The sequence below is a fragment of the Choloepus didactylus genome, chromosome 20 (assembly GCF_015220235.1).
Source record: "Choloepus didactylus isolate mChoDid1 chromosome 20, mChoDid1.pri, whole genome shotgun sequence".
Taxonomy (NCBI): domain Eukaryota; kingdom Metazoa; phylum Chordata; class Mammalia; order Pilosa; family Megalonychidae; genus Choloepus; species Choloepus didactylus.
Genome location: NC_051326.1, coordinates 24,791,196 through 24,863,284, shown reverse-complemented (window position 1 = coordinate 24,863,284; position 72,089 = coordinate 24,791,196). Strand labels below are relative to the sequence as shown.

At 39.0% G+C, this 72,089-nt stretch overlaps 1 protein-coding gene and 1 pseudogene across 3 annotated transcripts; both read right to left on the bottom strand.

The window, feature by feature from the left end:
• Positions 1-14,022: 14,022 nt before the first annotated feature.
• LOC119516434 lies at positions 14,023-18,218 on the bottom strand (annotated as a pseudogene).
• Positions 18,219-32,132: 13,914 nt separating this feature from the next.
• Positions 32,133-57,206, bottom strand: LPL (lipoprotein lipase). 3 transcript variants are annotated; one of them, XM_037812943.1, is made up of 10 exons: positions 56,915-57,206; positions 48,931-49,100; positions 44,802-44,981; positions 43,552-43,663; positions 42,558-42,791; positions 41,136-41,378; positions 39,116-39,236; positions 37,664-37,846; positions 36,547-36,651; positions 32,133-34,420 (listed from the first exon to the last, which is right to left on the bottom strand). In XM_037812943.1, coding segments are annotated over exons 1-10 (1,437 nt in total). In that variant the 5' UTR covers positions 57,003-57,206; the 3' UTR covers positions 32,133-34,419. The 3 variants fall into 3 exon arrangements, with proteins under 3 accessions (XP_037668871.1, XP_037668872.1, XP_037668873.1); XM_037812944.1 differs by lacking the exon at positions 56,915-57,206 and adding an exon at positions 54,880-55,058; XM_037812945.1 differs by lacking the exon at positions 48,931-49,100 and having other exon boundaries at positions 56,915-57,205.
• Positions 57,207-72,089: the final 14,883 nt, after the last annotated feature.

Sequence of the window (72,089 nt, the reverse complement as noted above, 5' to 3'; positions counted from 1 at the left end):
ATTGCCTTAGAACTGTAACTTTGTAACCTAATAAATCCCCTTTATAAAAGCCAATCCATTTCTGGTATTTTGCATAGTAGCAGCATTAGCAAACCGGAACACTAGCTAAGGAGATACACATTTTAAAAAAGCTATAACTTAAGGCTGAATTAAAATTTTAATAGAGGAATAGGCAAAATAAACAGTACTTCTCAAAATGGGCTAGCGGAGTGGGCAGATTAACATCTCTTGAGAGTCCCTTTCAAGTTGCCAGTGCTTGTCTTTTACCTCAATCCCTACCAAGAACATAAAATGTCCTTCTAGGCATGCATGGTTCCCTCTGGTAAGGATGGAGACGAGGCATACCCTAGAGGGGTGGGTGAAGGTAATTTGGAGCAGCTTCAATGGTGCAGAGCTGTGACTGGGGAGGGGAATAGTTGATAACTACCTTGGGGAGGAGAGCAGAGGAAGATGAAGGAAGGGTTTTTCAGAATCTGTAGAGCTAAATCATATAGGACACATGGGATTTCCTTTGCAGAAATACCCTAGATAGATTGCTTAATTCTCACTTTGTTCAGTTGGTTGCCACTTGTAGATCAGAAAGAGGGAGGCACCAAAGAGATGTCAACCTACTTCAATACAGGTGTCGGGATCTCCAACAGAAGCCCAATTCATACAGCACTGAATAGACCATTTTACTCACATAGAGAAGAGACAGAGCAAGGCCAGCTTTCCTAGTGGTTGTTGGCTCTCCATAGCCAGTGAGCTGCAATCTTTGGGCTGAGGCAGGGAAATGTTCTACACACAGCATCCCTCTGTTGTGCATGTGCCATAGTGGGGGAACCCTGCTCCATCCCCTCCAGGAACAGATACACCACCAGAGTATGAGCCAGATGCCATAAAAATATGTTCACTAAAGTGAATATTTATGTATGCTCATGACAATAGGGGAAGGAATATATGGGCAGTCCCCTTATCTACATTTTTTTTTCCTTTTAAAATAAATTGATTAAGCAAACAGTGAGCCAATTTCAAGAAAAATAAATAGTAGCACATGTAAACTGATAGAGCAAAAAGCCTTTTTTTTTGGTTTCAGGAATGGGTATTACAAGGTCTCAGTGGAACGTGGAAGCATGGCAGACCACCACTAGGTTTGCTTTAAAAGCTCATCAGGGGCCAATGCCAATACTAGGAGATTGTATTTTACTTTCTCAGGACCACACATCCAGTCCTGAGGATAGGATGTACTTGTGGGACCCAGGGAAAGGCAGCAAGCCACACTAAGACTGCCCCCTACCACACCACTTCCCTATTTATTAAGCCCAGAGTGCTATAATTCAAAAAGAATAGTCCTGGCTATATTATGATTCAAATTGTTTTCTAGCATTCTATTATTATCCCAGGTGGCTTATTACTATTAACCTATTAATAATAGTGACAATAACATGAACCTGGCCATTTCTTAGATGCTTTATCTTCATTATTTCAAATCCTTGTAACACTCATATGAGCAATTATTATTATATCCCTTTAACTGTTTGTAATGGGCCAAATGGTGGCCCCTGAAAGATAGGTCCATATCCTAATTCCTGCTAGTTGTGAATATTACCCTGTACAGCAAGAGATGTGATTTTTAGGGATCTTGAGAGGAGAAGTTTATTCTGGATTATTGGGGTGGGCCCTAAATGAAATCACATGTATCCTTATAAGAAACAGGCAAAGGGATTTTGAAATGGAAACAGAAAAGGAAAGTGATGTGAAGACCGAGGCAAGGATTGAAGTGATGTAGCCACAAGCTCGGGAAGGCCAGGAGCCATCAGAACCTGCCTGACACAGGGAAGCCTTCTTTCTTAGAGCCCCAGGAGACAGTGTAACCCTTCTGATGTCTTGATTTTTGATTTCTGGTCTCCTGAACTATGAGAAAATGTCTATTGTTTTAAGCTGCCATGTTTGTGGCAATTTGTTGCAGCAGCCACAGGAAACTAATGCGCTGCCTTAGTGTTTCCAGATAGCTGGCAGCCACGCAATGCTGTTCTCTCTCTATTTTTGGACTTCGCCTGATGACACTCTACCCAGTGTCCACATTCACTATAGCCTTAAACATCGTCAAAGCTGGGTTGATGTCGGCCATCCTCAGCGTACATCCCATCTACAGAAGCCAGACTGAAACAAACAACACAGAGCATTGTCCGTGTTGTCAGGCACCAAATCAGTTTAATTCAACAAGCATTTATGAGCATCTGGTAAATGTCTAGATTTGAGCTAGGTTAGGTGCTAAAGGGAATGCAGAAATGAATAAGGCATGGTGCTTGTCCTTTAGGAGCTCACAAACTAGCAGAGTTGAAATATACATACAACTTAGTACAAGATAAGTCAGATATTCATAAATGCTAATAGAGATATAATTGAGTGCTCTGTAAGATGTGTCTTAAAAACCTTCAAAATTATCATCCTTTGAGCCCATTAGAGATACATTTATAAAGAATTTGATTGCTGTTTGTTTTATGTCTGAAAATATATATACACGTTTTGAAAATAAGGTTGATTCATAATTACCTCTCAAGATCTACAAAAGCATAACTTACTATTTCTTTTTAATGTTGTTTAACAGGCAAATAAATTTTAGCAGAATATTTCTTAAAACAGAAACCAAAGGCAGATTCAAATTGTGTTTTCTGGAGGACGCTAATAGCATACTCGACAAGGGATACACAATGTAGACCCAGAAAGTCAGTGTTCCTTATAGAAGATTTAGAAGGAGAAGATGGAATCAAAGCATCACCTGACACCAACCCAAGTAAAAGGTTAGCATGCTGCATTTTGTCTACCTCACCTTTGACTATTGCCATCCCAACTGTCTTAGTTTCTAAATTGCTAAAGTAAATACTATGCAATAGATTGGCTTAAATAATGGGAATAATGGGAATTTATTGGCTCATTTTTTAAAATGTAATTTTATTGAGATATATTCACATACCATACAATCCATACGTAGTATGCTATTTGTGGTTCACAGCCTCATCATACACTTGTGCATTTATCACCATGATCAATTTTAGAACATTTGCATTACCCCAGAAAAAGACATAAAAAGGAAAAAGAAAACCCCAATCATCCTAAACCCCTTACTCTCCCCTTTATTGACCCCTAGTACTGCACTCTACCCAGACTTGTAATAAAGATAGGTTAACTAAGATTGTGTAGTATTGTCAGAGATAGATTTATAGATCAGTGGCTCATGATTTTGAGGCTAGGAACAGTCCAACTCAAAGTGTCATCAAGGCACCATCAAGGCAATGCTTTCTTCTCAAACCCTGGTGTTCTGGGGCTGGCTGCTAGTGATCCTTGTCCTGAGCTCCTCTGTCACATAGCAATGCATATGGCGGCCTTGCCTGGCCTCTCCCTTCTCTTCCTGGTTCTGTTGACTGTCAGCTTCTGACTGCTCCCTCTGTAGCTTTTTTCTTTCCCTGTGACCTTCCCTATAAGAACTTCAATAATAGGATAAAGACCTATTCTGGACAACACTTTATCTGAAGTAACCACTTCAGATAAAGACCTTCAAAAGGTCCTATTTACAAGGGTTCACACACACAGTAATGGATTAAGCTTAAGAAGATGTTTTTCTGGGATACATAGCTGTGAACTACCACACTAACTGTGTGTATTGAACTCCTAGTCAGGCCCCCCACCCACCCACCCGTCCTTCCGTCTTTCACCACTGAGGAAACTCAACTACACTGGCTCTGCTTACTGAAGAAGTTTCAGTAATAGTTTTCTATTGACCTATGTCCACAGGCAAAATATCCTAGAAGGCAAGATCTCCTAGTGTTTTGGCCTCACTATCTGGCCCATGTGAGGCCAACCAGCCTCTGCATCCTCCTTTAGCTGAGTTTCTTTGGGATGAGTGTAACTCTTCCAAGAAGTCTGTAGACCAGGCAGCCAACAGAAGAACCCTCACTTGCTGGTGCCCTGAAGTTTTTTTCTAAGGCTATATCCCTCATCTTGTTTTAAACTAGAATTCCCATGAGGCAAGGGCCACATTTGACATTAATCTGATCACTGACAAAATTTCTGAAGCCCTCTACCATCAGAAAGGACCCTGTGATTATGGGCACATACCAGGAACTCCTGGTGGGTTCTGTCCACACACCAGGACTCTTGTCTATTGTGGGTTGCTGTCCTGCTCAGTGTCGTTCAGTCCATTCCTGTGCTTAGTGTACCATCTGGCTAGTATCACCTAGTGTATCCTAACCTGTTCCTAGGAGCCAACAGTACCCTTGGTGTTAAAACAGTCTTGTCACCATCAAGTAGATAGTAAGCTTCTTTAGGAAAGATACCATGGCTTAATTTCTGTTTCCCCCAGGATTTAGCCTATGGCTGAAGACACCCGGTAGATCTCTAGAAAGTACCAAGGAGACACTTTGTTTCACTACAGAGGTCTTCTCAACCATATGCTGTAAAAGGAGCTTAACAGTAGAGAGGCTCCTTTGGCTCTGCCTTCCCAGCAGCCCTGTTCGGTGCAGCCACTGTGGCCTGTCACCTGGGTTCAGCCAAGGGAAGAAAGAATATTAATGGCCCATCCCACCAGCCTTTGACTTACAATTAGAATTAGTGGTGCAGCCATGGAGACCTTGCCTAGTGACACCCGACCCACCAAGTCACTGCCTTCCCCTTTGCCCTTTCATCTTGGCCCAGCCCCTACGGCAGGCCATCTGCCTCACTGTCCCCACCGAGCTCATTTATCTAGCTCCCTGACACTCTGGCTAACTTTTGTTGGTCCCTGCCTGATACAAACCCTTGCTGAGATCCCTCTATGTAAAGAAGAATCCCCCAAATCCCCACCCCAGTGCCCACCTGAAGTACAGGTCTACATGCCTGTCTCAGCCACATTGGCCTTTGATTGATTCTAATACCTTCCAGAACCTAGCTTGACCTTGATGTTGTCCTTGGAACACTGCAAGGGTCAACCCTCCAAAGCAGGACTTGAGTCCAAGCTGTCTAGGTCAGGGCACTATCACCACTATTCACTCTCATAATCACTAGAACTGCCAGGACAAAGAATCACTATCCCTGATACCACAGTCCGTAAGCCACTCATTTCAAAATAAAATGCCCTTAGTTGTTGGATGGTTAGGGAGGGTGTGTGTGTGTGTGTGTGTGTGTGTGTGTGTGTGTGTGTGTGTGACCTGGAGATAATTCCTGGAAGACATTTATTTCTCCCTCTCTCAATCTACTCCTCGGGTAATACATGCATTTGACCTAATTTCTGAGCACTTCCATAGTTTGGAACTAATTTCAGAGTAATTGTTAGGGGAATATATCCTTTGTCAAAGGAGCACCTGACCTGAAATAGCTGGAAATTGCTCTGTACTCTTGGCAACAGCAATAGCATATCTGTTATAATCCTCTTTCAAGACAAGAAAGGAGACGGTAGATTCTAATTAGGGTAACTGGACAGGCCGACTGCCCAGGGCTGAGGAGCTCCCCAGGTTATGGGACCTAAAACTAGGGAAAACTGGGACAGTTGGTCAGCAGAGAGTGCGAGTGGCAGAGGTGTGGAGCTGTGGAGCTGTTTGGGAAACACTTTTAACCATATGGTGAAGGAGCAGGTACCTTAAACAGCAAATAACTCAGGTCTGCCCTGAAAGGTTTGGCTGAACAGTCAGAGGCTTCGTGGGGCATCAGGGGGTGAGACGTTCCAGACTCTGCTGAGGATCAGTTTACTATGTGTTTTGCCCCTTTTGCTGGTTACCATTCTTATGGAATGCAGAGGTCTGGAAATTACTTCCTCTTTCTCTTTTCCTCCTTCCCCTCTTCCTCCTCCTCCTCCTCCTTTAACCCCTCTTAGTTGAGATACAACTTACATAGGGTAAAGTGCACACATCTTAAGTGTACAGCTGCACAAATTTTAACAGCCATATACACCCATGTAATCACCACACAGATCAGGATGTGGAACATTCCCACCATCTCAGAAGTTGCTATTGTGCCCTTACCAGTCAATAATTCCCAGGGCAACTACTATTTTGACTTCCAGCATTTAGATTCATTTGGCCTGTTTTTGAAATTTATATAAATATATATATATATAAATTTATATAAATGAAAACATGTACTCTTATGCTTTGACTCCTTTCAACATTATGTTTTAGAGATTTATCCATGCTGTTGCATGGCTCAGTAGTTCTTTTTTATTGCTGTGCAATATTTCATTGTATGAATGAATCACACTTTGGTACCCAGTATACGATAAATGAAAATGTGGTTGTTTTCAGCTTGGGGCCATTAAGAAGCCTGCCACTGTCATTCTTGTCCATATCTTTGGTTGGCATAAGCACATTTCTTTAGGCATGTACCAGGAGTAGCATAGTTGGGTCATAAATGTGCTTTGTAAATACTGACAAATATTTTTTTCCAAAGTAGTTGTCCCTGGTTCTGATGAGTATCAAGTATCATTTTGCTCTTTTTGCTGGATCCTGGACTTACTGAATGCAAGGGCTGGAGAATAAGATTTTCAGGAAATTCTAAATCTTATCGATAGAATATAGGAGTTCTGATGGCCTAAAATTTAATACATTTTAAATGTAGGATTTTTTCTTAACCCACATCTTTTTCAGAAGCAAATATGTAGTGTAGCCCTCACTGCATCATAAGGATAAATCCCAGGATGTACAGAGCTCAGTGAGAAGCCTGCTGCCCTCCCGCTTCTCAAATTTAAGCTGAGAAGACTTGTGCAGTCAATTCCCCAAAGTGTGTTCCGAGGATCTGATGAAAACTAGGGTTTTGTGAACCATCGAAGGGTGTTTCCTGTAAAAAAGGATTTGAGTCAAATAAATTTGCGTGTTAGCTTGAGAAACCCGAACACAAAAACTCTCTAACTTTCGGTAAGTAAGCATTTTATTGATGGAGCTGGGCCTCTAGTGTGAAAACAAGCCCTTGTCTCCCTTGGTATTGGGGCCCAGTGACGTCAGTAGGCTTTTGCTTTGTATCTGGATGGGAGGGAAGGGTCTGATTGCCAGCCGAGGCCAACGAGAGAGAGAAGGGCCGAGAGTAATGAAGGACGGCAGGCATCGGCTATCTGCCCCCTTCCTGAAGGGCCAGAATAAGGACTTATTTTCATTTGTCTATGTGTGTTTCTAAAACAAAAACACAATTCTTCATGGCCCTGGCAACATCTGATGAGACAGAATCTAAGAGAGGATCTTTCATTTCTCCTTCTCTCAGAACCCAACACTGGCCCAGGGCCTCTGGAATCGGGTTTTAAGGAGCTTTGGTTTTCCTGATTCTTGTCATGAATTCCACCAGCAGCTGCCGCAGTGCTGTCTTCCAAGCATCGCCCAGGCCCCGGGCACAGACACCTGTGAGCTGGGGCAAGAGGAACAACTTGGTGACTGCCTCATGAATATGGTGGGCTAGCATTGTTTTAATCCAGACTTTCCAAAATTAAGTTGAAAAGGGAAAATTTTTAAACAAAATCCATATTAGAACCACAGAGCACAGTATGAAAAAAGCTGGGGTTGCACCTTCTCCAGTAATTATCTGCCTGAGTCAAAACAGGAGAGCCTGAGTCTCCAGGCCCATAAGGAGACAGGTGAATCCATGGAGGTCTTTGACTCCAGGTGTCTGCCTTGCAATCAGTTGGCCACAGGCCTTTTGTGAGCCCCGGGCCTCCTCTTCTGCTCTGTGCAGGAATTTTGAAGGCTTTGGGAAGAAATTTCCAGTTTTGAAATCACAGTTGCTTCATAATCCCACCTCTGGGGGTAGGCCCGGCTTCAGGCCTCAGGCCCATAGAAGGGCTGCTGCTTTAGGGAGCTGAGTTATTTCATGGCACATTTCCTTCTTAGAAAAACTTTTCAGTTGTTCCCTCTTAAGGAGGGGCAGAGAGTATTGCCAGTGACCTATGGCGTGACTTATTTATGTCAGAACCTGATCTGGAAGTCAAGTCTTAGGCCACTGTCAAAAATGCATGATACATTCTCTAAGTGATTAGAAAAAAAGCATCACACACAGAATTATAAACACTCATTTGGCCTGCCATTTTGTGTTCCTCATAGGTTATTTTTCTCATAAGTTCTTTTTTGAGTATATAAGTACGCCAAGCCTTAAAGACAAATAGTCCCAAATATTCTCCTGTGTATCACACTCTCTGAGGAATGCCTCCCCCTAATCCTTACTTTTAAAAAACATTACAAAGCCATCCAATTTCCACAGCTGGGGGCTTCTCTAGTCCTATTGCTGATCCTCAGACATACCACCCTTCTTGGCTTTTTCTTCCCTTCCCAGTTAGGCCTAATGTGAGCCAAATCCCTGCGAGCCACACCTTTCTGTCTACATTAATGTGACATAACTTCCCTCTGCCTTCATTGGCATGACTTTTTTCCCCCAGGAATCTCCTGCCGATACATATCAATTGCTGGTTAAAAGAACTTCCCAAAAGACTCACCAACATTCAAGAGAAAAAACAACCAACAGTTTATACCTCAAAATCCCTCCCCTCAAAATCTTTGCCTTGCTGTTTCTGCCAATTCTAGATGTTGAATTGTGATCCTTACCTAATACTAATCAAGCCTCTGTTTTGAAAGACCCAATTCTCAATAAATTCTGATTATAGCAACCCCTTCACCCCACCCTGAGATACGGCCAAGGCTTTGCCATGTGGTGCTTTTCCTTACTGAAGACAGCAATCAACTCAGTTTTATCTTAGCAACAGATTATGTTGATGGTATCTGGGGAGTCAGCTTCTGACATTCCAAAGAGGTTTTCTTAAATCCAGACTGATTTTACTGTACCCACTCCTGAGATTACTCTGATTCTCCTTTGTTTTTTTTTTTAAATTTTACTGCTGGTCTACTAGACATCCTGTTATAAATGGGAGAAAGGAACACATTTTGTTACTGTTGTATCACAGGAGAGAGTAACTACCTAAAGTATTGGTTTATCAGATCAGTTTATCAGATCAGTTCAAGAAACATTCATCCAGCAGGTACTAAGTGCTGAAGACAATGTGCTTGGCTATAAAAATATGCTAAGAAAGGAGAAGATTACAGTTTTTCTCTTCCATCCTTACCACAGTGTAAATTTTCCAAGCCTCTGTGCCTTAGTGTTACAGGTCAGGGACATATTCTATGTCACATACTATATTAAATGACAAGGAGAATTATGGTTGCAGGTGAAATTGTGGCTGCTAATCAGCTGACTTTAAAATGAGATTATCTTGGATAATCTGAGTGGGTCCATTGTAATCACAAGGGTTCTTAAATGGGGAAGAGGTAGTTAGAAGGGTCAGAAGCAGAGTGATGGCACTATGAGAGAGATTTGACCGACCACGGCTGGCTCTGAAGATGGAAGGAGGCTACAAGCCAAGGAACACAGGTGACCTATTAAGAAGCCAGGAAGGGCAAGACATTGGATTTTTCCCCTAGAGCCTCCAGAAGGAACTCAGCCCTGCCAACACTGTGATTTTAGCCCAGTGAGACCCATTTTGGATTTCTGACCCCCAGAACTGTAAGATAATAAATTTGTATTGTTTTAAGCCACTAAATTTGTGGTAATTTGTTCAAGCACCAACAGGAAATGAATACACTAGCCATCATAATTGATGGATATTTATTATTACTTATCTGCTTTCCAGCAACATCTCCTGGTTTTTATCGGGCAAACTATTCCTTCTCTACTCTGAGGACATGTGTTTTTATATTAATTTATTTTTTCCCCATTACAGGGGGATGTCCTTGCCAGGGGAAGGCAACATTCTGATGGTAACCCCATGAATGTGTGTTCTCTCTCCCCCACTAGACTTCTTTCTCTAACTCCAAAGCTTTTTCATTTTCCTGCTGTCTTTGATAATGTTAAATAAAGGTTTCATAAATTTTCCAACATTACCCTTATTGGCTGCTATTTCTCACCCCAAGACTAGATCTTAATCTTCTCCAGTGTTCCCTAATGTTCCTTCAGTTGCTGTCATATTTTCCAGCCTGCCTTTCCTTTCCATATCATAATCCCACCCTCATCAGCGACATCCTTGGCTTTGTACTGGCTACATCTCCGTGGGAGGACAAAGAGGCTGGAAACCTCGCATCACCTCGGACTGGTTACATAATTTCTCAGTGCCTGGATTTCCTCATTGGTCAAATAAGGATAAAAAAATTATCTAATTCCTGTGCATAGAGGACTTAGCACAGTACCTGGCAGATGGTAAAGCGTGGACATGAAATGACAATGGCAAGGAGGAGGAGGGGGAGGAGGAGGAGAGGGTGAGGAACAGGGGAAGGAGGAGGGTGAGGAGGAGGAACAGGGGGAGGAGGAGGGTGAGGAGGAGGGGGGGAGGAGGAAATGGGTTTGTGCAACTCCCAAAGGCAGGGTTTGCAGGCAATGCAAGCACTACTATCCCAGCTGTACAGCTGGCAAAACAATTTTTTGATAAACCAATTATTTTGCATTGTGTAAATCTCCACTCCTATCTATTTCCTTCAAAATTGAGAATTGGTTGGTTTTATATATTTCTATAGCACTTTATAATTGATCTCATTCACAGTTATCATTAAATTTTTAATGCACCATATCCTAACTGAGGAAAATGAGAATGGAATTGATTTATTCTGGAGACTCTACCCTCTTGACTTCATGGGACAGACCAGTTTATTTTGAAATGAAGAATTCAAGCAACAAATGGTTTTCTAAAATAGTCAGCAGAAGTCAGTTGAATTAAGTCAAACAAACCTCTGTTTAGGAAAACAATTATTTTTTTAAAAACTAAGCATCCTTTGGGCTGCTTTAGAACATTAACAAATGGCTCATGTGCCTTTCTACAAATTGTCTGTTTTTCAGAAAAGAGGACGTTGCAGGGCCTCCATGGGTCTGTTAGTTCCACCCTTTCATTTTCAATAAAGACCTATGAGGAGTTGAGGGAGATGGAGGGATGGGGCAGTGAGGGAAAGGGAGGCTGGGGGAGAGGATAAATGGGAACTCCATATACTTTCTGCTCAATTTTTCTGTAAACCTAAAACTGTTCTAAAAAATAAAGCCTATTAATCAAAAAGAAAAAGCTATTACTTCTTTGTTCCCCACCCCACCCCCCAACACCCAAGCCCTAGGCAACCACTAATGTACTTTGTTTCTCTCGATTTCCCTATTCTGTACTTTTATATGAATGGAATTGTATAATATGTGATCTTTTGTGACTGGCTTCTTTCACTTAGCGTAATGTTTTCAAGGTTCATCGATGTTGTAGCATGTATCAGTGCTTTGTTCCTTTTTATGACCAAAGAATATTCTATTCTATGGATATACCACATTTTATTTATCCATTGTCAGTTGATGGACATTTGCTTTTTTTCCCTTTTGGCTATTAGGAATAGTACTACTATAAACTCTGTGTACAGGTTTTTGTGTGGACCTACGTTTTCATTTCTTTTGGGTATATATACCCAGGAGAATTTCTTGGTCATATGATAATTGTAGGTTTAATCATTTGAGGATCTACCATAATACTTTTAAAAGTGGCCGCACCATTTAAAATTCCCACTAACAGTTTATGAGTGCCCTGACTTCCCAACATCTTCACCAATACTTGTTACAGTACCATTAAAAAAAAAAATTTCTAGCCATCCTAGTGGGTGTGAAGTGGTATCTCATTGTGTTTTGAGCTGCATTTCCCTGATGATTAATGTTGTTGAGCATTTTTTCATGTGTTTATTGGCCATTTGCATATATTCAAATCCTTTGCCCATTTTTAAAATGGGTTGTCTTTTTATTACTGAGGTGTAGTAGTTATTTTTTTATATTCTGGATATTAAACCCTTGTCAGTTATGTGATTTGCAAATATTTTTTCCCATTCTGTGAGTTGTCCTTTAACCTTCTTGATGGTGTCCTTTGAAGCACGAGTTTTAAATTGTTAAGAAGTTCAATTTATCTATTTTTCTTTTGTTGCTCAGCTTTTGGTTTCAGATCTAAGCATCCATTGTCAAATCCAAGGTGATGAAGATTTACTCCTATGTTTTCTTCTTTGAGTTTTATAGTTTAAATTCTTATGTTAGGTCTCTGGTCTGTTTCAAGTTAATTTTTGCATAGGGTGTGAGGTAGGGATCCAAGTTCATTCTTTTACACATGGATATCCACTTGTCCCAGCACCATTTGTGGGGAAAATTATTCTTTCCCCATTGAGTAGTCTTGGTACCCTTGTTGGAAATTAATTGGCCATAGATGAATAAGTTTCTTTCTGGACTCTTAGTACTATTCTACTGATGCATATTTCTATTCTTTTGCCAGTTCCACACTGTCTTAAACACTGTTGCTTAGTAGTAAGCTTTGAAATTGGAAAGTTTGAGTCCTCCTCCTATTTCCACCTCTTTTCAAGGTTGTTTTGGGTACTCTAGGTTTCTTACAATTCCATATGAACTTGAGAATCATCCTACCAACTTCTACAAAGAAGACAGATGGGATTCTGATAGAGATTGTGTTGAATCTGTAGATCAGTTTGGGGAGTATTGCCATTTTAACACTGTTAAGTCTTCTCATCCATGAGCATGGGATGCTTTTTCATTTATTTAGATCTTTTAAAATTTATTTCAAAAATATTTTGTAATTTTCAATATATAAGATTTGTACTTCTTTTGTTAAATTTATTTCTAAGTATTTTATTCTTTTTGATGTTATTGTAAAGGAATTGTTTTCTTAGTTTCATTTTTGGATTGTTCATTACAAGTGTGTAGAAATACAATTAATTTTTGTATATTGATCTTGTACCTTACAACCTTGTGGAAGTTGTTTATTAGTTCTTATAGTACTGTGTGTGCTTTCTGTAGGATTTTCTATGCACAAGATCATGTTATCTGCAAATGGAGATAGTTTTACTTCTTCCTTTCCAATCTGGATGTCTTTTATTTCTTTTTCTTGCCTAATTGCCTTGGCTAGAAACATCCATTATAATGTTGAATAGAAATGGCAAGAGCAGATATCCTTGTCTTATTTCCATCTTAGGGAGAAAGCATCTAGTCTTTCACCATTGAGAATGATGTTAACTGTAGACTTTCCATAAATGCCCTTTAGCAGGTTGAGGTAGTTCCCTTCTATTTCTAGTTTGTTGAATTTTTGTTTTGTTTTGTTTTGTTTTGTTTTTGTTTTTGTTTTTTTCATGAAATGGTGTTGGATTTTGTCAGATTCTTTTTCTTCATATACTGAGATGGTCATGTGGTATTTGTTTTCTATTCTATTGATATGGTGTACTTCATTAATGATTTCCAGATGTTTAGCCAACCTTGCATTTCCAGATAAATCCCATTTGGTCATGGTGTATCATTCTTTTGCTATTTTGCTGTTTTGGTTTGCTTGTGTTTGATGAGTTTTGCATCTGTATTCATAAAAAACATTGGTTTGTAGGTTTTTTTTTTTTTTCTTGTGATGTCTTCACCTGGTTTTTGGTATCAGGGTAATACTGGCTATAGATAATGAGTTTAAAAGCATTCCTTCCCCTTCTATTCCTGAAAGAGTCTGGGAAGAATTCATATTAGTTCTAAAATGTTTGGTAGAATACAGTGGTGAAGCCATCTGAGCCTGGGATTTTCTTTGTGAGAAGCTTTTTGATTACTAATCCAATTTCTTTACTTGTTATATGTCTATTCAGATTGGCCATTTCTTCTCAAGTCAATTTTGGTAGCTTGTGTCTTTCTAGGAATTTGTCCATATCATCTAATATATCTAATTTGTTGTCATACAGTTGTTCATAGCATTCCTTTATAATTTTAATTTCTATTAGGTTAGTAGTAAAGTCTCTATTTCCATTTCTGATTCCAGTAATCTGTGTCTTCTCTCTTTTTTCTTGGTCAATCTTGCTAAAGATTTGTCAACTTTGTTGATCTTTTCCAAGAATCAGTTTTTGGTTTCATTGATTTTCTCTATGGTTTATCTAGGTTGTATTTCACTAATTTCTGTGCTAATCTTTATTATTTCCTTCCTTCTGTTTGTTTTTGATTTTCTTCCCTCCCTCCCTCCCTTCCTTCTTTCCTTCCTTTCTTCCTTCCTTTTTCTCAGCATCCAAAATCTTTTTAATAATGGCAGAACTTGTGGCTAGTTTTTGCAGCCGTGGCTTGCACATCAGTCTCTTGCATGTTGGAGTGGACATAGGGTTCTACATGGCTGTGCTGGGTTGCCCCGGCTTGCCAAAAGGGCTGTACACCTCCAGGCCCTTATAGGGGCTGGAGAACAGGCTGGTGCTGCGGCCCCTGGGGAGGTTCCAAGGTGAGGATCTGGCCTCCGGCCTTGAGGAGTGGTTCCCAGCGCAGCTGTTCCCACTTGGCACACACACCTTCAGTTTGGGCAGCCCTTGAGCCCGCATATCCTCTGTTATGTCCCCACAACCACAGCTGCTTTGTTTTCAAGGCCAGGAGCTTCATCTTCTGGAATATCCAGGAAAGAGACAGGGGTGGTCAAGTGGTATTACTCGTCAACAACCACTTCAGCATGACTTGGTTGAAGGTAGAGTTGGTTGGTCTGGCCAGAAACCTGCAAGCTTGACCAGCAGCCTCAGGTAGATATCCTGGCTTTTGGGTTCATTGTACCAAAACTTTTGGTCCTTGTTGTGGCAAATGTCAACTTCCACTTACTAAGTGGTCTTTAGGCAAGATCCCATGATACGTTTCCTAAGAATTCCTTCTTCCCAAACTCACAAACTCATGAGATGGAATTACTGTGTCCCCAGTGAAAAGATGAAAAAGCTGAGGCCCAGGCCCAGGAAGCAGGGCCTTACCCAAGATCACAAGTTGGGCAGGGAACTGAGACTCGAGGAGTCCTGGGCTGGCCCCAAATCCCAGGTGCTTGGCCCTCAACTCCCAACCCAACACCGAGGTTGGGGAGAGACAGATCCTGGCAGAGGCAGCAACGGTGAGTCATTACAGGGCCAGCAACATGGGTCAGAACCCTGGTTCCACCACACTGGCCTTGGGACCTGGTCGAGTTACTTAAGCCTTCCCACACCCGTCTATTCAATGGGAGCGATAATAAAGGAGTGTCCACGGCCTGGGGACTGGCAGAACCCTAACTTATTCGTACCTCGGAGGCCCTCAGAGCAGCCCCCATCTCACCTGGACAACCCTGAGATCCCTGCCTACCTCCGGCAAGTCCCCTGCCTGAGAGACTTGGATGGCAGAGGATGGGTGAGTCCCCTGTTTACTCTTAGTTTTTTCTTCTTTTCCCAGTGTCTTAAGGTGGAAGTGTAGGTTATTGATTCAAAATCTTTCTTCTTAATATGGGCTTTTTTTTTTTTGCATGAAATTCCTGGTAAAAGCTGCTTGGTGGCGTTCCATTAGTTTTGTCTGTTGGGTCTTAATTTTTATTCATCTCAAAGTATTTTCTGATTTCCCTTTTGATTTCTTCATTGGTCTATTGCTTATTTAGGAGTGTGTTGTTTAATATCCACATCTTTGTGAGTGTCCAAATTTTTTTGGCTATTAATTTCTAATTTCATTCCATCGTGGTTGGAGAACATACTTTGTATGTTCTCTTAGATGCACTGAAGTTTGTTTTATTGTCTAGCATGTGGTCTGTCCTGGAGAATGTTTCATGTACATTTGAGAAGAATATATTCTGTTGTTGGAGGCCTCTATAGTAGTGTATTATATCTAGCTGGTTTATAGTGTAGTTCAAGTTTTCTATGTCCTTGTTGATCTTATGTCTAGTTGTTCTATTCATTATTGAAATCTGAGTGTTTTGGTCTCTAAGTGTTTACAGTTGAGTAGTTCATTGCTCCTTTCATGCCTGTCAGTTTTTGCTTCATGTATTTTGGTACTCTGATATTAGTTGCATATATGTTTATAATTGGTTTACCTTCCTTATGGATTGACTTTTTTATCATAATAAAATATTTCCCTCACTATCTCTAATAACATTTTTTGTTTAAAAGTCTATTTTGTGTCATATTATTACAGCCACTCCAGCCTTTTTACAGTTGCTGTTTGCATGATATCTCCGTTTCCATCCTTTTACTTTCAATTTATTTGAATCTTAAATTGCTCTTTTTAAAATTAAAATTATATAGAATTTCTAATCTCTATTTTATTGGGTTTGTTTTCTCAATATTGAGTTGTTACAGTTCTTTATACATTTTGAATACAAATCTTCAAGCATATTTGTTTTGCAAATATTTTCTCCCAATCTGTGGATTAGCTTTTGTTTTATTAATAGTGTCTTTGGAACAAGGAAGTTTTAAATTTTGATAAAGTCTCATTTATCAATATTTCCTTTTATGGTTTGTGTGTCTTATCTAAGGAAGCTTTGCCTAACCCAAGGTCACATTAGGTCCACTTTGGGTAAATTTTTTGTATATGGTGCAAGCCATGGATGCAGGTGTTTTGTTGATGTTGTTTGTTTGTTTTCTTACATTTGGATGTTCAATTATTTCAGCACCATTTGTTGAAAACATTCTTTCTCCATTGAATCACATTGGCAACTTTGTCCATCTATTTTGTGAGTTCTGTGGGAATATCTACATGGATGATCATGTTATTTTCAAAAAAGACAGTTTCACCTCTTCCTTTCCAATTGTATATCTTTTATTTCTTTTTCTTGCCTTATTACACTGACTTAAGTCTCTGGTTTAATTTTGAATGGAATGTTGAGGCAACTATCTCAGGGGGATAAAATTCAATATAATTTGATATTTCACCATTAAATATATTAAGTATATGCCTTTCTGTAGATGCCCATCATCAGGTAGACAATCTACCCTTCTGTTTCTAATTTGCTAAGTTTTTTTTTTTTTTTTATCATGGAATGAATACTAAATTTTGCAAATGCGTTCCATGTTCAACATTTTAGAGTTGCAAAATAATCCTAATTAATGGACATATTTGTTGTTCACAGTCTTTTGCTATTACAAACAACATTGTAATGCATGTTGCTGTATAAATATTTTTTTTGCAAATTTGTATCTTCAGATTAAATTTTCAGGAGCAGAAATATTGGGAAAAGATATGAATTAGTAATTTTGCTGGTATTTCCAATTGCTATCCATATGGTTTGCACCAATGTGAATTCTCACTAGCAATGTGAAAGAGCTCTTGTCTCCCCTTGTGTTAGCCAACAAAACAAGTTTTTAAACTTTGGAATTTTTCCCAATTTAAATTAGTAAAAAGTGGCATTTCAGTGTATTTTAAAATTTTATCTTTTATTACAAGTTAGAATGATTATCTTTTCATATGTTTAAGGGCCATTTGTATTTCCTTTTCTTGTCGTATCTTTTGCCCTTTTATCCTGTGTGTGTATATGAATTTTTTACTGATGTTTAGAAACTTGTTTTCTATATGTCATGGAAATTAGTCCATTATGATATGATGATGTTTTGCTTTTGGTCAATTGTGAGTGAAAGCCATGTTGTAGCCTATCTTAAACGAGTCACATTTCTTTCTATTAGTTTTTTTGATGAGCTTTTAGGAATGTGACTTTTGAGGAAATGGGGGAAACACTCTAGTTTTATTAGTTCCTTTGTGAAATCACCTTTTGAGGTGGGACTTTACTTGGAAAGATACCCACAGATGGTGAAACTTGTAAAAGTTAGTGGGCTGATTCCTGCTAAATTCTTTCACAGAAAGTGTGCAATATGTCTTGAGTTTATTTAGATGAAAGATATCATCCTCACTCCCTCACATCCAACCCTTTAGGATTAGGACAGTAGTAGGGGTCAAGGAATAGAGTGATGCTATTTGATGCATATAGAGTTAAAATGTGCCCTCACACTCATGGTCAGCTTCTTACATTTAGTGGCCTGGTCTCAAATAGAATGTTCCACACTCATCATTGGCATCTTGGCCAGAATCATATGTGGGAGCAGAAGAGCCCTAGGGCCTCATCTTACAACTCAGACTCACCTCCAAGTTGGCAGCTTCTGAGAGCCTGATTTTCAAGCCCTTACTTGGGTATCAAACTGCTGAGGTCACAGTGATGTCATTCAAGCATGTCAACCACCTCTTTATTTAGCTAGGACTGTCATTATCCTCAGTGTATGACACTATCTCACATGATACTGGCACATAGAGTGGAAAAGGGAAGATGTTTTTCTTTTAAAATCAGTATCAAGCTTTAAAAAGAAACAGCATCATGACACATATTTCTTCCTTCCTTCTTTTTAACTTCTGTTTTCTTTTACTTTTGTTTTTTTATTTTAACACTAACTCCACTTACCTACTCCTTCCTCAGTTTTCTTTGGTCAGTATCTCAGTTCCTTTTTATTTCCTTCATCTTACGGCATATAGGAAAATCTCTTCCTAGAGCTAATTATGTTCTTCTTTGTTTCTTTCTTGAGCAATTCATTTTAATGAATCAAATAATATATTTTTAGAACATCCTACATGTTCTGTTCTCAGGAAGAATGAGTACACTGGTCAAGGTCACATACCCACAGCCTGTATAAACCTACAGAAGTAGGGACGTGGAGAGTGAAACGAAGTTTCATTCATTTATGCTACTGGTCAGAGTTTAAAAGGTACTTATTCACAATAGTCACCATTCATTTGTTTATGTATTTATTTAATAAATAGTTGTTAAAATAAGTCTAAGTACACTTATTTTTATACGTTTATACTGTTTGAATTGTTTAAAGAAGTAGATGAGTAATATAATCATCATCATCAAAGGAACTTGGAATCCATTTGAGAAGCAAGACATGCATGGTGATATAAGTCATATTTCTGGAAAAACAGAATTGTGGAGTCCAAACAGAGCCAAAATAATAGTACAGCAGTAATATCTGGCCCCCCTAGTTGTCTTCTTCATATCTAGGTACCTCCAACGTCTGTTAATCCTTCCTGATCAACTTTGGTAAATGGGAGGGCAGTACAAAGGAAAGTCAATGTTAGCATATACAGAGCCTTTGTGTGAATTACCAAAAAAATGCCCATTCTGGGCAGAAGAATTTTTAAAAAGGCTTCCTCTCCTGTGCACATGAAGTATATGCAGACCCATGCCATGCTTAGCTTTCCTATCTGCTCCTATGTCCCTATTCAAATTTGCCATAGGGACCATGACCTTAGCACTTTCTAAAATGCCTGCACCTAGTAGGTGCCTAATAAACATCTGCTGAGTTGAATTGACCTAATAGCCCTCTTGACTTGCAACTTTGACCATTTGAGGGGCTTAAAGAACCCCTAATTTTGACTCAGCTTGGCCTGACTCAGCAGATGGTCTTGGGATTGCATCCCCAAGCTGCTACATTTTGGTGTTGTGAGCCTGGCCTTAGCATGTAACCCTTCTAAGCCTTGTTTTCCTCATGTATAACGGGGCAAGGATGCCAATTTGATGGGATTATTATAGAGATCAGAAAAGAAGATGTAGGAGAGTGCCTGGATCCATAGGCCTCTGGCTCTCAGGGGCAGCCCTTGTGCCAACACCCAGTGTCTCTCCCATGACTTGATTTCTGCCACCACACTGGCCCCACCTGGGAACACAAGGACTGTAAGGCAAATTTCGCCACTCTTTGATTTTTTTGCAGCCACATTTTGCATATCTTATAATTGATCTTAATCCCTTTATAAATTTCTCCTGCTGTATCATAAGAATGAGTGTCATTCAGATTTTTCAATCTCTGTGTTTCACCTTTGGCTAGAGAGGAATTGCCTAACTTTGGCGATCAAGAGATTTCTAAGCCTGAAAAAGACTCTCGAGATGTTGGGGCATCTTCCCTTAAATGTCACCCTTTAGGTAGATTTCCATTCTGGGTTGAGAAGTTGAGATGAAGGATCTGTCAAGATAAAGCAAGGGATTCCCCATACTGGCATTTTAGTGCAGGCTTTCTGAGTTTCTGTTCAGAGCCCAAATTACCTGAAAAATCAGTGATTGCATTATACATAACGGATCCGTGATGACCAGAGACCAGCTGTGAACAAGAGCACACTCGCATACTTATGCACATGTTTACATATGGAAAAAGTTATTTACAGCATTTTGTTGTTAATCAGAATGGCAGATACAGAGAAATTAAGTTTTGTGTAGAGGAGTAGGATGTTATGATGTATTCTAGAAGGTTCACCTGACTGTTATGTTATTAATAGTCTTACAGGTAGCAAGGGCAGTAGCAGGGAAACCAGTAGAGACTATTGCAGTAATCCAGGTACAACCCGATGGTGGTAGCATTGCAAAGAGTAGAAAAGGTGGGATTATGGATATATTTTGAAGCAGAGCTGATAGGATTTCTTGATAAATTGAACATGTATTGTGGAGAAAAGGAAAAGATTCAAGGATGGATCCTAAGGTTTCCTTTCTGAGCAACAGGAAGAATGAAATTGCCCTTAACTAGAAGGAGAAAACTGGAGGAGGAGCAGGTTTTGGGACTGATAGTTATGTTTTGGTCTAAATACCTATTTGAAAGCCAAGTGGAGAGATATAATGGGCAATTGGATGTATACAAGCCTGTGTTTGTGTATGCATGCTTGTGTGTGTGTGTGTGTGTGTGTGTGTGTGTGTATTTCATGTGCCACCATGGAGAAAGCGGTGATTTAGATTTATACAGGGTTTCTGATTTTCCCTGGAAAGTTCAGTTTAGTAAGAGAGGGGCAAGTCCCTTGAGAGTTTTGGCAATGGAGTAGTACTGACCTTGGGCCTTAAAATCTAAGTTAAGTGACAATTAAAATGAGGATATGAAAGGAAGTGAGGGACAGATACATCAATGAATTGTAGATTCCAGGACAGTTAAAAAAATTTTGGTATGATAATAGTAGACTGAAGTAGAAAGATGGGAAGTGGTGATTAAGGAGAGGAGACCTCAAACTTGAGTTTATGAGTTATTAGTAATGACATGGTTTAGGTCATGACTTGAGTAAGTCAATATAAAGGTAGATTAGAAGACAAGATCATGGGAGGAGAGGAAGTAAAGAGATTGTGAGCCAGAACAGTGGATGTATCATCTGTATATTTTCTAGCTACCTATTGTTGCATAACAAATCTCCCCAAATGTTCAGTAAAACAGATTTATTATCTCTCATGGGTTGACTAGGCTTAGCTGGGCTGTTCTCCTTTGTAGTTTCTGATGTGATTGCATCCAGAGGCCAGCTGGACTTTCAGTCTTCTAAACACTCAACTGGCTGTTGTCCAAGGTGGCTCCCTCACAGGGCTGACAGTTGATACTGGCTGTTGGCTCTGGCTGGAGCTCAGCTGGGGCTTTGCTGGCCAGAGTGCCAACATATAGTCTTTTCATGTAGCTTGGACTTCTCACACCACGGCTGCTGGGTTCCAAAGGGAAGTGTCGCAATAGAGAGTGTTCCAAGGGACAGAAAGTAGAAGCTGCACTCACAATTGGCACAGTGTCATTTCTGCCATGTGCTATTAGTCGAAGCAGTCACAGCACCCACACAGATGCAAAAGGGTGGGATAGCTGGGGGTGGTGGACAAACTCCAACTCTTCATGGGGGTTGGCAAGGGACCATTTCAGAAGAGCATGTGGGATGGAAGGTATTGCTGTGGCCATTTTTGAAAAATAAAATCTGCCGCAACATGGATGTTGAAATCAGCAAAAATGACTGATAGGACTAGTGTTAGAAGGAGAGAGGGATACCCAGGTGCTGAAAATAATGACAGAATTGGGAAAGCAATTTGAAAGTGTGTAGGTATTTGCAACAAGGAGAGGTAGAAAGGAATGAGAGTTTGTTGACCTTAGCTTCAGCAAGCTAGGGGTTTGAGGGAAGAGGTGGGGACAATGGTCTAAAAGTGACAGGAAGGAACAAGGAGGACACCAACTCCACCTTCAGGCCACGTGATACCAGAGGAAAGAAAAGGCCTATTATTTGAGAGGGCCGCAGGAAAGCAGTGTTCTCAGGGCAAAGCCAAGACTCAGAGCAAGGGGGTGAAGATTACATTCAGACGAGAGTCTGAGTATACAATGCATTTTGCTGACGACAATTTACAGAGGGCACTGTGGAAGGGTCTATGGGGTTGGAGAAGGTTGGGAGATGGAATCAGATTAGGGAATATATAGATTATAAGGGGATAAGCATAGGGAGATGAATAACCTGGGTCTTGAACTTCTAGAGCTTCTTTGGTGGACAATGAAAACAATATGAGACAGATTGTTACTGTAAAGCAGCGAATATTGGGGAAGAACAGGGTGTTCTTGCTGAGGCAAATGGAGTATTGTGAAACCCCACTTCAGTTATGACTCCTAGGAATATGGTGCTCTCTGCAGAAAATGAATTGATCTGTAATATAGCTGCAGCTAAACATTATATAGCTTATTTTTCCCTTTTATTTTGTTTTGTTTTTAATAGCTTGTTGAGGTAAACTGTATCTATTTTAAAAATTTATCTCTTTTATTGTGGTAACATAGATATGCCATAAATTTTATTTTAACTATTTTTAAATGTAGAATTCAGTGGCATTAATTTTCTTTATAATGCTGTGCTATTATCACCACCATCCATTACCAAACATTTTTATCACCTAAAACAGAAACTCTGTTCTCATTAGGAATAACTTCCCATTCTTCTCCCCCTACCTGATAACCTCAAATCTACTTTATGTCTCCATGAATTTGATTATTTCACATATTTCACTTATGCGGAATCTTGTAATATTCATCCTTTTGTGTCTGGCTTATTTCACTCAGCATGATGTCTTCAAGGTTAATCCAGGTTGTAGCATGTACCAGCACTTCATTCCTTTTTGTGGCTGAGTAATATTCCATTGTAGGTACATACCACATTTTGTTTATCCATTTCTTGATGGATACTTGGGTTGCTTGCACCATTTGGCTACTATGGAAAATGCTTCTACGAACATTGATGTATAAGAATTTGCTCATGTCCCTGCTTTCAATTATTTTGGGTATATACCCAGAAGTAGAGCTGTTGGGTCATATGATAATTCTGTTTAACTTTTTGAGGAATGACCAAACTCTTTTCCATAGCAGCAGCAGAAGCAGCACTATTTTACATTCCTAGCAGCCTTGCTTCAAATTTCCAATTTCTCCACATTCTGGCCAGCAATGTTTTTCTCTCTTTCTCTCTCTTTCTCTTTCTCTTTCTCTTTCTCCTCCCTCCCTCCCTTCCTTGCTTCCTTCCTTTTTTTTCTTTCTCCTTCCTTTCTTCTCTCTCTCTCATTCCTGTGGGTATAGACCTAATGTGGGTGGGACCTTTTGATTAAGTTGTTTTAATTGAGAAGTGACCTACCCAATTCAAGGTAGGTCTTAATCCTTTACTGGAGCCCTTTATGAAAGGATAAAGGACAGAAAAAGCAGAGAGAGCTTAGACAGAGAGAAAGGCCCCAGCAGTGCTAAGAGAAGACCCACAGAAGCTCAGAGAGGAGGCCAATGGAACCAGAAGCTGAAAGCAACAAGAGCTGGGAGTGAAGGACAAGCAGATGCTGGCCATGTGCCTCGCTATCTGACAGGGGAACCCCAGATGCCAGCAGCCTTTCTTCACGGAAGGTATTGGTCTTCTTGATGTCTTAATTTGGATGTTTTCACAGCCTTAAAACTGTAAATTTATAAGCTAATAAATTCCCATTGTAAAAGCCAACCTATTTCTGGTATATTGCAATCCAGCAGCTTTAGCAAACTGAAACAACTTGGTATGGTCAGTTTTTAAAATTTTAGATATTCTAATAGGTATCTCATTGTGGTTTAAATCTGTGATTACCTAATGATTTTAAGCATCTTTTCTTGTGTTTATTTGCCATCTGTGTGCATTTTTTGGATTGCATCTATTCAAATATTGATTTATTTTAATTATTGAATTATGAGTTTTTTATATATTCTGAATATGTCTCTCAACCGATATATTTCTGATACATTTTCTCCCATGTTATGGCTAGCCTTCTCATTGTTTTTATCTGTGTCTATGAAGAGCAGAAGTTTTTAATTTTGATGAAGTCAATTTTGTCAATTTTTTTATGGATGATATTTTTGGTGTCATATCTATGAAATTTTGCCTAACTCAAGGTAACAAAGATTTTTTTCCTATGATTATAGTCATAGTTCTTACATTTAGGTCTATGATCCATATTGAGTTAATTTTTGTATATTGTATAAGATCTGAATAAAAATTCTTTGTTCCGGTTATTGATAGTTAACTCTTCCAGCACCATTAAAGACTATCATTTCTCCACTGAATTGTGTTTGTAACTTTGTTGGATATCAGTTTTGAATATACGTGTGGGTTTATTTCTCATCTCTCTATTCTGCTCCATTGATCTATTTGTCTATGATTACACTGTCTTGATTACTATTCTTTAATGATAATTCTTGAAGTAAAGTAGTTTTCATCCTTCAACTTTGTTCTTTTTTTTTTTCAAAGTTGTTTCAGGTACTTGAGATCCTCCATATTTCCATATAAATTTTCAAATCAACTCTTCATATTCTACAAAACAACTGCTGAGATTTTATTTGGAGTTGTGTTAAATCAACAGATGATTTGAGAAGTGACACCTAACAATATTAAGTCTTCCAACAGATGAACATAGTATATCTCCCCTTTTAGTTTGAACTTCTTCAACATTTTGTAGTTTTCAGTGTACAGGTCTTGGAACACTTTTTGTCATATTAATCCCTAAGTATTTCATTTGATTAAAAAATCTTATTTTGGTAAAATATACATTACACAAAATTCATCATTTTAACCATTTTTAGATTTAAAATTCAGTGGCATTCATTACATTTACAATATTGTGCTACCATCACCACCTTCATTACCAAAACTTTTACATCACCCCAAACAGAAACTGTGTACCCTTTCATATTTTTGATGATTTAAAATGATATTATTGTTCTTGGAAATTCAATTTCTGATTGCTCATTGCTAGTATATAGGAAAAAATTGATTTTTGTATGTTGCTGTTTATCCTGAAATCTTGCCAAACTCACTTATTATTTCTAGTAGTTTTTCTCTTGGTGCTATCAGATTTTCTACATAGAAATGTAGAAATACTCATAAATAAAACCTTTTTCACTTCTTCCTTTTGAATCTGCAAGGCTTTTCTTTCTTTTTCTTGCCTCATTGCACTGGTAGAAACCTCAGTAAAATGTCAAGTAGAAGTGGTGAGAGGAGACCTTCTTGTCTGATTTCTGATCTTAGGGGTAAAGCATTTAGTCTTTCACCATTAGTATTATGTTAGCTGTAAGTTTATTGTAGATAACATTTATCAGATTGAGAATGTTTCCTTCTGTTCTTAGATTGCTGAGAGTTTTATCAGGAATGAGTGTCGGATTATATCAAGTAATTTTTCTACATCTAGTAAACTGGTCATATGTGTTTTTTCTTTTTTGGTCTGTTAATATAGTGAATTATACTGACTGATTTGGGGATGTTAAATTGGCCTTCTGTTCTCTTGATTTTCTGGAAAGGTTTGTGTAGAATTTGTATTATTACTTCCATCAATGTTAGGTGCAATCCATTAGTGAAGTCACCTGGCCCTGGAGGTTTTTGTTGTTATTTATTTATTTATTTATTTATTTATTTATTTTTGGTGAAAAGGATTTTAATTACAAAACCAATTTATTTAATGGATCAATATTAAATCAGGGCTATTCTGATTATCCATTTTTTCCTTAGGTGAGTTTGGTAGTTTTTATCATTAATGGAATCAGCCCATTCATCTATGTTGTCAGATTTATTACCATCAAGTTGTTCATAATGGTCCCTAAGTATCATTTTAATATCTGTATAATCTTAGTGATGTCTTTCTCTCATTCCTATTTTGGTAATTTATATCTTTCCTTGAGGTATTCATTTTAGCGCTAATTTTGCTTCACTACTGAGGCAAAACCTTTCTGTGTGTTCTAATGGATGCCCATTAATTATGAGGCTTTCTGGTCTGTAAGCTGAGGACAGACACTATTTCAGGTCTGTGTGAGCTACAGATTTTGTTCCCCTCGATTCCTTTTTTGTGGTTCTTTCCCCAACCTTGGGTAGTTTTCGAACACACGCACATGCACACAACATGCTGGTCAGTACTTAGCTGGAGACTTGAGGAGGATGCCTTGCAAAACTACACAGTTCTCTTTCTGTGTATCTCTCTCCTCCCTGGCACGCTGCCCTGGCCTCCTCTTGATCCTTGGCTCTGTCTCCTCAATTTAGGGAGACTGAGGGGCTCTGCCTAGTCCCTCTTACTGCACAGAAGCCTTGAAACTGTCCAGACAGCTGGAGATAATTTTAGGGATTGCATCATGTGTTTTTCCTCTCTCAGGAACCACTGCCATTTGTTGCCTAATGTCCATTGTATTGAAAACTATGTTTTCACATATTTTATCTGGTTTTTCAGTTTTTTTTCTTTTCCAGTTGTGAAGTGTTTTAGTTTGGTAAAGCTGATGAAATACAATATACTGGAAGTGGCTTTTCCAATGGGGATTTATTAACCTACATTTTACAGCTTTTAGGCCATGAAAATGTCCAAATCAAGTCAGCATCAGGATGATACCTTTTTCCTGATGAAAAGATGCTGTTGATCCAAGACTCCTCTTTCCCATGGGAAGGCACATGGTGGCATCTGTTGGTCCTTCTCAGCTTCTCTATGTGTTTCTTTCTTAGCTTCTGTCTCTCTTTGCTTCTCTGGGCTTTTTTGGTCTTTTATCCTCTTAACAAGGACTCCAGTAAGAAGATTAAGATCCACCTTGAATGAGGTGGGTCACATCTCAATTGAAATAACATAATCAAAAAGTCCCACCCATAATAGGTCTATACCCACAAAAATGAGTTAAAAGAACATGATCTTTTCTGGAGTACATAACAGCTTCAAACCATCATAGGAGGGTAAATTGTGTCCCTGTAACAGAGCTTCTTTTTATGGGAAAGTCCATGCTTTGAAATTTGTTAATGGCTCTCAGAAAATCAAATTTCAGACTCCTTGAATAAAATGTTCTGTACTTCTCAGAATGATCTTTCAGGATCACCTTCCCTGAATCCTGATTATATCGAGAAGAAATGGGAACAGAGGGATTGCCTAAGATTATACAAATAGTAAGTAGAAAGGACTTAATTCATATCTGATGTGTCTTTTGTCAAAGCTTACATTCTTTTCATCACTCCATAATTATTTTATATAAAAGTGAATTATTCAGGCCAAAGTTGGCATCAAAAAAAAGGTGAATTATTCAGGCCAAAGTTGGCACAGAAATTTCAGCATTATGAATTGCAAAGACCTAAGGGCAAGGAGGTTCTCTCAACTGGGAGTAGAACTCTGCAACTTTCCTTACTTTTTCCCTTCCACCCTCTGATTCTTTCTTTGTTTTTTTCCTCTCAATTGCTTTCACTGGATTCACCAGATTCATCATCTGACAGTTTGTTGAGATCAAAACTCCCTTTTCAGTAAGAAAAGTGGCAAAATGGTATTGCCAGCCAAGGCCAGGTAAAAAAGAAATGGAACTGAGCTTTGACACACCTGTAGCTTGGTAGCTCAAAAATCACTCTTGGTAAACAACCTCAGAATATCTTATTTATAAATTAGGTTTGCCTATTATATAGCATTTTTGAGCAACTTTATTTTCTCAATGAATGAGACTTTATCTGTCACCTTCAGTCACTAGAGTTTCTGGAGTTAGATCTCACTCAACTTGAAAAAAGTCCCAAAGAATGCTAGAAGGTATAAACAAACCTCCTGTTATTAAGTGTTTGGGCATGTGGCTAATCAGATATTTGGAATTCCAAATGATTGTCTCTAACTGACATGGAAATGGAGAAAGAAAGAGAAATAAAATTTCATCTATTTTGTTTCTTCAGTACACATTCATGAAGGAGAGGCACTATGGTGTAAGAAAAAGCATACGGAATATATTTGACTTGCTTTGGTCTTTTTATTCTATTTTATCTTCAAACCTTAACTTCTGCTTTTTCTTAACCCCTTGTATTTTCTTCACTTTTGGAAAGGTGACTTTGATGCATTTGGTGTGCCACTTCTAGCTGGCTCCACACACAGCAAGCCAATGCCTAGAATCTCCACACTCTACATGTGTGCACACACACACACATCACCTGAAGCTACCACCAGCTTTTATACTTCTCCAAATGCAATGAGGAAGATCAGATAGAATTTGGAATCTGAAGACCTAGATTTGAGATACAGCATTGGTCCCTATTGAGATGCAGTGAAACTCATTTACTTGCCTCAGGAAACATAGGTGAGAGTAGTTGAATTATGTTTCAAGCCCTAGTCTTCTTGTGTCCAAAGTCCTTCCAAAGATGGCTTTTATCCCTAAGAATATCTGTGGAGAGTGGCTTTCTATTCAAAGGACCAAATAAGTTGGAAGACAATTTTTCTATTTAAAACCTGGCTTTGGCATGTATTATAAGATGTGACCAAATTCCTGTATCCTAGACTAGAATGTATTAAGGTTCCAAAGTAGCCATAGTATAATCATTCTGTTTTCCAAAAGTCTTTCCTTAATGAACAAAAGGGAGGCTGTATCTATAATGTTAGTAATTAGCTGTCTCGAAATATTATGAGAACTCATTACAGATTTTATAAAACTGTATTTATTTTAGTTTAAAGCAACTAGAAGAACAAAATATATGATCCATTCCACTTAAAGGAAAAAACACGGGCTGGAAAATCAAGCTAAGAATAAGTTATTCTGATTCCAAGAGGGGAAATCACTGGTGTAGAAGTCGGTGGCATTACTACCGTCTCTCCTCCTTGGCCAGGGGGTGCAAGGTACAATTTGACTGGTGGCACAGAGACCAGATCCGTGGATAGATCCATGTTCATGGACGTGGGGAGAGCCCACCCTGCCTGTGCACTGATTTTTAAGTTAATTTCTTCTCATTCCTTCTCTTCACATCCCTCATCTTTCAGATTTCTGGACAGCTGAGAGCCTAAGGGCCAGCTCAGCATTTTTTTAGATTGTCCTTTATCTTGGGGACAAACGGGTTCTAAATGAGACAGAAGGTCTACCAATTGAGCACCATGCCTGCAACACATTAAGATATTCAATAAGCATGGCCGGCACTTATGAGGAAAATGCGAGTTTCTGTTCTGTCCCTTCACCTTGGCCTGCTGTAAGGAACCCAGCACATGCCCCTTCAGAAAGCTTCAACTCCTGAATTGAGGAGTGTAACAACACAATTGACTCCAGGCCTGGAATAAAAGAAAAGGGAACATCTAGCGACTTGTAATCATTCTACTGGCTAACGGCTGGCACAGCCAAGGGAAGAAAACCAATTCAACCATAAAGACTTTCTAAACCACAGGAATCTCATGTGATTTTTGTGTGCAAAATGAGTTTTCTGGGATGGCAATACTGTGAGAAGGAAAGAAGGAATTTAGTTTGTCAGCTGGTTGTTTATTCTTAGCCCCAAATCTCATTGACTGTAAGTATGACTCTATAAATCTTATTCTTTCAGGAAAAAATGCATTATATATAAAAATAAAAACAAACAACAGCAAAAACAAAAGCCTAGGAGCTGATTATCTATTCTCTTTCACCTTACCAAAGGCAGAATGGGGAAACGAGGGGATTCTTTCAAAATATAGCCTTTCCTGATTCTTTTAAAATATGATTTTCTAAATGTTTGTTTTAAAAGAAACTATTGAAGATCCATTTAACAGGTGAAGTAAACGACGTGTATTAGTTATCTATGCTATTGCATAACAAATCACCTCAACATTTAGCCACTTAAAACAACAAACATTTATCCTCTTAGTTTCTGTTGATCAAGCATCTGGAAGCAGTTTGGCTGGCTCAGGGTCTCACAGATTGAGGAAGAGATTGCGTGCCAGGGCTGCTGTCTCGGAAGCTTGACTGGGTCTGGAGAAGCCACTTCCAAGCTCACTCATGTGCCATTGACAGGAGGTCTCAGTTCCTTACCACCTGGGTGTCTCCATAGAGCAAGTGACCCAAGAAAGAGAGAGAGAGAGAGAGACAGCAGGAGAGCGCAACCAAATGGAAGCTGCAATCCTTTACCACCTAACTTGGGAAGTGCCATAACATCCCCTTGGCCATGTCCTAATGGCCCCACAGGTCAGTGCGTGAGGGGATTACATACAGATGTGTATACTAGAAGGCAGGGATCTGGGAGATCCACTAGAGGTTGGTCACTCTACTCTCCCAACTGTTCTGTGTATGGTGTGGTCTGCAGACTGGAAGCTCATTAGCCTAGAACGCTGTGATGGTAAAATAACGACTTGAGGTGAGGTCAACTACTTGGTATCCACGGTACAGGGTGTTCTGACTGGGAAACCTCACCACCACACACACTTTCAGTGTCATTTGTCACAGAGGCTGTATGGGATTCACGCAAATCCATTTCATCCTAGTGGAAGACAGAGGCACATCCCTTCCATTGGTAAATTTATTGTGCTATGTTTGTATATGTAGCAAATCCATAATCTCGTGTGTAGATTATCTCGTGTTTGGGAGGCAGAATGATGTAGAGGAGTATACACTGAGTTATAAATCTGTAGGAGCCAGTTCTATTTTCACATCTGTTACTAACTAGTTGTGCAGCGTCAAGAAAGTCATTTAACCTGAGTTTACTATCTTGACTAAAAAGTGAAGGGGTTGTATTAGGTGACCTCTAGAAACACTGCTACTTCTAAAAATGGTTATTTGATGATATGATATTCTAACTATGATAGAAGATTCCCAATAGGATTCATTTCAGAGCACAGTCTGATCTTTTCTAATGTCCCTAGATATAGCATATCCTTCTATTTTATCTTCAAACCTTGGCTTCTGCTTTTCACTTAGGCCCTTGGATTTGCCCTCATTTCTGGAAAGTTGGCTTTGATGCACTTGGTTTGTCACGTCTAGTAACTGTAGGTGGCTCAACCTAGCAAACCAATATCTAGAATTCCACCCTTTCCACAGTAAGGGAAATGCACCACAAATAGGCCTGCAGTCTAACTGAATCAAGGCTAGGATAAGATATTTTAAATAGAACAAGGTTATGGCAATGTTCACTTAGAACAAACTGCCTTACGCTGGGCCCCTAGGATTGACAAGTCTTCTGTTAAAGGATGGTGGATAAACACTGCAGAGATTCCTTCTTTGGGTATGAGGGGTTTGCCATCCAAATATAATTTTTACAGATCATGAAAAATTCTCTGCATAGATCTTAAAGCATAATTTTCATACATGCCTGAAGCTTATAGTCTCTCCCCACAGGCCCATGTGTGTACATTTTAAAGAGCTTTATTGAGGTACAGCTCACAAACCATGAAATTCACCTATTTTAATGGTACAATTCAATGATTTTAGTAAATTTATAGAACTGAGCAGTCATCACCACAATCCAATTTCCATCACCTTTCCAGATCCCTTATGTTCATTTATAATCGATGCCCATTCCAACTCCCAGCCTCAGGCAACCACTAGTCTGCTTTCTGTAAAAAATTTTGTAAAATTTTTTTGTAAAAAATTTCATATAAATGGAATCATAAAATATGTGGTCTTTTGCATCTGGATTCTTTCATGTAGCTTAAGGTTTCTGAGGTTCATCCATGTTGTAGCATGCATGGATTCTATTTTTATTCCCACTCTATGAATATTCCACATTTTATTTACTGATTCATCAGTTGATGGACATTTGAGTTGTTTACATTTTGGGGCTATTATAAATAATGCTGCTATGAATATTTACACGCAAGTCTTTGCGGGCATATGTTTTCATTTCTTTTGGGTATACACTTAGTTGTGGAATGCTGGGTCATATGGTAATTCTGTCTCACTTTTCAAGAAACTGCCAACCTGTTTTCCAGAGTGGTTGCAGCATTTCACAAATTCCCATTAGCAATGTATGTGTGTTTATGTTTCTCCACTCCTTGCCAACACTTGTGATTGTCTCTCTTTTTGGTTATAAAACTGGCATTGATGGGCAGTGGGCAAAGTTCCCTCCTGTCAAGTGGGATCCCAGCTCCAGAAAGCCCTATGCCTATCTGACAAGGAAGGTTTGGGACCCTGAATATTGAAACAATTGTTTTCTAGACTCAATTTTCCTGGGGGTACTAAGAAGCAATTCCTACTTAATTGCATGGATGGGCTGTACACTCTTCTTTTTAACCAGCCAGGCAACTCAAAGCAAAGTTCTAAAAAATGCCTCTCCCCCTAATTCATTTTATCACCCAGATGCCACTCACTCTATAGCTGACTATTACACCTCAAAGTAGAGACAATATACTCCAGAAAATGATCAAAATATTTTTATACTAATTTAATATTTTAGTTGTGAAAAAGCATACTGTAGGCAAGGAAAGTCCTGTGTATTTTATTCAGGTAAAATTCTGTATCATTCTCCTCTACAGTTAGTTTAAAGAATCCAAGATGATCCTATGCTGTACATAAACATTAAACTTCATCTAAAGCTGTGTAATATAATGGACACTGTAATTTTTAGAAGCAATATTATTTACTGAGTAGGGTGGTTACTCAGTAAATATTTGCTGATTGAATCTTCCCTAAGAATAAGTTCACTTTTTTTAGTGGACTATAATGATACAAAATAATGACTTAGTGTTATAATAAAATTCTGTCAATTTTATTAAAAGCAGATTTCATTTCTTCACATAGTTAAGAAAGTTTCTTTTCCTTTTTTTTAAAAAAAAGCCCATTTCATTGTATTATTTCATAAGAGTAAGTTGGCTCAGTGAGTTGTCACTGATAAAGACATGTACAAAGTTAGCACCATACTTCTATTAATGCAGACAGCTACAATGACCTTTTCAACATGTACAAACTCCCTTTACACATAAACACATATATTTACAGCTAATAAATAACACTTAAAGCCAAAGCATCTTTTATATATATATAGCGAAGTCTTTAGAAGCCAGAGTTCCCAGGGCCATATGCTGATTTGATGAAGCTTGTCTTAAGTTTTGCAACCTTGGTCAAAACCCAAATCCAAAATACTAATAAATCAGCAATGAAGGGGGATGCCAACAACAAATCGCACATCATTTTATTTTTAGAGAGAATTCACTCCAAGCCTGCTGGTGTCAATCACAATACTAGTCCTACATTATTTAGGCACAACCACATTTTTCAGATAAACAGCTGAACTTCTGGCACCTCTGGAACTATTTCTACTCCATATGCTACAATACATGCTTTGATTGTTTACCTTCCAAACAATGCGGAGTAATAAGCATATATGCAGGGCTTTAGAGGTGAGTATGTGTTCAGATACTCACACACTTTCACAGTTTGGGTTCCCAGCAATAGCCTCTGAGACATTCGACTTCTTTATCACTTTATATTAATATGTAGAAAAGCATTCTGTGAAAATGAGATCTAGTTTATAAATAATTGTTCACTCACTCTTGATTAATTGTTAAAAACAGTAATAACAATCCTCATGGCACTTTTACGTGGCTATGGCTATCAAAGATTCTTTTAATTGCACACAGTGGTTTCTAATCACTGCTCATGAATATAGCCAGTTACTTTTCCACCTCTACATGTAGTAAATACAGTCCTTGTCTGTAATTTGCAGGAGTTCAAATGATGCAAAATTTGAACTTGAACACAAATTTTCTTGTTAAAACCAGAAAAGAAAGAAACACACTCAAAGTATGGTTGAACCCTGACTACAGTAAGCCTACAATTGAAGAGTAACTACTGGATAGTAAATGACTACAAAATTGATGAATATAATTTTAAACATCTGACAATAAAATTATGGTAGCATTTTCTTTTTCCACAGTTCAAATTATGTGTCAGCTAAGGATTACAGGCTCATTTTAAATACCTATCCAGGGAACACTGTTAAAATATTATCGTTTGAGACAAAAAGAAAAACGTAATTGGTGGTGGGGGGGCAGTTTGGGCAATAAACTCTAAATAGTCTATTAAGAATTCATTGATCTAAATTTTCCATGTCCTTTAATTTGTTACTTAGTTACAATGCAAGCCAGCCAATGGCAGGGAGTGTTTACAGGTTTAGTGCTTTATCAGTCACATCCCCAGTCCTTCTCTCCAAGTCCTTCCATCCTGGTTAACTCCTGGACCACTTCCAGTGGCAGGAGGAGAGCCATTCCAAAAGACAAAAAACAAAAAAATGGCCATTTTGATTGATAAGTAAATGGGTCTGACTTATGCCACAGTAAATCATTTTTTATATTCAGACTTGGAGAAAATTTTGAGAAGGCATTGCTTCAGAAAATCAGAATTCCAATTAAAATATAAAGTTCTAATGGGTTTTAGGCTTGGCTAAAGATGCCACATGAAGGACCCTCATTATTTTACCATGGCTCAAACAATTCTTGTTTCTTTCCAAGGTCAAAATGGAGTGCTTTCTATGTCTACTGTCTTTTAATGCTGGAAGATGTACTATTTGACCACCATACTCCTCAAATTGAATTAGCCATTCTTTAGTATTTGCGGCTGTCTCGTAAAATAACTAACAAGGATATAGCTGGGATTAAAACTCAGGAAATTCCACTTTTAAACATTGGGCATCTTTTGTAAAAGTTACTTCATTCACTTCCTTCTTCACAGAATTCACGTGCTGTTCTTCTGTCCACAGATTTGCCCTGTTTCTGAGAAAAAGCAGAGGAAGAAGGGTAATTTATTAACTGCCTAGTATTGTATAACCCTGTCCCACCCCCACCATTCTTATGATGAAAAGTATTCTCTGGAAGTTCAGAACTAAGGTGTGAGAATAAGCCAAGGGAAGAAGCAGATAAATGAACCGGAGAAAGTGGCAGGGTCATGGGAATGAAAGATGCCCTGTCATCTATTTAGCCAAGTCCCAGTAAGCAGGACCATTTTCAGAGGATGATCCAAATGATTTCAAAATTTAGGAGGATTTCTTACTTCTAAAACTTACGAAATTAAAAGCCTGAAGAGCTAGCAGGAAAGAAAAAAAAATCTTATTTTGTTGATTGATTTTAGTCACAGAGGAGAACAACTGCAGAAGGTGATACAGCTGATTCATAATAATTCCTAGCGAAAGTTCAGATGTCTGAAGTAAAGCTTGCCTAAATATCTGTTGTTGTCTCAAGAATCCTGTAGCCAGATGAGGAATGTATCATTAGACTTTCTCAGATAAACTCTTGTAACTTATATAAATAATACATCCAGAAATACTTATATTTCTTTTTCTCTCTCTTTTTTTTTATATTCACATATAGAATTAAAGTTGTAGAAGACTTGTGGGGAATTTTTTCATGTGTGTCTTTGTGTATGTTTGTGTGTGATGTAAATGTATATACACTGAACTTCATATAGGGGGTCCTTTCTAAGCATTGAAGCAAATGTGAAATTGCTTTAGATTTGTGATAAGGAAAAACAAAGCAATGAATCTTTTAGATGAAAAGTCTTCACTTAGATAAGAATTGAGTTATTCTGTCTGGCTCAATACCAGTTGCTGTGTTCCATTTCAAGTGTATCTTGAGTGATCTTACATTGATGTTTTTAATTCAGATGTCTTCATATTGTCATTCAAGTGCGTATGCCATCATTCCACTTTCATAAAAAATAAAAAAAATATATTAAATATATAAATATATATTATACATGCATAGATGAAATCTGGAAGGATATAAATCAAAATGTTCATTGTGGTTGTCCCTGGGTGATAGGATCTGAGTGATTTTATTTTCTCTATGCCTATCCATTTTGTAATTTGATAGAAATTACAAAATAGAAATTAAAAATAATAGAGATTTTCCAAATAGGGTTTTTAATATACTGTTCCTAATATGCAATTCTCATTTTGTACTTCTGTCCATAAATATAACTGGGAGAAGAAGAAAAGCCAAAGCCATTGCTTTTTTCTATTTCCAGGTGATGTTGTGACCAGCTTTCCCATTGTTTCTTGTGTCACTGGCTTGTATTACATGATTTAAACTTTCTCCCCTTTATAACTGTAACCCATTAGAGCTTGGCATCTGGCAGGGGAAGAGTGGAGAAATGAAAATGGCACATCCACAGAATTCAGCAGAGTTGAGGAGAAGATCACATGCTTAGTTTCCACTTAGTACTGACGCTCTGGAAAGATTCAGCTGACAGCTGACACATGGATTAGCCTTAAAGGTCAAGTAGGAAAGAGCCAGGGAGTTGTGAGGGGAGAGAGAATAGTCTCCTGTCTTCTAACTCCATTCACTCTTTATCTTTAGGACTTTGAGATGGGTGCTTGGTGGATGCCCCTTAGACTTCCTGTCTTGGGATCTACAGGCACTTGGAGGATCAAGAAGGAACTTTGTTGTTGCAAAGGACGGTATGAGATATTTTACTCCCCCGGACACATTCTGAGAAGAGTTGCACCCATGGCTGCAATGACAACTATCAAACACAACACAGAACTTGTGTCATATGCTCTGTAGTTAGAGTCTATAAGGGTGGCAGGGATGCAATGGAGAAAAAAGTGCAAGAGAAGATTCTGTGGTAGTTTACAAAGTAAAGCCTAAAAAGTGTACCTGAGATGAAAGGGAGTGGGTTGGGATGAAGGGGAGAAGGAGGTATTAAAAAGAGGAAGCACCAGTAAAAAGCAAATGGGCCAGTGTGATGTCTATGTGGAAGGGCTAAGAAAGACCATCTGAAGATTCTGATCACAAGAGTGGATGCAGGTGTTTAGTTACAGGGTGAGGAGCCATGGAGACAGCTGGATTCAGGCAGGGCACGAGCTAAGGATGCCCAGAGAGATTCAACCCATGATGCTTACCAGCCAGACTTCTTATTCAGAGACTTGTCATGGCATTTCACAAATACCACGGCTGCCTTTCCTTTCTGGAGATGAGACACTTTCTCCCTGGAACAGAAGATCACCCTGTCGACGAGAATGAATGTGAACATGCCATGTGGAACAATAAAAATGATTATTCAAAAACTTATGGTTCGGTCAGTTCTGTTTAAATCCTCCATGACTGTTCTGGTTAATGTTTTTCTTTTGATGTGTCCAATAATTAACTGCTAGCACTCAGGCTGTTCTGGTCAATAACATGAATCAGAAGGGCTACTGGAGGGTCTGGCTTACTGCCCACCAATAGACATGGTTAATCAATCTAGACAGGCATAAAGACATTCTGGAGGAGCCTTAGAATCACAAGGCTTTCTCCAAGAGCTGTCACAAGATCAGATTTACCACCCCCTAGTATCTACATTAGGAAAGTAGCAAGTTGGCCTTCCACAGGGCCTGCTAGAGAAACAAGTGTTCTGCATAGCCTCTCCATCCACAACACTTTTTTTTTTGTTATAAAAGCAAAGGACCAAAGAGAAATAGTCTGCCAATCCTAATATAAGAGTTGTTTTTATGAACAATAATACCACACTACAGTTTGCATGTACCAGTACAAAAGTTTTAAACCCTATAGGGCTCTCTATGCAATTCATTTTATAGAGACACATTGGATGGGGGAGGGCAAGCCAGGATGAAATGAACTGGGAATCTCATCCTTCTTGGAGAGGTTTGTTTTGACATTTGAATGCCAAAGTAACATCTCTGAGGTTTTTTCCATAACTTCAATGCTGGTGAGAAACAGCGCTAAATAAGAAACCAGGGATTCCTGACTTCTAATCCCTGCTCTCCCTCTGACTAACTGCGACCAACTCAGGGTTTAGTCTTTCCTTACATGAAATGCAGAAATGCTATTACTGCACCCATGTGATAATAAAATAATAATCCTAAAAAAAAAAAAAATCCTAGGTGTAATTATCTGAGTCATATGGTTTTAAAGACAAGACTTAACTAAAATTTCACCTGAGTGTTGAAGGCTCCTGAAACGCTATCCCTAAGTAATGATATTAGGGTGAGTCTCAGTGAATGGAGGAAAAAAAATTACTTTTTCTGAGTCTCTCCTGCTTTTACTCTGATCTTCTGGATAGCATATCTGGGGCTGCTCCACCAGTCCGACCAGCTGAAGTATGAATCACTCATCCATTTGAGTTTCAACATTAGCAGCTCCCCAATATCCACCTCCGTGTAAATTAGGAAGGAGTATGTCTTATTTGTGGAGACTTCAGGCCTGAATAAAAAGTCAACATATTTGGTTAGTTCTGGAAATAAGGTTTTTTTTTTCTCTTTTTTTTCTCCTCTCGAGATGTAAATAGTTTTATTGTTTGGGGAATATTTTAAAAATGCAAAAAATGTCCAATGAAAAGTCAAGATGAATGTCAATGGCATTTAGCGTACTTTAAAAGACACCCACATTCATTTACTTTAAGGCAGCTTGTATCCTAACCATATGAACTATTAAATACAACCCTTAAAAGAGGAAAAAATCCGCAAGTCAATCAGAGACGTTATTTCCATTTTCATGTATTCCTTTCTAATTTGTATGGATATGTGAACATAGTTTTACTTGATTGCAATAATAATGGACAAACAATTCTCTATTCTTCCCCTGTTTGGCTAATATTTTATCTTCCACATTTTGCTGTGTTTTACCCTTATTTTCTATAATAACAATTTTATAGCCAGTTGATGGTATTGACTCGATAGCGGTATGATTCACTTAACCATTATCTTAATTTTGGACACGTTTCTAATTTATGCTGTTTTATGTACCACTGCAATGAATACCTTTTGCCATGGAACTTTTCAAAAATTTTCTGTTGAATATTTCTTCTGATAAATTACTAGAAAAGAGATTATTCCATTAAATGTAACAACATTTTACAGCTATCGAAAGTTATTGCCACAATGCCTTCCTTACCTGGGGGGTTCTATTAATTAATGATGCCTCCAATGACATATGTATGTACATATCCACTTCACAGCCTCATCAGACCTCGGGATTTTTAAAGGTTTGTTCATTTAACAGTTATCAAATGATATCTTAAAGTTGCCTGAATCTTGTATTTCTTTGGCCAATAGTAAGGAATGAAACCTTGTCATGGGTTTGTTACTGTTTATATCTTCTCCGTGCATTATATTTCTATCTACAGAGTGACTTCCTATTACAATTGTTTGTTTTCTTTAACGTCAAACATTTGGAGAGAATTTATTTGTTGATTTGTTTAAAATCAACTGTATAAAAAAATAAGCTGATATAAAATGGTAACAAGAAGAGAACAAAAAGGCAGTAACTGAAAAGGAAAGGGCCAATTTGAAGAATTTTGTTTGCTCAATATAAAATAGGACCAAGACTTAAATTCTGAAATTTCAATTTCTTAGGCTAGAGACTTATTTCTAGGTGTCTGACTCCACCTTTGTTCCTCAGACCAAATGAAAAGCAAGTTCTGGCAGGCAGCAGTTCCTTGATAAACCCACGTGCTGGAGGTGACCTACTCACAGGGTGAAAGGGATGTTTTCGCTCTCAGCCACGGTGCCATACAGAGAGATCTCAAAGGCTTGGTTGGTCTGCGTATTACTTTCAGTCCCAGAAAAGTGGATCTTTACTTGGTAATGGAAGACTGCAGAGGAGAATATCGGAAGACATCCTGGTCAGTCTTTATGGAAGCCCCACAGCCCCCAACAATCAATTTAGGACCACAGTATGTATCTCCCTAGTGACCAAACAGGTGGTGCACACATAAGCCTAGCCATGGGACTTGGAAGGATTTCTTCCTATCTATACAGTGTTCACTTTTAGAAAATCCAGAGCTTGAATTCTACTATTTTTCAAAGAAGTATATTTGTATTACATGAGAAAAATCCAAGTGTATCACATTTCTGAGTAGTCCTAAAAAGCAGCCATATTTGGTGGGGTGCTAGGGAGATGAAATCAAGAGGCCATGGGGCTCTCTCCAGGAACTCTGCCCTTCCTTGGCCATCTTGTCTCTTAGCATCTGTACCAAGCATATTGGGCATTTGTCACTGTATCACTATGTGACCATGTTTCTTCTTAAATGTTTAATGGTAAGATGATCATGTTCTTTCTCTTTATCCCCCCAGCATCTAGCACAAAGCAGGTATGTGATAGGCCCAAAAGAAAAATTTATTTCATTGACTCATCAGTGAGGCCCTAAGGACTGCCTCACAATGCCAGTTCCGAAAGTGCCCTACATCAGGGAGGGACTCTGTAGAGAAGCAGGTACCTAGACTTCTACATCTCCTCCCTGCCCTTCACTCCATCCCTACCAAAGCCCCTGCATAAACAGGAGTGAAGGGAGGTCACAGGGACAGGTAGGGCAGCAGGCTTAAGACACAAATTCAAGAGAAATAGGGTTTGGAGATAAGTGGAACCTTTGCAGGCACCACCACAAGCCAGAGCAAGAGAGGCTGGGTCTGACAAAGTTCCAGCACTTAGCCTGGGGCCAGTAAACACTGACCAGCCCTGAGGGGCACTGGCAGGATGAGGTGCTGAGGGAGAGCAGCCTTCCAATGACTCGAGTCTTCAGGAGATTACTGTCTCCTTGCACATGGTTCCTGGTTCCAAAGAGTCAGAGAAACTGAGGCTTCCCGAATTGCCTACAAGGTTTCCTTGAGTTAGGTGCTCCAAACCTCCGTGCCACCAAGTGCACCTCTACTGTTACCAACAGACCACCTTACACATGGGTGCCTTCATCAGATATATTCTACCTTGGGAAACTGTTCCTTACCTTCCTCCCTTCCCTCTGGCTTCCAGCTAGGCCCCACACAGACAGCCTTTTCTGAAATTAGTCCCTCTCACTCAGATTTAGCTGATCACCTTCCCTCCTGTTCCCCTCCATTCCTTTAGGTCTTGCTCCAAGCAAGATGCCAACTTTGAAATTCCATTATGAAACAAATTCATGACAAAATAGAAATATCTAAGAAGGTTTGGTGTATTCTCCCCTCCCAGGGACAGTTGCATTTTAAGATGCAGGTGATTCTTGCCTTCGTCAAAAGCAAACATTCAGGATAAGCAAACTTTTTCTATGAAAGGCCGGATGGTATCTTAGGCTTTGCAGGCCACACGGTCTCTGTAACAGCTACTCAATTCTGCTTTGGGAGCATGAAAGCTGGCACAGGCAATGCGTTAAGAAATGTGTGTGCCTATGCTTCAGTGAATCCTGACTGACAAAAACAGGCCCCTGGGCCATGGTTTGCCAGCCCCTGACTGAAAGGATTAGGTTTCAAATTAGCTATGAGCCTGGGGCTGATGGTCTGACCCATGCTAATGGTCACAAATGCAGACAAAGTTGATGCACTAGGGTCTTGGTGACAACAGAAATTAGGAGCTACAGTAAAATGCATCAGTGCAACTCCCTCCCTATTAACAGAAACTCAAGTGAGGCCCCAGGGATTAGTACCATCATTCCTTTATCTCTGCCCAAAAGGACAGGACGCAATAAGCATGATAAAAAAATCAATATGTGTGATGCAGTGAGCATGACAAGTGTCTAACCAACCTTTGAAGGGCATCTGAGAACGAGTCTTCAGATACATTTTGCTGCTTCTTTTGGCTCTGACTTTATTGATCTCATAGCCCAAGTTGTTGCACCGATTCTTTCTGCAACTCAGGCAGAGTCCTTTATCAAAGGCTTCCTTGGAATTGCACCGATAGGCCTTACTTGGGTTTTCTTCATTCAACAGGGAGTCAATGAAAAGATGAATGGACCGCTCATGCGAACACTTCACTAGTTGGTCCACATCTAGGGAAAAATGGACAAAGAAAATTTCAACTCTGCTAAAGTATGCAATGCATGTTTCATTTTGCATATCTTAAAATAGTTTAGATGTGGTCTCAAAATAAAATGACTTCAGGGTCTATCCTGTGAATCTGTGACTGTAGTTTCTACTTAAGGAGGTAAGTCTTGGTGTCAGCTGCTCACCCATCTTCAGGTGTCAAAGTTGCAACCTTACAGGGACCTTTTGTCTTATATTTATGGATATGTTTATGAAGCTGTAGTAATAGATATCCCAGGAAGAAGTTGATTTCCCCCAGTTAATCTCATCTTCTTCTTTATAAAAAAGCGTCTAATGCTTCTAAATTCTTCCAGATATGTACTTCTAGAAACCACATCATAAAGGGCATAATTGATAAATCAATAGTATTTAATCATTGATACTATACATAAGTGAGGCTTGAGTCCCTAATAATGATTTTTTCATTAAATAAATTACAGAAATAATTAGCAATGTCATAAGAGTGGATCTATTACCATATGCTTTTATAACAATTGAAAATAGTAACTTTATGCTGTATGTTCTATAACATGTGCATAAAAGCCCTGAGAATATTGACCTTAAGTAAGTCCCAATGCCCTATAAAGTATGCAATGGGCCTTAAATAAACCATAAATTTAACACAAGCTAACATGCATATTAAAATAAATATTAAGTGAAAATTAAATTATTTTTTTCTGCTTAATGTTTTGGAAAACCTATTGCTGGGGAGTGGTGATTTGTATCTGATTTGTATGTCTCCTAAAAAGGCCAGGAAAAGATTGTTAACACCTTCTTTATTTTCAGTAAATTTCAAAATCTCCTCATTGTCTTTGCAACTACATTCAAAGTATAACAACGTGGTCAGATAACATTTTTTTTGTTGCTATTGAGGGCAGTGGAGTTTTCCTTTCTAAATCTCATCTTTACTTTCCTTTGTGGCTGTAAGTATAATAATCAATGTAGTCTCCAATAAAATAAAGATAAAATGGGTGTCTGACCACAGAAAGTGCTGACTCCAAGGTAATCACTCTGACATGATACAATTTTCCAGAAACATATCTTGGCCAAATATGTGGATTACTTTGTGGGTAATGGGTAAGACATTCAGTGATTAAAGGTCACAAATAAAACTCATATTTAATTCATTTCTAAATCATATTTACCACCAAGGCCTCTCTCAGCAATCAAGCGAATAGCTTCCCCAATGTTACATCCCGGTTGGAAAGTGCCTCCGTTAGGATAAATGTCAACATGCCCTACTGGTTTCTGGATTCCGATGCTTCGGTCGGGTGACCCTCTGGTGAACGTGTGTAACACGTCTACAAAATATGCATCGTCTGGAGAAAGGCGGCTTGGAGCTTCAGCATACTCGAAGTTAGGTCCGGCGGGATCTAGGCCTTCATGGAGGGAAAAAAAGGCCCCACAGAATTTAAATCTTTTTTAATCACAATTAAATATCCAGTTAGCATTCTATTGCTCTTCATTTGAATGTAAGTGGTAGCTGCTTAGATTATTAGCCCCTATTCTATGGTAATTTGATCTTTAAATTACTAAGAGAGCCATGAACGTCAACTTGGATCCTTCTAAAATGGAATTTGAGTCTCTTCAACTAGTCATTGTATACCGATTTTCATTTAGGATGCCTTGATTTCCTTTCATAAATTATTTCTGTATATGGTTAGACTTTTGAATAGCGGTGGCTTCTTTCTCTCTCTCTCCAGACATGCCAAACCATCTATTACCACTGGAAGGGATGACTGTCTTCCTTTTTCCAACCTGCCTCTGGGGTTGGTCCCTTTTCACATTTCCCATTATTGATGTGAGTGGTGACATGTGTGCAATTCACTACTAAGGCATACAGCAGAAGGAGAAGAGAAACAGGATTCTCAGAGAAATCTTCCTATGCTTAAGTCTATGCCCTATTTCTGCACTAATGTCAGTAGATGGTAAGCCCATGGGAGCAAGGGCCCATATTTATCTCATTCCTGAAAACCAGCCCACCATGAGATAATCAAGTGTATCCCCAGCCTGCCCCTGCCCCTCTGAAAAGCACCAGGCACTTCTGGGCATTTAACCAGCGTTGGCTCTGATTCTCTTTTGGAATGGTGGCCATCTCAACTTTTGGGGGATAGATGAGTGACACTGCTGTTTTCTCACCAGTAATTCTGTTGACTTTCTTATTGGTCAGACTGCCTGCGATGCCTGCAGCATGGGCTCCAAGGCTGTATCCCAGGAGATGAACATTGTCCAGAGGATAGTTAAATTCCTCCTTTGGAAGAGAAAAGAGGAGGAAAAATTATTTGCAAAAGATAGAAACAAAAGGAAATAAAATCAATATTGTCTTCAAAATTAGGCAAAACTAAAAATGTACTCAATTTATTTTAATTTTGTTCACAAATAAAAGAAGCAAACATATACTCAGATTTTTCTATTAATTTAATAAGATATTTTAATTAGAAAGTTTTCCGATGCATCTGAAATTATATAAATGATGTAACTATATAATCCATTATTCCCTACACTAGACGTCCTTCATCACTTTGTTCTTTAAGGTTAGCCAAGCACCGATTTATAACCGGAAAATGTAGCAGTGGGAAGGAACCACTGACATGTACAGTCCAGCCTCCTTGAGTTACAGATGAGACACCCAAGGCCCAGGGAGGTGATCCAATTACCCAGGTTCACCCACCTAGTTAGAAAGGAGCCAAGAAAAGAACCTTTGTCCTCCGATGGACAATTCATTTTTTACCTCCAATTATCTGGCTTAAATAATTTGACCCTGCCAGAGCATTTGCTTCCTTTCAAACAGAAGGTACTGCTCAAAGGCAATGTCCAGAGGATGACCTCAGAGAGCCAACACGGGAAAACTGTCCACTAAAAGCAGAATTCTGGGCCTCTGCTACCTTATGTCCTACACACCTGTCATTTCCTTCCTAGCACTCAATTCTGTCACTCCCCAAACCCTCAACAAGAAGCTGGATCTTCAATTCACACCAAGAATAAATGCTATTCATATTTTTGTCACAGAGATTGGTATTCCATAACAGGGGTCAAAACCAGGATACAATTTTATGTACAAGTCAACTGGTAGGCAAAGATTTGGCTGAACATTACATCTTCCCTCTGTCCTGAAATAAGCTTTTTGTTCTGCCCACTTAGTTCTTGGTCTCAGCAGATCTATTCACTAGGAAACTATCAAAGAACAAGGCAGGGCAACACTAGGCCTTGGCATTATGGTCTTAACATAATACCACTTTTTGCTAAAAAAGAATGCGCCCGCTGATCTTCTAAGGATTTGAACTGCCCCAGGAAATGCCTATGTCCTAATGAAAGGAAACACAGAACAGCCCTTTGCCGAGCTCCAGCCGAGAGATGTGGACATATGAGGCGGTCTTATGCGGTCTTACCTCCATCCAGTTGATAAATCTGGCCACATCCTTTCCCACCAGCTTGGTGTGGGCTGCAGACACTGGATAATGCTGCTGGGCCCGTGACAGCCAATCCACCACGATGACGTTAGAGTCTGGCTCCCGCTTGTACAGGGCTGCCACAAGTTTTGGCACCCAACTCTCATACATTCCTGTCACCTGAAAAAAAAGGACACAAGCATTCTTAAAATGCCCATCTACAACTTGTAATATCTATAGCAATCCACTACATCTGTGCTCAATGGAAAAACAAATCCACACGGAAGCCCATTGGCTCAGACGAAAATTAAACCCCAAGAGTGTTCAGAGACTCGTGCCTGCCCCTTCTGGGGCAAATCTGAGTATGCCAAAGAAGAGATGCGATGGGCTCAGATATGGCAGGTTGGGGTTCATTACATTTTCAATTTTAAAAGCTTGTTTTATAAATTGAGAAAAACTTCAGTAATTTCTACTATTAGGAGGCAAGGTCAGCCTGACTGAGTTTAAAGTTTGTAACAGAATCACAGACTATTTTAAAAGAACTTGAATTACTTTCAATTAAGCTAATAAATGTCTCCCAACAGAATTGTTTAGGGGGATGTGCAATTATTTTGTTTTCCTAATAAGGAGCCATTTATATACAACATTTGATGTGCTAATGAAAAAAAATTAGTTTCAAACATACTAATCTATCCTAACAGAAAATAAGTTTGGTTTGCAAACCCTTTCTTGATAGATGAGAAAATGGTAAGCTTCAGTTCAAGCTTTCCACAATTCTCTCAAAGTCTTAATTACCAGAGTGCAAATTAGTGAGGTTTAACAGTCTTATTTCCCAAATGACTAGTTGGTCCTGTTAGGACATAAGCTGACTGCCAACTGTAATCCTTTACGTCTTGTTAATAAAGGGCTCCAAAAGTCAAAGTCAGAAGACCTATGGGCTCCTCAAATTGAACTCCCTTCATGTAGAATTTTAATTTATGCTTTCAGAGAAGGGGTACTTGGTATCTTAGCAAAGATGCACACTTTAAAACAATCAACACACGTTAAAAAAATAAAAATCAATAAACACAGTTTCAAAATTCCAGACCATCCAGCCATGAGCTTGCATATGGTGAGAATCTGAGAAAAAACCCCGAAGTCATCCAAACTAATAAGATCTGAGAGCAAGTCATGTTGCAGCCACAGTAAATGCTACTTAGGTACTAAACAGAAAAAAAAGATTCTGAAATTCATGTTTAAGGTAGCTTTTAAGGGGAGCTCTGTACAAACCAGATACTTAGCGTTATTCCAACTGGAAAAGGGGAGTCTTGGATTCCCAAACCAAGGGACTGCATTTGAAACTGTGCTCTTATATGGTGGGTTCTTTCAGAATGATGCTTTCATTTTGTTTGGTTTTTTTTCTAGGCTAAAACTATCTAAGCACAAGGCCTAGCTTCACTTCCGACACTAACAAATGTCACAATTTTTCACCAAGTTGCTGTGCCCTGTGGTAGAACAAAGCAAGCCTGAGACTCAGAGGACTTTGGTTCAAGTTCTAACTCTTCCAGTAATTATTTCTATGAATCTAAGTCCTGCTTTCACCTTCCCAGGCCACCTCCTAAAAGATGACCTTGAAGTGACCTTCCACTTCATCCGTTTCTACTTGTGACCCATTCTGGTTCCCAACCTACTTGTACTGATAAAATGCCAGCTCTACAGCTATTTCAAGTATGAAGAGAAAACAAAGGAGAAAAGGTAAGAAGGTGATGTCAGGCCATTAGGAACTTATTTAAACCTCCTTTGCACATGTCTCGGCATGGCTGCTTTAGGTCGGGGTGCAGCCTGGGTCTGGGAGGGAACCACAGGGCATGCCCACCTACAGCAAAATCAGGCGGAATGGGTCCTGCCCTCCCTTCTCCACCCTTCATGGTGTGCCCACCACCCTTTGCAGCTGCCTTCAGAGAGGGGTTGATGTCATTTCTTCAGAATGCAACGCTAATGGCTACTCATGTCAGCCAGGGGTGAGGCCATCCTACTTTACAATGAGAACCCTGTTCTTAAAACACCAATCTGTGAAATCCAAGCTAGTGGCAAAGCTCCGGTACAGCTGTGTCTAAACTGCTTTCTGGGATGTGCCATATGCATGTTTCATGCTAAGCATTCTTTTGCTTCTCTCATAATAGAGTTGGAGAATCTCTTTAGTTGCTTAGTTTGTCCCCTTAACTCACCAACCCGCTTACCTCAGATAAGGCAGGAAAATTTTGTTTGCTCTAGGCCCCAGTTGCAACGCTTTCCATACTATCAGGGTTTCCAAATTAGGCAATATTTACAAAGGTAAGTTACCCAACTTACTCCTACAGTGACTCATACATTTATCAACTGCCCGATAACTAATCCAACATAAAATATTGGTGTACATATTCACAAACTAAAGGGTGAGAAACCCAAATACTCACTTTCCTCCACTTAGAGAAGACCCTATTTCCTAGGTTTTTCTTCTGCACACCCCTTAAACAATAACCATTTCAAAAGTCTTTGATTCTCAGACACATAGCTGAACTGAAGACTTTGAAGCCATCTGCACCAGGTGGCTCAACTTGACCCACCAGGGAAGAGGCTGAGAGCAGCATATCTGGCTCAGTTATTGCCCAGACTGACCAAGTCCATGCAAGGAAAACCTGGACTCATGGCCAGTAACCTTGCCAGGTAGTCAAAACATCAGGATGCCTGGTATGAAGGGCACAAGTGGGCCGAGGAAGGCAGTGATTGAAACTGGTGCTATTTACAGATGTGGATTATTTGTGTCATCTAGTTTGAAGGAAGGAAGCATGTTTTTTAAAAATTCCTAAAGTATTCTTAAAATATATAATTCTCTCGGGGATAACATGATTGAGATGCCTGGGATATTCAATTTATTCCCTGGGGTATAAATGTGTTTAAGTTTAAACTTTTTTGAAAAGTGTTAAAAGCCAAGTTCTTTCTCTATATAAACTGCCTCTAAAAACACCTAAGAATCCTCTTCCTTTTTAAAATCTCTTAAAATATAAAAAGATTTATGCTTAGGAATTAGGCCTTTTATCTTAAGATAAGTAATTCATTATGTTTGTTAATCTAGTAAACTGATGCATTTTATTAAAATAAACATGTTTGAGAATTCTGTTAGTAGTTGCCTTCATCTCCATAAAAATTATAGCAATTGTCCTATACTGTCAATAGCAAAGGCACTCAAGCTATGTAGAAAAAGAAATTAGGGCTAGATATATATCATTCTTTAGCTAATTTATCTCATTAGAATTTAGTATCTATCATATTCATTAGTTCTGATATAATGGAAAAATAATATATCTTTAACAATCAATTTTATATAAGTTCTTTTTAATAAACAATGAAATTCTCCCACTAGGGAATAAACATTGTAAAAATGAACTAAAATAATCAAGCCCAGGAACTCTAGCATGTAAAGTGATTATTTGACATGTTGAGAAAGAACTACTTTATTAATATTTTTTTAACATAAATTTAGCCAGTTTTCACCTTTAACAAACATCTTGTATTACAGTTCCCTGACTAGCCTTCTTTCATCTCTAGAAATGCCCTCTAAAGTTTGAAAATGTTAGAAATGGAGGGACCTTAAAGATATCTAGTCCAACCTCTTCATTTTACCGATGAATAAACTGAGGCCCAGAGATGGGAAGTGACTTGACCCATATCACAGAGCTGGCATGTAGCAAAGTCAGAACGGGAAGCCAGGCCTCCTCGCCTCCCTGCAGCCCTCTCCTCCCTGTTCCAGGCTGTCTTCCTCAAGGATCACAGCGGTTTGCTGGATCATGCCAGGTTTCCAGCGGCTCCCCACAAGAAGATTCCGTGTTCTGCTCTGTGGGAAGCACAGCCTCCTTTCCCGGCCGCACAAGAGTGGCTGGCGCAAAGGCACCTGCCAGGGACCGTGTTCTACAGGATGGCACTGCCTGGGGGAAGTGCCATGAACCTGTTCCTTTAGACTGCACGGTTCCCCACCCCAAACCAGAACTGCCTGTATTCACGTTTGCAGCAAGGCCACTGGAGAGCAAGCAGAACTACAGGATGCCAGGACTGACCAACCGTTGGATTCCCAACCACTGAGAAAAGCCCAGTTCCCTCCTTCCTCTCTTACCGTCCAGCCATGGATCACCACAAAGGTTTTGCTGCTGTGGTTGAAGTGGCAGTTAGCCACAGATTCTGTCACTCCAGGAATGAGGTGGCAAGTGTCCTCAACTGTCTCTTCAGGGGTCCTTAGGGCAAATTTACTTTCAATGTCTCTAAAATCTTTTCCTCCTGTAATTACTGAAAAATTGCATAGGAGATTAGCTGAAGAATTGTTTGTTTTTATTTTCTTGAATGTTATATTTTCAGTTCACAAGCAATCACCACTGATGATATTTTTGTTTCTGAAGAGTCAAAAAAAAAAAAAAAATGGACATGGAGTGCAAGAGAATGACTGAGCCTGTAGTCATGACCACAGTTGGCAGAGACATCCTTAAGATAAGTGTGAGATGTGTCTTCCAGCCTTTTCTCCATCTGGCCTTCAGTGTGTGTGTGTGTGTGTGTGTGTGTGTGTGTGTGTGTGTGTTCAATTGCAAGTAACTCAACTGCTATCTGGGGATCCCTGAGTTAATTCAGTCTTCTCTCAAGTTGTCCTTCTAAGTGACTTCACTGAGGTTCTGTTGCTAATAGTGGAAAAGACAGTGGGGACAGAACCCAGGTCTCTTGGTTCTGGTTCAAGGCTTATTCCCCTAGAGAACATTGGTTCTTGGCTCATGTTGACGTAGTCCCGTTCATTTTATTTATTCTTTAACACTCTTTAGGTCTCTGGTTACATCAAAAGCACATTCTCCCAAAATATTATACAATTAAGCTTGTTTGGAAAAAAAAGATTATTTCCTTTTTACTCATGTAATTAAAAAACATATATTTGTATTAAGAGAAGTTGGAAGGGTGGGGCTTTTGTATAACTTGCCATAGCAAGATATGCCAGTCCAAAATCATGCTTCAAAAAATCATTTAATGGATTGCTCAGATATGACTGTGCTGTATATGAGCTATGGTTAATTCTTTCTCCAAATTTTCTTTTTTCTTCTTACATAATCATAGCCTTCCACACAAAATCAAAGCTTAAAACACTACATCAAAGCTGTTTTTAGAAGAAGTCCATTTTGGTTCTTCATAATTAATCCCGAATTGGGTAAAAGGAGAAGACAAACTTTTAATCTGTCTTTGGAATCTATGGACAATAAATCTAAGTATTAATAAATCTTCACAGTGTATTTGTAGACACTACATATAATATCACAGTGAACACTTGAAATAAATTATGCTGCAAATCAGACTTTTCACAAAGCAAAGCACAGTCAAAGGGAAGTTATATTGGGAGAATTGTTTAATTCCTTGAAAGCAAAAAAAGAAAAAAGAAAAAAGAAAAAAAGAAGAAAGTAAAAAAAAAATCTATAAGAAGGCAATAATTTATAGATTTTAGATTTTACTATTATCCTAAAGTTTTGAGAGATAAATAACTGAAATTGCCTGGGAATACTTATAACTTCTTGGCCTAAATTTTCCCTCTTTCCACAATTTAAAATTTGAAAATCTGGAGTATTAAAATAACATGGCAAAGGTCAGGCCCAGAATAACAATAAGAATGATGGGGGTGACAATGAAAGTATGGACATTCTGATCAGGCTTATGATATAATTACCCAAGGGCCAGCCAACATTTTCCCTTTTAATAATTATTCTCCCAAATTCTTTGAACAGTACGATATTTCTTTCTCAACTTCTCATTATATGCAACAAGTTGATAACCAAAAGACAAAACAAAACAAAACAAACCTCCAGCACCTGGAATGGAGGAGACAAGTTCTTTGTGATTTGATTTAGTGGAAAGGAATGAATTTTGTTACAGTAACTCAACACTCTAAGATCATTTCTTCAAAGAAGAGATGGTGTTAAACTATTGATCTTTAAAGCTCTTTCCATTTCCAGTAGTAAAACTGTCCTTGAAATATACCCTTTAGAGTATGCTTGGTCTCTTGGCATATTTGATTTTAGGTCTCCCTTTCCCTCCTAACCAGAAAGTACTCTGGTGACCTTATTATATATTCAATAACGGAAAAGAATATTGCAGATTTTTAATATGATTTTGCTGTGTCTAAGAAGTTCTTTCATTGTTAAAAAGTGCTTTAGAAAGTTTAAAACTAGATTAGTTTCACTCTCTCCCACATCTCACCACCACAAATAACTCACACTTTAACAACCTTATTTTAACAGGTTCAATTATCAATCTTTTTAAATCAGAAATAATCTGAACAAGCTGGCAAACAGTTTTCACCCACCATCTGTGTGCCAAACCAACACAGAGGACTATTGCACTACATAACCTCAGGGAACGACATTCACTTTGGGTCAGTTTTTCCCTAGAATTATGCAAGGTGGTGGCCCTGGGCCAGGTTTTAAATGACTTGAGAATATTCTTTGAAATTACTGAGCTGGCTTTGTATGGTTCCATGAAATTAAAAAAAAAAAAAAAAAAGAAAGTCTATTCAGGTCATGGATCCCATATCAGATTTTATGCATGGCTCACCGAGAGCTCCGGGTTCCCATAACCAGCATTTTTCTTTGTCCATAGCTTATAAAGAGAAATTCATACATTCTCAAGCAAATTTGTGTTTGGAGTCTTAAATTTCACCTTTAAAGGAAATTCTTTCTCATTTTAAGTTACAGAGAATATAATGAAGCCCTTTGACAGGAACTATGTCACTCTATGAGCTATGTGATAGAATCAATTCTATGTCAGTCCTATCTATGAAATCGAAAATTTTATTGGTGTTTAGTCAATCTTTCTTCCCTTTGGTGTTCTGATAAGAATTATTATACTACCGGTGTTGCAACACCTCAAAGATGTCTCAGAGTCCTAAAGATTATTTTCCCAAACCTCTAACAGCCCTTGAGCACCTGGCTTAGGCCATGTAAAAATAGGGGAAAAGATGGACCTGGATGATGGTCAGTCCGTGTGCTTAATTGTCCCAGTATGCAACAGGGATTGCTCCTGGCTGGCAAATGAACCAATCTGAACTGACTGTTATTAAGGAAACTATTGTTTTCCGTACATGGAAAAACATTAGAGACTCTCCACTTATCTAACCAGACTATCTTTCACCAGGTCGCTTTAGAAATTAAAGCCATCTAGACAGGAGAGGGGAAAGAAAGATGCCTGTATTCCTTTTTAAGAGTCTCCCATCCTGAATTTGACTAAGTACATCAGCACCACCATGTCAACCAGGTCCCATAAGATGTGTCTTTGGCACAAAGGGAAGAATTTTGTTCCCAGACAAGTTACAAGTTAACCCATTTCCTGGCTATGCAACTTTTAAATAGTTCTTAAATAGATAGCTAAAAAGCTGAATGTGTAAATAAAGATAAGGAGTTTATCTTAATGTGGATAATAAATCTCAGAGATGAAGTTAGACTCAGAAGCCTAAGCTTGTGGAGATAGGTAAATGTATGGAGGGGGCATCATTGCTGCTAGAAAAGGAGGAACATCGAGCATGCCAGGAAAGATACTGCCAATATTCTAGAAGCAGCTCTGCATTATCAGATGAATAAAGATTATCATGAGATTATTCATATGAACATAGTAGGTACAAGAGCACAATTACAATGAAATTCTCTTTGAAGTTTCCACGCCCCCTCCCCTCAAACACACACACACACACACACACACACACACACACACGTCAAAGACTTCATCAGTACTTCATTTGCTTTCTGAGAGATATGATCCTAGTTATTGACTCAGGTAGTGTCCTCAGGATGCCAAAAACACAGCAAGCTGAATTACTCAACTGGCCAGTTTGATGAGGAAAAAAATCAATACCATTTTCTCACTGAATTGACTGGTCTGTTCAAATATTCCAATGTAGACAGAGGGTTAATGCTCTTGAAATATCTAACAAGTGTATTTACTTCTCATTTTTACAAAGAAAAATATTTGTTCTATTAATTGAGTAGTAAAAATAAACCCTGTACTTTGCACTTGAATTCATTTTACGTTGAATTTTCTCTAATATCAGGGATAAACTTTTACCCTACTGAAAAGATGGGTTAAAAAAAAGGCTTGGATATGTATGTGTTAAAATTGCCCAGTTGATTTAGACCATCAAGAGTGAACAAGCAAGTGGAAGCCATCACTACTCAAAGGGATACTATGGATTGGTCAATGAATATTTTGATTGATAAGTAGGCATATTTAATCAAGAATTTAAAATTTGAAATACAAAATTCTTCAACTGTTATTCTGAAACTACTTTCTCCTCATTGATGAGGGCAAATGAAAGCATCCATTGCTTCAAACTAACACAATGAAAGCCAATGATATGTTGGTAACAATTGTTTTACTGGAGGGAAGTCTCAGTAAAGATTTTGAGTCTATTCTGTTAATTAAAATGTAGATACTAATTCTCATGTTATTTTTTACTGTAATTAACTCTAAAAACTAACATTTTAAAAAAATGTACATTACTGATTTCAAGATAGATATATCCTTGAACAGAGGGCTGTTGAGAAGCTCTCTATTCAAATCCATTTGACCTATATTCACTACCCCTGTCCAAAAAGTCCAAGTTTTCATAAAATTTTAAAGCTTCTGTAAACTTATATATTAAACACAAATTAATCTGAGCCAGAGTAGTATTGCCCCTATTTGTCGGCATGGAACAGACTTAATCATCCAAGAAAAACACACAGATGAGTACATGTACCAAAGGGTACGTGGGGTGTGTTCCATGAACATTGTAGCTAAATTAGACCAAGTGTGGCCACACCAATTTGGTCATCTTTGTTTTTTCTATTCCATCGCAAAATAGTAGTGGGGCCATTTTCTTCTATTCATTCAAACAGTCTAAATCACCAAACTATCTGATAAATGACTTGATCATTCTGAGAGAACAGATTGTGAAAAGCCAACCAATAAGTGGCACCATTTAAATATGCTCATTTCCAGTAACCCCAACCCTTGCCCCCATCTCTCTCTCTTTCTCTCTCTCTATATATCCATATATATGTATAATCAATGTAAGGTGATTCATTTTTTCTTTCCTAGTGGATATTTATTTCCCCCACTAATCCCATCTGACATTTATTAAAAACCCAAATGGGGTCAAGGCACACAGACAGACAAGTTTTAAATGGCACAAGCCAGCAATGTACAGTTTGTGGTCAAGTGAACAAAGACTCTTCAGAGCAGATCTCAATCTCTCAGTCTCTTAGTGAGCTGGAGAGTCCTGTCATAGTTCTCCTTCAGGAACTAACAGAGCCTCCAATTTTTGCAAGGAGAGAATGTGACTAAAACTACTTTTGACACAGATTCACTCCCAGGTTACAAAGTCTCTGCTGATAAAAATTGTTTCATTCACTCAGGTGACAAACTATAGGAAGTGAATACAAGTATCTTGAAACTTTACACTAAGTTTTAGAAAGTTTTACACTTGGAATATTGGAATATTTGTTACCTTAAAGGTTGGAAAATGCACTGAATAAATTCTGCAATAGTATCTTCATTAAGACCTGAAAAAAATGATGATACTCATGGCTTGAATACTTTTCTTACAGTGTGTGATCCAAAGTCATCATCAAGAATCATTTTGATTGCTAGAACAGCTTCATGTTTAATGCAGCAGAGTGCAGCCTTTGTGGTAATGAGGTGAGAACAGTTTGTGGTCAGAGAAGAAACTAATTGTAAAATGTTGTATGTTTCAAGGCAGTTTGTTGAACAATCTGACATAATACAGGGAGTAAACTGTAGAGCCCAATTTTTCCTCATACATGAAGCAAGAATGGAGGGCTGAGCTAAAAATACTGCTTGAAAAGAAAGTGAAAATTTTCCATTGCAACTCTTCCCACATACCTGACTCCCACTTTTCAGTACAGCTATTAATCAATCACTCCCTTGCTGAGCTCGACTCTATGAGAAAGTGACATTTGCTATTTGTTCTCATCGCCCATCATGTTTAACTCAGATGTTGGCCTGGAAATTCACTGTGGCAAGTCAACTATGGCTATTGAGCTCGTACCCAGATGCTCCCTCTCCTAGCTCTTCAAGTGTCCCACTTGGGGACATGCAGAGATTGTGGTGGCTCCCAGAGCAGAGAGCTCGAGGGCAGGACCTCATATCCTCATATTCTTCCTGGAAAGAAAAGGAGAATGAATAAATCAAGTAAGAGCCCAGAGGAGGTGCTGCCCATCACTCCTCCACACCTGTGCCTCTCTCATCCTGAAACTCTTACCGTCCTGAAGGAATTCATTTGTTGGAAAGGGGGTGGGGGAGATGCTGTGAGGGGTGTGGGGTGGGGGGAGAGGCATAAATGGTGGTTGGTGGAGTGAGAGTTGGGGGGGGGGTGGTGAGAGGAAGAAATTTCAAGTTAGCAATGATTTCTCCCTCCATATGTTTTCAGCCAGGGAAAACACTTGTTGGTTAAAATCAATTTAATTCCTTTAAGTGTCCATTTGAATAAAAAATAAAGAATTAGAGGGGCGTAAAGATTTTTCAGTCCAGTTCAAACTCCTCATTTTTGAGTTAAGAAAGCTAAACCCAAAGAGGTGGCACTCACTTGCCCAAGAATTTAGGACTGTGAACCTCTAAGAGAGGATAGCAAATCCTAAAATGTGATGACACATGTTCACGTGAGTTTTATGGTAAAAATGGCATTGGACTATGGTATACTTTCTGAAACAAGAATTTGGAGTTCATTCCTACCATCTTCTTGGCCAGTGTTGAACACGATCGAGGGGAACTTACCATCAAATAAGATGTTTAAGGCTTTCTAACCGAACCTCCAGTGCTCTCAAAGTGATCTGATTGAAAAGATAATTGTAAACCTTTCCATCCCATTCAGCCATTGATGGGATCTACCTTTTTTTTTTTTTTTTTTTAAATCTAACAAAAATTTTCTTTCACAGCTCAGTGCCGAAATAAACCAAAGCTTTCAGCTGCAAAGTCATACACAAACTTGGTTATGACTTGAACCGCTTTGGGACGCGCCCCCTGAAAGCACATCCATCCTACACCACCCTGACTGGAATTGCAACACATAAGAAAAAGGTAAACTTGGCTTCAGTTTGCCTCTTCAGGTGCTGTTGTGTTTTAGTTGAACCAAGGTTCAAGTTACGCAGGCTGCCTCTATTGAGAGCAAGTTTCCGGGGCGCTTCTTTTCCCTGCAATAAAGAAATTCGCTTCTCACCCCAAAGGCCTTCACTCTTGCTAGCTGGCTGCGCTCCGGCTCAGGAGCGCCCAGCGCCCGCCCCAGCCCTGAGCCGGGTTCCGGAGGCCCCACGTGTGCGCGGTGGCACCGCCGGGCTGGGCGCACCGAGCTGGCCTCAGCTAGGAAGACAGGGAGGGTAACCAAGTGCAGACCTGACAACCGCAAGTCAGTCGCCAGCCTGGTCGTGGCTGCCACGTTTTCGGGAGGGTCAGCCCTCGGCTAAGAAAAGCAGAGCGTGCAAGCGTGGAAGCTGGGGAGCTTCCCCGGCGCCCTAACGTCCGTAACACCGCGCCCCGCGTCCCGCTACCCCCACCCGGGAGCGCAAGGGTTACGCGGAGAACAACGTGTCTTCTCCACGAGAAGGTGGCACTAGCCGTGCGCTTTCCTACAGGCGGTGCCTGAGCCACCGCCTCGGCCAAGCCGGGGTCACCTTCGCCCGCGTGCCTTTCATTCCAGGGCTCCCCGGCGCGGGGAGTCACGGCGGGTCACCGCCGTCCCGGCCTTTCCCTCCCTGGTCCCGCCCCTCACAGCCCCGGGACCCTCCCGGCTCTGCCGGCGCATCGCTGAACGCTGCCGCAGCCGCAGGGGGAGTGGAGCGGACAGCGCGGGAACCCGCCAGAAGGGGAAAGCGGGAACTGGGGCCGGCCCAGAGAGATCGGAGGGAGAATTCCTTCCCTGATTTTCCCGATCCCACGTCCGTGGCCCTTCTTGGGTTCCCTCGTGCAGGGAGAGTCTCCGGTGCGCATCCCCAACCCCTTTTAACATCCGCCTTCTCATCTTCAAAGGGTATGGAGGTGGACACCGAGACGCGTCTGCAGGTGGAGGGGAGACTGCACGCAAAACTTACTGTCGGCGGCGGTCACTCCTCCGCGGGAGATGGTCAGACTCTGGAGCCACACGCCCAGGGCCACCAGGAGCAGGGCTTTGCTCTCCATCTCCGGGCGCGTTCCCTTGTCGGGGCAGCACGGCGCGGGCTGGCGCGCGGACGGACTGACAGGCGGGCTGAGCCGGAGGCGGGAGAGGGCTGGAGCCGTGGTTCCGCGCGGGGCAAGTCTCCCTTTAAAGGGAAAGGCTGGGCAGCAAGAAGTGGCAGGTTTCCTCTGGGGAGGAGGAGGAGGAGGAACCGAGTCTGACACCGTCCCCCATCCAGGGCTGTTTATGTGACGGGAAATATGCAAATAAACCTCATCACCTATTGGCTATAAAATCATAAGTTGGGGGGTGGGGTGGGCCCTAAATTCACTTCCAAATATTTGAGCAAACCGTAATGAGGATCATCCCTGCCAGCGAGAAGGGGGAAAAGGGTAGCAGGGAAAGTTTGCTTTCCCTTAGAAGGGTCCCTTACAAGCACCCAGCAGGTTTTAAATCAATTTGTTTCAAATATTCTACTTCTCTGTGATCACCACCTTTCCAAGGAAAGGAAGTTAAGCTGTTAAACTGCTTTTAGTCAATACTTCAATCCACTCTTTTGATGGATCCTGTTTGTTAACTTGCAGGGTTTTTGTTTTTGTTTTTTTCCAGAATCCTCTCGGTCACAATGTCAATTTAGGAACCTATGGACACACATTGCTTTGTAGCTTGTGCTTGCACAATCTACTATTTTTAACACTGGCAGGATGGATTCCTTTATGTGGTGAAGAAAAGCTTATTTACTCTAACTAGTTTCTCATTTTATGCTTCATGTAAATTATACCCAATCCTCAAACTCATCAAGGAATGCAAGGATACCATCTGATCCTCAGAGGCGGAATGCCCCGGCCCAATAATTTAAAAGTGTATTGAGTTATGCTAAGTGAAAGAAGTCATCCACAAAGACACATCTTGTAGGATTATATGGCTGTGAAATGTCTGAAACAGGCAAATATACAGACAGAAAGTATATCAGTAGTTGTGGGGGGTGAGGGATAGGCGAGAAGGAGAATACTGGGTGACTGCTAATGGATATAAGGCTCTTGGGGGGAGTGATGAAAGCGTTCTGAAATTAGTTTATGGTGATAATTGCAAAACTCTTCAAATATACCAAAAACCATTGAATTTTGCACTTTAAAATGGGTGAACTTTATGGTACATATATTATGTCAATAAAGCTTTTTAAGGAAGTATATCAAAGTATGCAAGTAAAATAATAAGAAAAACAAAATCACATTGGATATTGTGATTTTCTGCTGAAATGCTCCGGATACTTTCAAATCTACTTTTAATTGTAAAGAATTTGCATTACCTGGGGAGGAAAATTAACTACACTCTCCAGTTTACAACTTAGAAACTGACTCATAATATCTTTACTACCTCTTTCTACCCATCCTTACACCAAAACACACACAATTTGCATTTGTAGGTTAGAAGGAGGGAAGGCATACAATTTTAATTAGTCTCACATTTTAAGTTTTTTTCAAAAAATAAAACCTGATAATGCTCAAATAAATCAAGATTTATTTTTCTGTAGAATAGATTTCTGTCTTTAAACCAATGTATTTGATTCCACAACACAGTGTATGGTCTTGTAGTGCAATTCTTAAACAATGCATTGTACATTTCATCCTTTACGGCATGTGGAAGAATCGTGAAACCTGCCAAGAATGAAACCCCTCGGAAGAACTCTAAAATGGCAGAACAGACCATGTAGGGGATGGATAACTATGATATGACAGCCCTCAAAAAAATTTACATAGTAAATTCTAATTTTAAAGGTGACACAAGATAAATGTGGTTGCATTGAATGTGCTCAAGGTAAAAAGACAGATAAACACAAATGCAGAATTGCATACCATCATATATGGAAAATAAAATACAAACTACTTTTATGCATAAGTAACATTTGTTAAGACAACCAAATCAATTTGTACTTCTGTGCCTTTCAAGAACTTCAAGGGGATTTTATGCAATTACTAGAGGGAAATCTAATGTTTATAATATATTTTAAGAATTATTTCCCAGGTTAACAGATAACAAAATCAAACAAATCAGAGTTGGAGTAACTTTTTTTAAAATACAAAAATGGTTTTGGAGTGTCCTGTGCTCTTACTCTGCATGTCCGTTAGGGCTGCAGAGATTTCCAGGAAGAATTAACTCAGAGCCGCTGAGCCTGGTAGAAAAGCAGACAGGCTGGCTGCTCTCCTGGGTGCAAGTGGTAGGCAGGTGGGTGTGAAGGCAATGGCCTCTCTTGATTGGCTGCTCTTAGGGCGGTCAGATGCCTGTGCTCCACCACCCCCCTCCCCCCCCCCCCCCCCCCCCCCTGCTCCCCAGAAGCTCACATGATCTCAGAGTCAGGAGGACTGCAAGTGCGTTAGAGAAGCGCCTCTTCCAAACTTCAGCAAGGTTATTTGGTCATGGATAGCTTGAGGCTTGACTTTTCCATAATTGACATTTCCTGGGTAATAGGATTAAAAAAAACTTTTAAGAAGCTAAGCTTCTTATAATCGTTTAAACGGTATCCTTAAGGCAGGACACTTGCTCCCATGTAAGTTAGAAATGATATAAGTAAAAAATTAAATGTGATACATAGTGAAACAACTGGAAACTACAGATGTGGGAGGTGCGATCTATCTCTCATTTAATTTTTTCTATCTGTTGGTCTATCTATTATCTATCAGTTTTGATTGAGGGCCTGCTATGTTCACACACAATGCTGGGCCTTTTTCATCTCTTTTTGCATTTAATCATTACAAAAACCACCCCAAAATGAATAATATCTCCATTGTAGAGATAAAGGAAGATGAAACTCAGGAAAGATTAAATAACAGTAACCACAGATCACGAGGTGTGTTTTCTTTGGCGGTCTCAGGAGAGAAGGAAAATATATTTGATGTGCTATATTTTAATGTTGCTGTAATGACAAACCGGAAAAAGCTGGGAGGCAGATGGTTTTTGTGCATGCATATTTTAGTACAGATTTTAATTTGTGGGATTTTTTTTGCTGAACTCTATGACAAAATGCTAAGTGAGCCCCCAAACCGTCAATGCTGAAGTGTGGATCTGGTCTCTATCACAAAAAATTATATTTGATGTAGAATAAAAAGCACAAATATAAAGAAAATTTACAAATATGAGATCATAAATTTAAAAAGCATGAAAAATCTATAGGCTTTTTAAACAAGAAAAAAACAAAACCAAAAGGGTAGGAAGAGAATTTCTTTTTTAAAAAATAAACAAGATGTTTACTAAAACTGTCATAAAGGGCTTTTCCACTACGACCCATCCACATCCCAACATTAAACTCTAGACAGGGAGGAGCATGGACTGGATCTGAAAAAAGATGGTGAGCTGACGGTGAGGGCAAGGCCGGGAGCTCTGGGTTGACTGCAGAATGGTCTAGTGGCTGAGGCTGGAGCTGCACCAGAGGAGTGGAGGGGTGGTACCGCAGAGCCCTTCTTTTATCCATTACCCAACAAAGCTTTTTTGATTCCAAGTAGATTAGTTCAGGGAAGAAGAAACTCAGACAGAAAACAGTTCTTCCTTGGCAAAGTTGGGTGTTCTAGAAAAGTGAAAGAACAAATATTGCATTTAGCCAATTTCCTACTCTCCCCTCTCCCCATTAGGATTGAGTAAATGGATCAGCGGCACTTTATTTACCTTTGGGGGTACGTGGAGTGTGGGGAGAACTGCTTCAAATTATCAGGGTGTGGTGTAAAATAGTTCAGACACATTTTAAGGAGTTTAGTTTTCTTGAGTTGGGGATAATTAATCCCCTTCCTTGGTCCTCTTACAAAAACCAAAGAAAAACAAACAAACAAACAAACAAACAAATTGCATTTTTATATCAGCATTAAAAATTTGCCTGAATAAAGTTATGAAGAGCAATAAAAGATAATTTTTAAAAAGAGAAAAGAAAATAAAAATCAATGCATTTCCATGACATATGCTAGAACAGAGCTATACAGTAAACGTGAAAGACAGAACATACTAGAGAGAAAGATTCTATCACGGTGAAGCTGCAACAAGGCCAAGGGGAAGGAGGAGGCAGGCCTTTACTAGAAGACAGCTCATAAAAACTCAAAGAAGTTACCACAGTCCAATGGATTTATAACCTATATTGATTCATAAGTTGTCTTTCCCCCTTTCCAAAACACAAAACAAAATAAAAACTTAGGTCCAAGTAGGAGACAAAGAGACTTTCTAGGAGACCCAGTTAATGAATTGAATAGTCAAGATCATAAGTGTTTTTTGTGGATGGGCTCACATTTGGAGGGAACTTGAGACTAGTCTGAGAATGAGCTGAGTCCTACTTCGCAGATGTGTTTGAGGTGCCCCCTGCTGACTTCCTGGTGCTACTGCGGCATCTCAAAAAAAAGCAGGTTTAAGAAGCTTGAAACAGAATAGACTTGATTTATTACGACACTCTGGTATTGTTATGTACTCTTTTCTCATTACTTTCATTAGGTTATAAATCACTTGAAAAAAGACACTGCTTTTTTCACCACTATAGTACTCCCCACAGCATCTAACAGTGTTGGGAAGCTAAGTGATGATTTGTCAATATTGTTGTATAAATTAATAGCACTAAGCAAAAAAAAAAAAAAAAAAAAAAAAAAAAAGAAATGGAGAGAAAGCAAGATTCTGTGAAGTTTTGATTTAGATTTATTAATTGAACAACTTCAACCAAAGATCCTCAAAAATACACACACATACACATTTACTTGCAAACGTCTTCCTTGCCATAATCTATTCTAGTTGGGCCAAATCTGGGTTTAGGGAAATAGAGGACAACATTTTTTGATGGGAACTTTTTGCTGGCCTCATATCTTTCCTGTCTTCCTTCTATTTAACTTTTTAGTTAAAAAATGAATATACTCTTGACATCCCCCCTGCCCCCACCGCCTCCCTGCAAAACAATCCAAGCAGTACAAAAGTGTCTTTCTCTGACTTAAGACTTCTAATTCCCTCTCCAGAAGCAACTACTCTTCCCTTTTGTGTGTGTCCTTCCAGAAAAGCCAACACATATACAAGAATAAATTTGTTGGTAAGTGTGTGCATATGTGTGTATATTCATCCACACATATATATTTTTTACAATAATGCCAGCATGCCAAAAGCACTGTTCTGCAATATTTTCCCTAACAATATGTCTTAGAGATGAGCTCATGGCAGAAGGTTCCCTTTTGTTCTTTCTTTTAATTGCCAAGTAATATTCCATTGTATGGTACACCATCCCTTATTTAAACAGACCCCTATAAATAGTCATTTAGGCCTTTTGGCAATATAAGCCATGCTATGATGAAAAAAGGTCAATTCTTTGAAATTATTGAGTCAGAAATTATAAACATTTATCATTTTAGTAAGTAAATCCAACTGCCCTACAAAAAGACTGTACAAATTTGCATTCCCACCTACAGTGTATGAGAGTGAGTGGTTCTAGACATCTTGGTAATTACCATGTATTACTGACCTTTTTTTAAAAAAACTTTACCAATCTGGTAAACAAAAATGGTGTCTTATCATTTAGTTTGCATTTTATCTAATAATAACAATAATAATAGCTAACCTTCATATAGTACTTGCTATATAACTTCATATAGCTCTTGCTTGTATTATTCTAAGAGCTTTACATATATTAATTTATTTAATATTTATATTAAATCTCAGTGCAGAGGTATAATTTTGCTGAGATATAAATCACATACCATACAATTCGCCTCCTTAAAATTTACAATTCAATGGTTGTAGTATATTCACAGAGTTGAGCAGCCATCACGAGTTTACAACATTTTCATCAACCCTAAAGAAACCCTCTACCCATTAGCTGTCACTCCCCATTCCTCTCCAACCCCAGCCCTAGGCTCCTTTTTGTCTCTACAGATGTGCTTATTCTGAACATTTCATGTGAATGCAGTCATACAATATGTGCATTCTTTCATTTAGCATGTTTTCAAGGTTCACCCATGTTGAAGGACATGTTAATACTTCATTCCTTTTTATTACCAAATAACATTCCATTGTATGGACATATACCATATTTTATTTATCCATTTATCAGTCAATGGACATTTCAGTTGGTCTCACCTTTTGGCTATTATGAATAAGGCTGCTGTAAACATTCATATGTACAAGTTTTTGTGTGGACGTGTTTTCAATTCTCTTGTGCATATACCTAGGAGTGGAATTGCTGGGCCATATGATAAATCTTTGTTCAACAATGTGAGGAACTGGCAGACTGTCTCTTTTTCCATGGAGTTTCCCAGACTTCCTTCTGAGAATTTGTCACTACCTCCTTGGGCTGCAAAGTAATGTTCATTCAAATCGTGAGGATCCAGATCTAAGCTTGCATTGTCATAAATATTTGTGACTATATGATAGGTAGTGCTTTTTGCTATTATTATATGACAGATGCGTTATAGCACCTGATACAATTACATAGATGATTTTTTTCTCCAATTTAATTGATATTTTAATGTAAAACTAGTTGCCATTTTTGTGAATTATTTTTTCACCACTGGGAATGTTAGAATTTGGTTTTATAAAAAATATTTTATCTGTTGTCTATTATCAATTCTAATATCTTAATTCAAGATATTTCAACATCTTATTGCAAACAGTCTCATAATAATACAACGTGTCACATATCAATAGGCTTCAGAGTTGAGTTCAGACTCAATTGAAAATTTGCCTGGGCCTGGCCTTGATTCTCGAAGAACCACCCAACTGAAAATTGATCTTCAGAATAATCTCTAAAAGCTCGACTCTCTGACTTCACACCTTAATCACCATTTTTCCTTTCAGGACCTGGGGATTTGACTGACACTTGTCAAACCTAATGCACATACTCTCCCCTATCTGCACTCTCTAGATCATTTCACACTACAGGTCAACCCAGTTGACTTATTACCTAATGGGAATGGTAAGAGGGGCAGAAATCCGCCAGGACCTTGAGCCTAAATTATTAAGGGCCTTCTCTAAAGGCCTTGGACCCAATTTGTCTGGTCCTCCCGCCAGGAGTAAATGGGCAGTCTCATTAGCTAGGTCCAGAGGCTTTTCCATCTCAGCCTTCAGCTGTGGCAGCTTCAATGAAAAGTTCCAAGGAAAGCAAATCTCATTAGAAGAACTTGGTAGAGAAGATGGTTAGGTGGCACAGTCCACAATGTAAGAGTAGGAGGCCACAAAAGTTGGTGCTCTGGGCCTATTCCTTGGTGCTGGGATCGTGGGCCCAGGGCTCACTTTGACTCCAACAGTCTCAAATATCCCAGGAAGAAATGTCCTGTTCCCCCACGCACTCTACGCCCTTACGTGTGGTGTCCTGGAGCTGGCTTATATTGGATCTCTAAAGCTGATTGTTAAATCTTCAGGAATTTTGCAAGCAGGTTTTTGGCATTTGTAGCTTGAAATTAGCCACTGAGGGAGTCTTTATGCTATAGAAATCAGCAAACACTACAGACTCGGGCTTTCTACCCTCCCCCAAAGAGAACTGGCTGTTAAACATTTGCTAGCACATCACTGATTATCACCATATAAAAACCTAGATAAAAACCAGTGGTTCCCAACCAGGAGTGATTTTGACCTGCAGGAGATACTTGGCAAAATAGAGATATTTTTGGTGTTTTTTTTTTTGGGGGGGGGGCGGGGGGGTTGAACTTGTGAGGAGTTGGGGATGGTGCGTTTCTATTGGCATCTGGTGTGTAGAAGTGAGGGCTGCAGCTGAACATCCTACACAACTTCACACAATAAAGAATTATCCAGCCCCACATGTTGATAGTGCCAAGGTTGAAAAACACTAGTGAAAACCTTGGGAAAGTAAAGCTTCCTCCTGATAGGCCATAGTCATTAAGAGTAAAAGAGACTTCCCAAGGGTAGAACTGCCTAGGCTATCCTGATAATTACCCTCTCCTTCCCCACTGAAAGGCCCATGTGAGTATTTTACACCAATGCTAAAGCTCTTATCATTAGAAAGTACCCTTGCAGATGCTTCAGACCTGAAAGGTTGCTGTCTCTTCTCATCACTCATTTCAACTCTGATTTGCAGCACTGCCCACTTCCCCATGCACTTCATCTCAGTTAGCCCTCTTTTCTAGCAGCCCCAGTGACATCCTGCTATTGTAACCAACTCCTACTCACTATCCAACTGTCTTTATTTAAAACTGTATTGAGATATAATTCACCCACTAAAAGTATACAATTGAATGGTTGTTAGTAAATTCAGAGTTGTGCAAGTATCACCACAATCAATTTTGGAACGGTTTATTACATTCCAAACAAACTCAATCGATCCCCATTTTGTTTGTGAAGAATCAGGTATTTGCAAATCTTATTCCCCCTGGGAAACTAAGACCCTTTATTTCTTGTTTCCTTTTACTTTTTCCTTAAAAGAATGTTTTGTTTGCAATCATAGTGATTAAAATATTTCTTAATTTAAAATTAAGATAGTAAAAATTGATATCTCTTTTACATAAAATAAATGCACAGATTATTAAGTGTACAGTCCAATGAGTTTTGAGCTTTATATTCAATGTGTAGAATATTTCCATCACACCAGAGTCTCCTTATGCCTCTTTCTCAACCCAGGAACAAATATTCAGATTTCCATCACAATAGCTTAGTTTTTCCTGTTCTAGAATTTTATATCAGGGAAATCAAATACGTACTCTTTTGTGTCAATCTAATATTTCTGAGATTCAGACATTTTGTGTTTTGTATTAGTTCCTTCCTTGTTATCACTGAGTAATATTTAATTGTACAAATATAACATTTTATTTATTCATCTGTTGATAGGCATTTGAGTTGTTTTCAGTTTTTTGCTATTATACATAATGCTTTTCTGAGCATTTTTGTATAAATCTTTTTCTATTTGTATATTTCCATTTCTCTTGTGTAGAATAGCTGGGTCATAGGGAAGTTGTATGTTTAACTTTATAAGATACTGCCATACATTTCCAAAGTGGTTGTACCATTTTGCATTCCCATGAGCAAGGAATGAGAATTCCAATTGCTCCACATCCTCATCAGCACTTGGTATTGTCAGTCTTTTAAATTTTAGCCATTCTTATGTACACAAAAATATCTCATGGCTTTATCTGCATTTCTCTGGAGACTAATGATGTTGAACATTTTTTTCACATGCTCATTGCCCATTGGTATAACTTCTTCTGCAAATAATTTCTCCCAGATTGTGATTTGCCTTTATTTTTCACAACCATCTTCTTTGAAGAGTAACCAGTTTTAATGTTTGTGAAGTCCAGTTTATCTTTTTTTTCTTTTATGATACTTTTGCTTGAAGAATTCTTTGTCAACATCAAGATTACAATGGTATTCTACTATGTTTCATTCCAGAAGCTTTATAGTCTTAGCTTTTTTTTTTTTTTTTTTTTTTTTTTTTTAATCATCATTTTATTGAGATATATTCACATACCACGCAGTCATACAAAACAAATTGTAGTTTCGATTGTTTACAGTACCATTACATAGTTGTACATTCATCACCTAAATCAATCCCTGACACCTTCATTAGCACACACACAAAAATAACAAGAATAATAATTAGAGTGAAAAAGAGCAATTGAAGTAAAAAAGAACACTGGGTACCTTTGTCTGTTTGTTTCCTTCCCCTACTTTTCTACACATCCATCCATAAACTAGACAAAGTGGTGTTTGGTCCTTATGGCTTTCCCAATCCCATTGTCACCCCTCATAAGCTACATTTTTATACAACTGTCTTCGAGATTCATGGGTTCTGGGTTGTAGTTTGATAGTTTCAGGTATCCACCACCAGCTACCCCAATTCTTTAGAACCTAAAAAGGGTTGTCTAAAGTGTGCATAAGAGTGCCCACCAGAGTGACCTCTCGGCTCCTTTTGGAATCTCTCTGCCACTGAAGCTTATTTCATTTCCTTTCACATCCCCCTTTTGGTCAAGAAGATGTTCTCCGTCCCACGGTGCCAGGTCTACATTCCTCCCTGGGAGTCATATTCCACGTTGCCAGGGAGATTCACTTCCCTGGGTGTCTGATCCCACGTAGGGGGGAGGGCGGTGATTTCACCTTTCAAGTTGGCTTAGCCAGAGAGAGAGGGCCACATCTGAGCAACAAAGAGGCATTCAGGAGGAGACTCTTAGGCACAAATACAGGGAGGCCTAGCCTCTCCTTTGCAGCAACCGTCTTCCCAAGGGTAAAACTTATGGTAGAGGGCTCAACCCATCAAACCACCAGTCCCCCATGTCTGTGGTCATGTTAGCAACCATGGAGGTGGGGTAGGCGAATACCCCTGCATTCTCCACAGGCTCCTCAAGGGGGCACTACATCTTTTTTTTTTTTTTTTTAACTTTCCCTTCTTTTTTCAAATCACCTGTATGAAAAAAAAAGTTAAAAAGAAAACAAACATACAATAAAAGAGCATTTCAAAGAGACCATAGCAAGGGAGTAAGAAAAAGACAACTAACCTAAGATAACTGCTTAACTTCCAACATGTTCCTACTTTACCTCAAGAAAGTTACATAATATAGCAACATTTCAGTGAACTTGTTCCTACTACAACCATCAGAAATTAACAGACAATAGTCATTTCTGGGCATCCCCAGAACGTTAAATAGCTTATCTGTTCTTCCTGGATTATTGTTCCCCCTTCCTTAATTGCTCTCTACTGCTAGTTCCCCTACATTCTACATTATAAACCATTTGTTTTACATTTTTCAAAGTTCACATTAGTGGTAGCATATAATATTTCTCTTTTTGTGCCTGGCTTATTTCGCTCAGCATTATGTCTTCAAGGTTCATCCATGTTGTCATATGTTTCACCAGATCGTTCCTTCTTACTGCCGCGTAGTATTCCATCGTGTGTATATACCACATTTTATTTATCCACTCATCTGTTGAAGGACATTTGGGTTGTTTCCATCTCTTGGCAATTGTGAATAATGCTGCTATGAACATTGGCGTGCAGATATCTGTTCGTGTCACTGCTTTCCGATCTTCCGGGTATATACCGAGGAGTGCAATCGCTGGATCGAATGGTAGCTCTATATCTAGTTTTCTAAGGAACTGCCAGACTGACTTCCAGAGTGGCTGAACCATTATACAGTCCCACCAACAATGAATAAGAGTTCCAATTTCTCCACATCCCCTCCAGCATTTGTAGTTTCCTGTTTGTTTAATGGCAGCCATTCTAACCGGTGTTAGATGGTATCTCATTGTGGTCTTAATTTGCATCTCTCTAATAGCTAGTGAAGCTGAACATTTTTTCATGTGTTTCTTGGTCATTTGTATTTCCTCTTCAGAGAACTGTCTTTTCATATCTTTTGCCCATTTTATAATTGGGCTGTCTGTACTATTGTCATTGAGTTGTAGGATTTCTTTGTATATGCAAGATATCAGTCTTTTGTCAGATACATGGTTTCCAAAAATTTTTTCCCATTGAGTTGGCTGCCTCTTTACCTTTTTGAGAAATTCCTTTGAGGTGCAGAAACTTCTAAGCTTGAGGAGTTCCCATTTATCTATTTTCTCTTTTGTTGCTTGTGCTTTGGGTGTAAAGTCTAGGAAGTGGCCTCCTAATACAAGGTCTTGAAGATGTTTTCCTACATTATCTTCTAGGAGTTTTATGGTACTTTCTTTTATATTGAGATCTTTGGTCCATTTTGAGTTAATTTTTGTGTAGGGGGTGAGGTAGGGGTCCTCTTTCATTCTTTTGGATATGGATATCCAACTCTCCCAGCCCCATTTGTTGAAAAGACCATTATGGCTCAGTTCGGTGACTTTGGGGGCCTTATCAAAGATCAGTCGGCCATAGATCTGAGGGTCTATCTCTGAATTCTCAATTCGATTCCATTGATCTATATGTCTATCTTTGTGCCAGTACCATGCTGTCTTGGCAACTGTGGCTTTATAATAAGCTTCAAAGTCAGGGAGTGTAAGTCCTCCCACTTCGTTTTTCTTTTTTAGAGTGTCTTTAGCAATTCGAGGCATCTTCCCTTTCCAAATAAATTTGATAACTAGCTTTTCCAAGTCTGCAAAGTAGGTTGTTGGAATTTTGATTGGGATTGCATTGAATCTGTAGATGAGTTTGGGTAGAATTGACATCTTAATGACATTTAGCCTTCCTATCCATGAACATGGAATATTTTTCCATCTTTTAAGGTCCCCTTCTATTTCTTTTAGTAGAGTTATGTAGTTTTCTTTGTATAGGTCTTTTACATCTTTGGTTAAGTTGATTCCTAGGTACTTGATTTTTTTAGTTGCTATTGAAAATGGTATCTTTTTCTTGAGTGTCTCTTCAGTTTGTTCATTTCTAGCATATAGAAACATTACTGACTTATGTGCATTAATCTTGTATCCCGCTACTTTGCTAAATTTGTTTATTAGCTCTAGTAGGTGTATCGTTGATTTCTCAGGGTTTTCTAGATATAAGATCATATCATCTGCAAACAATGACAGTTTTACTTCTTCTTTTCCAATTTGGATGCCTTTTATTTCTTTGTCTTGCCGGATTGCCCTGGCTAGCACTTCCAGCACAATGTTGAATAACAGTGGTGACAGCGGGCATCCTTGTCTTGTTCCTGATCTTAGAGGGAGGGCTTTCAGTCTCTCACCATTGAGTACTATGCTGGCTGTGGGTTTTTCATATATGCTCTTTATCATGTTGAGGAAGTTTCCTTCAATTCCTACCTTTTGAAGTGTTTTTATCAAAAAGGGATGTTGGATTTTGTCAAATGCTTTTTCAGCATCTATTGAGATGATCAATTGATTTTTTCCTTTCGAGTTTTTAATGTGTTGTAATACATTGATTGTTTTTCTGATGTTGAACCATCCTTGCATGCCTGGAATGAACCCCACTTGGTCATGGTGTATGATTTTTTTAATGTGTCTTTGGATTCGATTTGCAAGTATTTTGTTGAGGATTTTTGCATCTATATTCATTAGGGAGATTGGCCGGTAGTTTTCCTTTTTGTAGCATCTTTGCCTGGTTTTGGTATTAGATTGATGTTAGCTTCATAAAATGAGTTAGGTAGTGTTCCATTTTTTTCAATGTTTTGAAAGAGTTTGAGTAAGATTGGTGTCAGTTCTTTCTGGAAAGTTTGGTAGAATTCCCCTGTGAAGCCATCTGGCCCTGGGCATTTATTTGTGGGAAGATTTTTGATGACTGATTGGATCTCTTTGCTTGTGATGGGTTGGTTGAGGTCTTCTATTTCTTCTCTGGTCAGTCTAGGTTGTTCATATGTTTCCAGGAAATTGTCCATTTCTTCTACATTATCCAGTTTGTTGCCATACAGTTGTTCATAATATCCTCTTATAATTTTTTTAATTTCTTCAGGATCTGCAGTTATGTCACCTTTTTCATTCATTATTTTGTTTATATGAGTCTTCTCTCTTTTTGATTTTGTCAGTCTAGCTAGGGGCTTGTCAATCTTGTTGATCTTCTCAAAGAACCAACTTTTGGTGATATTTATCCTTTCTATTGTTTTTTTGTTCTCTATGTCATTTATTTCTGCTTTAATCCTTGTTATTTCTTTTCTTCTACTTGGTTTAGGATTGGTTTGCTGTTCATTTTCTAGCTTCTTCAGTTGATCCATTAGTTCTTTGATTTTGGCTCTTTCTTCCTTTTTAATATATGCGTTTAGTGCTATAAATTTCCCCCTTAGCACTGCTTTTGCTGCATCCCATAGGTTTTGGTATGTTGTGTTCTCATTTTCATTCGTCTCTATATATTTAGCAATTTCTCTTGCTATTTCTTCTTTAACCCACTGATTGTTTAGGAGTGTGTTGTTTAACCTCCAGGTATTTGTGAATTTTCTAAGTCTCTGATGGTTATTGACTTCTAATTGTATTCCATTGTGGTCAGAGAATGTGCTTTGAATAATTTCAATCTTTTTAAATTTATTGAGGCTTGTTTTATGTCCCAGCATATGATCTATTCTGGAGAAAGTTCCGTGAGCACTAGAAAAGTATGTGTATCCGGGTGATTTGGGATGTAATGTCCTGTAGATGTCTGTTAAATCTAATTCATCTATCAGATTGTTTAGGTTTTCAATTTCCTTATTGGTCTTCTGTCTGGTTGATCTATCTATAGGAGAGAGTGATGTGTTGAAGTCTCCCACAATTATTGTGGAAACATCAATTGCTTCCTTTAGTTTTGCCAATGTTTCTCTCATGTATTTTGTGGCACCTTGATTGGGTGCATAGACATTTACGATTGTTATTTCTTCTTGCTGAATTGCCCCTTTTATTAGTATGTAGTGGCCTTCTTTGTCTCTCAAAACATCCCTGCATTTGAAGTCTATTTTATCTGAGATTAATATTGCTACACCTGCTTTCTTTTGGCTGTAGCTTGCATGAAATATTTTTTTCCATCCTTTCACTTTCAATTTCTTTGTGTCCCTGTGTCTAAGATGAGTCTCTTGTATGCAACATATTGATGGTTCATTTTTTTTGATCCATTCTGCGAATCTATATCTTTTAATTGGGGAGTTTAATCCATTTACATTCAACGTTAAAACCGTGAAGGCATTTCTTGAATCGGCCATCTTATCCTTTGGATTATGTTTGCCATATTTTTCCCTCTCTCTATTAATATCCTTTATTGTACCCATACCGAATCTCTTTAGTACTGAACCTTTCTCCAAGTCTCTCTGTCCTGTCTTTGTTTCTCTGTCTGTAGGGCTCCCTTTAGTATCTCCAGTAGGGCAGGTCTCTTGTTAGCAAATTCTCTCAGCATTTCTTTGTCTGTGAAAAATTTAAGCTCTCCCTCAAATTTGAAGGAGAGCTTTGCTGGATAAAGTATTCTTGGCTGGAAATTCCTCTCTCTCAGAATTTTAAATATATCGTGCCATTGCCTTCTCGCCTCCATGGTGGCTGCTGAGTAGTCACTACTTAGTCTTATGCTGTTTCCTTTGTATGTGGTGAATTGCTTTTCTCTTGCTGCTTTCAGAACTTGCTCCTTCTCTTCTATGTTTGACAGTGTGATCAGTATATGTCTCGGAGTGGGTTTTTTTGGATTTATTCTATTTGGAGTTCGCTGAGCATTTATGATTTGTGTATTTATGTTGTTTAGAAGATTTGGGAAGTTTTCCCCAACAATTTCTTTGAATACTCTTCCTAGACCTTTACCCTTT

What these genes read in the sequence shown, in the direction of transcription:
- LPL (XM_037812943.1), bottom strand. Translation starts at nt 57,002, where the DNA reads ATGGAGAGCAAAGCCCTGCTCCTGGTGGCCCTGGGCGTGTGGCTCCAG. An exon ending in TGGTGATCCATGGCTGGACG is followed by an intron (nt 44,982 to 48,930) that starts GTAAGAGAGGAA and finishes CTTTTTTTTCAG; the next exon opens with GTGACAGGAATGTATGAGAG. An exon ending in GAAAGTCAACAGAATTACTG is followed by an intron (nt 42,792 to 43,551) that starts GTGAGAAAACAG and finishes CCCTCCATGAAG; the next exon opens with GCCTAGATCCCGCCGGACCT.